Here is a 72,089-nt window from a genome sequence, read left to right on the forward strand (position 1 = left end):
TGTTGCAGCATAGTCTTCCACCCCAGCAGTACCACAGGTTCCTCCGTTAGTGAAGGAAACATTGAAGAAGATCTTGGACAATCAGAAGACCATTATGGATACATTGGTGGTACATGGGGGAGCTATTGAGGAGTTAGGTAAACAGGTGAAGAAGATGAGGAAATTTCAGACCTCGAAGAAATCAGTGGATAGATTGAGGTAAGAAGTGACCAAGATTGCAGCAGTTGGTGATCTTCCATTTGACCTACTGATGGAGACAGATCCATCAGTACTTGCAAACCCAACAACACCATCAGCAGAGGCACCAGCTGGCCAGTCTGGCGAGCCAGACCTTGCTGCCCATACTGCTGAGGAGGTGAGTCAGATGTTCACCAACCCCGTTACTTCCCGAGCAGAGGATGATGAGATCCAGTTGGAGGAGCCCGAGGGTGGTGATGCTGCCATGCACACTGAGACCACATAGGGAGTTTTCTTCACTCTCTACCATCCCTTATTTTGATTTTTGTTAAGCATTGAGGACAATGCTTATTCTTATTCAGGGGGGTGGTCTATTTTGGTTGATTTGATATGATATTGGCCTGTAATAACTATAATACTCTCTTTTTATCTTTATTTTCTTTTTCATTATGTATATATTCCTCCCTCTCTATTGATGTATATATTCGTTTTCCCATTCTCGGCTTGTATATTCATTTTTACTTTTAGTAGTTACTTCATAGCTTCTTTATTTTGTTTCTTAGTAGTTTAGCTTCTTATTTACTTTAATAGCTTCTTGTTGATTTGGTAGCTTCGTTTTATGTTTAAGTGATCAATAAGCCTTTGGTTTTCTTAATTCCACGGTTCTTTCCAAATCTCATCGAAAAGTTTCCTTAAAATCTATAACTCACACGACTATTCGTGAGTGGGGTCAAGGACCCGTCAAAACTTCTTATTCTAATGGGATCATGCTGTTTGCCTCGACATGATAGATACATCTATGGTTCATGCCGTTCGACCATCAACAATGCACACATTATGATGGATCGAGTCGTACGCTTCGGCATGATTATGTATCACACTCTCATGGGAGGTGGCCGTTCGCCTCGGTAATACAATAGATGTATCTATGGTTCGGAAATATTATGATGGATCGGGTCGTACGCTTCGACATTTCTATAAATTACTCTTGTGAAATTGTGCGTAATAATTTGGCAAGAAGCCAGTATATCTACGGGTTTTCCTGATTTGAACTATGACGATCTAACTAGTGAGGTCCATTATATATATATATATATATATATATATATATATATATATACTCCGATTGAGGAGGTAACTACTTGCTGAGAGCTTGAGATATTGCTGAGAAGAGAGTTGTACCACGTATTTACATTTGTTATTTTATTTATTTACTCTGACTCACATCTATTTACTTCTACTGTATCTGTCTTATTGGACCACTAGTAAGTATCGACGTCGACCCCTCGTCACTACTTCTCTGGAGTTAGGCTAGATACTTACTGGGTACGCGTTGATTTACGTACTCATGCTACATTTGTTGCACTTATTGTGGAGGTACATATATGTCTGATGGTCTTTTTGGGCGCAACGACGCGGCTATTGCGAGGACTTTACCGTGAGCTGCATTCCATGTTACGATCTGTAGCCCGCAGAGTTTCCATCAGAGTTATTTATATATTTCTTATCTAATTTGTATTCTAGACAGATGTTTTTATTATATTTTCTAGTTGATGCTCATGCACTTATGACACCAGATTTTGAGGGTTCCTACGGGTTGTTCATTATCGTAGTTCATGTAAATTCTATTTCACATTTTTTAATTAATAAAAATTATGATTTTAAAGTACTAGAATGAGTAATTAAATTGATCAATCACTGTTAGCTTGCCTGACGGCAACGTTAGGCGCCATCACAACCTATAGTAGATTTTGGGTCGTGACATATATGGACATACCTGATAGTTTTCCTAAAGGTCTTTACACAAATAGCCAAACATATTCATTCTTTACTTTTCTTTGTTGGTGTACATAGATTATATATTGATTATAATAATTATATACATATTATATATGAACTATTTATATATTATATATCTATCGGTTATTTTAAGTTTAAGTAGTTGGGTGAACGGCTATTTAGGTTAAGTAAATACTATAAGCAATCCGTGTTGGACCAAGACAGGGCGCCAAAGTCGGGCTTGGGTTTTGCTTGAGTTTATCTACTGTAGATCTACATTAATTTTTATATTTACTTCCTTCTACACACCTATTAAGGAAAAAATAGTTAGGAGTAAAATTTGACTAAATTATCTTTTATGTAATGAAATAATAAAAGAAGAAGAATAATATTGCAGAGAAAAGAGAGAGAGAATTCTTATTAATTATGGGATGATTTACAATGGGGTATAGCCCCTCTATTTATAGGAAAAAAATGACTTAGCCACAAAGTAACAAACTCTCTAAAAAATAGATATTCACTCTAAATACAATTCTATTCATAACATTTTATTAATTCTTTAGATTTTTTCTATTTACGTGCCTCTTAATTCTAGAATAATTAATGCAAATGATGAGGTTGAATAAAATAATTATTTTTTTCTTGATTTTCTATAATAAAAAATATTTAGGAATAACTATTTTTAACATTCTTGACAACTAAATGGGAATGGAGGAAGTATATCTTAGACTAATTGTATCTTCGTCAAAACCTAATTTATAAAGGTTGTCCCTTCGTCTTACATTCTTGAAATGCACATTTATAATTAGATTTAATAGGATTTATACATTTGTTAATTGTTCACATAGTTCCTAGAACTTCTAAAAATAGTGTGCAAAAATGGGACTATCTGAACCTTAATAAAGGCTGATAAATGACATTTTCCTTCCAAAAATTAATGTTACAAAGTACTCTCTCCGTTCACTTTTACTTGTCCACTATGGATTTTGCATACTTCTTAAGAAATAATAAATAAAATGCATAATTTATCATGATACTCATATAATTGATGCATATTTTTAATGGATTTGAGAAAATGATTTGAAATGAGTAATTAATACTATGGGTATAACATGAAAAAAGAAATTATCTTCTCTTGATATGCTAAAAGTGACAAGTAAAAGTGAAAATCTATTTTTAGAATACTGGACAAGTAAAAGTGAATGTAGGGAGTACAAACTCACCATAAAGTCTCATTCTATGTCTTTTAATAATTTAATTGCAGCACCTACTCACGTGTAGGGGTGGGCATCAATCGGTTCGGTTCAGTTTTCATGAAATTCGGCTCAGTTTATTCGATTTTCGGTTTTATATTTTTTACACCAATAATCGAACCAAAATTAGTTCGGTTATTTGGGTTTTTATTAATTCGGTTCAGTCGATTTTTCAGTTTGATTCGGTTGGTTTGGATATATAAAAAAGAAATAAGAAAATTAAACAATGGCTAAGCATCACATTTTTCACCAAAATAAAATGGCCAAATACCTAAGCGATCCCTTAAAGCTGGCTCCAGTTTTCATTTTAATACTTTAACTAAGCTCAATACCTATCGAACACTTTAACTTCAATAAAAATGTACCTATTAAACACATATGCTGACATGACATAGTGTCTGTAATTACACGCTCTTTTGAGAGCGAGGAAAGTAAAAGCAAAGGAAATAGACCTTAATTTTAATTTTTTCTCTTCTCTCTTTAATCTTATTTTTTTGTCACCTTCATCTCTAACACGACTCCACCATAGCCACGACCTTTAACACCAAATTCCATCCCTACTAGTCCATCACTGCCAAACCACCTAAACTTAGAAGCTTCTCCATTGTTGAGAATCTTACTCCACTGTAGTAATATTCCAATCTAAGTCTATCTCGATTTTGAGATTTAGGGAATAATTTTGGAGTTCTAATTTCATTTGAGTTGGAATTTGTTGGCTGAAACCGTTTGCTGGATGAGAATTAATTTGAGGAGAAAATTTGACCTCCATTAAAGGAGTTTCGAGCTTGAATTAAAAAAAAAAAGTTCTGAAAACTTTGACTAGAAATCAATTGGGTGTTATAGATTCTTGTTGGAAACATTTTTTAAAATCTGAATCTAATGTTTGAGTGCATTTTAAGCTGGTTCGAATTGGGTTTTGGTTCAAAATTTTCAGAGTCTTCATTGCAAGAAAGACGACTTGGCTTCCTTGAATTCATACCTATTTTTTGAATTTAATCACTGATTTATGTTCGAATTTACGAATATGTTTATTTCAATTGGTTGTTGTTTGCTCAGATTAGTGATTGTGTGTGGTTCTACTTGTTATTTGGAGAAGATGAAGAAGGGGTTCAGCGAGGAACTGCAGTAGCTAGGGAATTAGGCCGGTGATGAGTTGGGGACGATGGTAGGTGGGGGGTTGCAACGAAGGGGTTGTGGAGGGCCTTTTTTTTTCTTTTTCTCTGTTCAATTTTGATTTTTTTGTCTTGCTGACATATCATTTTCTCATTGGTCTTGTTTGCTAGGTAGATAGCAAGTGATATTCACGCCCCAACACACAATGTAGAATTATTAAATTTGTGTTTAATCATTACACTTTTATTGAAGTTGAAGTGTTCAATAGGTATTGAGCTTAGTTGAGATATCAAAATAAAAATTGAAGCCAACTTTAAGGGGCCGACTAGGTATTTGGCCAAATAAAATCAAGAACAAGTAAACAACTAAGAAATTAGTTGCACTCAATCCGTAATTCCTTATGCATTATTCATTTCGAAAACAAATTATTAACTCAATCCTTCAAATTATGTCTCTTTTACCTCCGGAAACTATTCCTCACTAGATGTGTATAGTTCTTTTACAACGAAAATACAATATAAGTTTTTTCTAAAAATTCACCGTTTAAACATTTAGCAACAAATGATGCACAAACATAGAACTTTATATCCTCACTGTAATCAGGATGTAAAATGCATTTCTAACTAATATTTCATTTTCATATAAAGTTATCCATATTAACTATAACCACATATAAAATATTTGTGACTATCATTACCCCATCACCTTAAATTCCTATTTTTCAATAAAAAAAAATTTAATTTTTGACAATTAAATAATTGAATAAATGCTATTGAACCTACAAAAAATATACTCTAGCCTACAAAAGGCGAATGCTTTAGGTTTAAGTCTTATTTATATTTGAGAAATTTACTAGGTTTACCTATGACTTAAAGAATTAGAATAGCCTAGAGCCAAAGGCCCAGAACCCATATAAAAATTTCGATTTTTTCGGTTAGTCAAAAAATCAAGTCACCAAAACCAAACATCAAATGGTTTTTTTCGTTGGACCGGTATTATAGCCACCCTACTCACGTGGACCGGTGAATCAATTGAATTTTATTTATAGTTTTTTCAAAAAGAATCAGAGGGGAACTGGACAAGCGCGTCAATAGCTGACACACACTCACCACCAAAACCCCACTATTGTCAGATTCTCATCGCCCCCTCCACTGTGTATGTGTGTGTAGATTTATAGTCAAGCGGAGACTTCAGTGTAGTGAAGTTACAAACCCCAGAAATTGTGCAGCGCAGAGAGAGGGAGAAGAATGGCGGAGAGTCAGTTGGTGCACCCGCCTTTAGTCACTTACCTGTCAATGATCGCTCTTCTCACTTTAGCACCCCCTTTTGTTATTCTCATGTAAGTTCCTCTTACTCCCAACTCCCATTCATTACGTCTATTTATCGCACCAGATCTTAGAATTATCTATGTACTATGGAACTGCGAATCAAGATTGGACCTTTTGAATTAACTTCATAAAATTGAATTAATTTCATTTGTCAATGTCCCTTTTTAGCTGAATCAGATAACTAAATGTTTAGTGTTTTACTTTTCTGTGATTTGGTTTGGGGACAAAAATAAAGGAAAAGAAAAAGCTTATCAGTAGGGTAAGAGATCTTTTTTAAAGGGTTAAAAGGCAGTTTCTTTTAATAATGTTGTGTTCAAACCACCTTGTGTGCACCTTTATTATTCCCCGATATGTGCTACTTTGCACCAGCACAGGTGCCGGCTAACTCTGTGCACTAAGGCTTAGGCAAATAAGAAGAATAACCTAGCGTTTTTGCCTCTACCGTGATTTTAACCCTTGTTGCTATGGTTTTCATCCCACATCATGACCAGTTACGTCACACCCTCGGGTGCAGTGGCGAAGCTAGTAATTTTCCCAAGGTATTCAAATTTGAAAATAGTGAAAAAACATTTCCGACAAAGGGTGTTCAATATGTGTTATATAACTCTAAAACGTAATATTTTACCTATATACACAGTGCAATTTTTCAACGACTTGTGACCATGTGGCTTCGCCACTGCTCGGGTGGGTAACAGAATCACTATTTTTTGTCTATGGTTCAATGCTTTCTTTGCAGAGACCATTGTTAGTTTGCCTAGATAGAAGGAAGAGAACAATAATGAAACTTGGAAGTGATAAAGATTCCAGGTATACACAAAAGCTATGTATTTAGGCATGTGAAAGGAGTAAAATTGGTGTGAGAAGGAAGGTTGAGAAATGGATCTAGATGACGTGAAGTTTTTGAATGTTTCACCATGGTGATTTATCTTATTATGTTGTACTCTCTTAACGAGGACATGAAGTATTAATCTAATTTTGGAAACTCGATGAGTTACATGCAGGTGGTATACAAATGTTCATGCTGATGGGTCTGTATTGCAAACATTTAATTACCTAAGGGAGAATGGTCTGCAAGGACTCATTGATATTTGGCCAAGACCCAGTGCAGTTGCGGGAAAAATAATAATTTGCTATGCTCTATTCGAGGCCGCACTTCAGCTTTTGTTGCCGGGTAAAACGGTCCAAGGGCCGTTATCTCCAACTGGACACAGGCCTGTCTATAAGGTAATTGACGATAATTCTTCTGAACATTTTCTCTGTGATCTGCTTATTTTGTGAATTTATGTGTGTCTATTGTGCATCTTGAATTGCAAATGCTTGTGTGGCTATTTACTTCTCTAAAATTTGTTTTCCTGACATGGTGAAGCACATTTCTGCAATTATTTTGCAGTTAATACACTACAAATTTCAAAGTTTTTTCTGTGCTTATTGCAGGCAAATGGCATGGCAGCATATATAGTGACACTAATTACGTATGTCAGTCTTTGGTGGTAAGAAGTTCCATTCAAATGCTGTTGGCATTTTTAAAACTTTAGAATTCTCTAACTTTGACTCTATAGAATGCTGTTTTCGTAAATGATACTTGTTCTCTTCGAAAGTAGCAGCATTGCATGGGAAAGTGTTATGATTTCCCACAGAATAAATTTGGGTATTGGCCCGATTTCTTAGTTTGTTTAGTTAAAATATCAATTCTTGAGTATATTACTATAGTTGTGAATATGCAACTTCACTATAATTGGGTGTCTGATAAATGTGAAGCTTCTCCTGTCCCCCCTTTTTGTGAAGGCTGATCATTATAATTTTGTAAGAAAACTGTTTATATTCTTGTGTGGTATTCAGAGTTAGTACTTATTTGATTATTCATGATTGACTGTCATCTTGACTATTATCTGTGACACTAGTGCTTCTCAAATCATTATATCTAGAAAAATAATCAGCCTCTGGTCCTTATTTATACTTTTCCCTCCTGTTTGTCAGGTTTGGAATATTCAATCCTACAATTGTGTATGATCATCTGGGGGAGATTCTCTCTACACTAAATTTTGGAAGCTTAATCTTCTGTCTCTTCTTATACATAAAAGTAAGCATACAAAAGAATCCTCAGTAACAATGTGATATTCTTTATACATATACCTCTCTGATACATGATGTTGACATATACAAGGGTCATGTCGCGCCATCTTCCACTGATCACGGTTCATCAGGGAACATAATAATCGACTTCTATTGGGTAAGCATCTTTCGCAATATAAGATGCATGAAGACTCTTCATGTTTTCTTTTTTGACAAGTCAAACAACCTGGTGTCAAAAGCGTGCATGAAGACTACTTTAGTCTGCCTTTTGTTTTCTCTATGAAAAATGAAATTGCTGATACTAGAGAACCAGTTATATTAGAAAAATCTGTTTCTAATCTTGTACTTGCATTGTGCAATATTCCTTTTAAGTTTTAAGTGATCTCATATGTTTTAACCTAGGGATTTACTTCTTTTACTCTTTTAGGGGATGGAGCTATATCCTCGCATTGGCAAACACTTTGATATCAAGGTCTTCACAAACTGCAGATTTGGCATGATTTCTTGGGGAGTTCTCCCTATTACCTACTGTATAAAGCAGGTAAATGTTCCGAGGAAGTCCCCGAAAGTGAGAATGAAGGATATTCTATATTTTTCAGTTCCAGACCTTCAAATTTGGTTATTGTTGCTAGCCCTTTGTCACTGTTGATGGCTAGTAATTTGGTTTTGTTATTCAGGCTATCAAGAAAGGATAAATTCACATGCCTTCTGTTAAATGACTTAGAAATGCAATAGGCCTTCCAAGATAAATTCCTTTTTTTCCCCTTCTGTACTAGTACATTCAGGAGAGAAAGGGAGGGAGGCATTATGAAGTACTTTCTTGTTTGTATTTTGGGGGTCCCCACAGTTCAGCGGTCTTCCCTTTTGTACTTGTTCTTTCATCTGCAGCCCCAAACATTATTCTGCTATTGTCAATATAAGGACCTGTTTGATTAACATCCAATTCCAATTTTTGGAGTTTGAAAGTTCACAGCATTCTTAAACATATGCTTTTCAATTTGGCAGTATGAAGAATATGGAAGTCTCTCCGATTCCATGCTTGTAAATACCATATTGACATTGGTGTATGTCACGAAATTCTTTTGGTGGGAAGCAGGGTACTGGAACACCATGGATATTGCACATGACCGAGGTTTGTACATGCTTTATATTATTTGTCTTGTTTGTTTGATTGTCATTTTTAGTGCCTTGCCTTTGCTCTCCTGTGCTACAGTGCTTCTTATTTCCTATGCGAGATATAATATTTTCTGTATCTTAATTTTGTTTTGGCAGCCGGCTTTTACATATGCTGGGGATGCTTAGTATGGCTTCCATGTATATATACTTCTCCTGGCATGTACCTTGTCAAACAACCTGTAAATCTTGGACTTCAGGTACTTTATGCTAATTCATTGTCCACTGGATATTACTTCTGATTCATTTGTACCTAAGGTTTTGACATAGTATCTTCTATACTAAGAATATCATTTATAAGAACAGATTCTGGTGAACAATCTGTTACACTTTTTCATCCACTGGATACTGGTATATATCTTAAAGATGGTGGATAGCTTACGGTGATGGGGGAATATTTTCTGCTAACATACTGAACAATAGTTAACTTTATTGCAAAATTAATGTGTAGGCAATGAACATGCTGAACAAAATAATTAACTTAATTCTTAAGATTTATATGTAAGCAAATTTCGTATGTAATTGAATAAAAACATAGAATGAGTTCTTTGATATGAAACAAAAGCGCATCTTCCTTTTCATGTCAGGGACAAGAATATTTAGTTTTCTTTGCCTTGTCCTTTGCATTCAAAGAGTGGATAAAAAAAAAGATTTAATCTCAGACCCACTCAATCCATGTGAGTGAGCTTTGGTTAACATAATAGACTTGAAACACATAGGAGAGTAGCAACTTGTTCAACCTAAAAAGAGCATGAGGTATGTTTCATACGTACTTGCAATTAACATAATAATCCAAGCAAAATAGATGACTTCAAATTTTGCTAGAGATGAAGTCGGAACTTTGAAGTCGGTGGCTTTAAACAATTTCAAGATGGGGGAAGTGAAAAATGTTGCTTGCTATACTAAAATATTTCTCATTTTATCTTGACAAAACTTACTGGAATGGCTTCTCAAAATTCTGATTCAGAATAGAGCTGCTATAAGATATGATGAGCAACCCACTATTGGTGCAACTCTAATTGGAAAACAGAGACCTGTAACCTTTGGCAAAAGGTCACAGCCTCAGAGGTTCAACTCTTGCCTAGTGTGGGGTTATTACACCATATGTTGATGCTTGCAGTTTGTCATTTCACTTGGAATTATTTATTTAGCTTTTCAGTCTTGTATGTGTAATATTGATTTATTCACTGTCTGCTAAAAAAACGAAGCCCATTCAAGATATGTCTAATGAGGCATAGAAAGATAGGATATTCCTTTTTCTGTCACTGAGGGTTCCACCTTGTGGTGGAGGGATATTTGCAGTGGAACATTGCTTGCATTATACCAACCTACAGAAAGAAAATACGCATAGTATAATGTGAATTGTCAAGAGAGTATGCATTATATTCTAATAGCATTATAGATTTCTGAATAAGCTAAAATATAAGTATAGTTTATTCTTCAAGCAGTATGGTTAACAAAAAATATAAACAAAAAGTACAAGTATACTTGCTTCTTTCACCATCCCTACTTTGTTAGCTCTGTGCTTGTCCCTGAGTCTTTTTTTTTTTTTCCGCAGCTTGCAATTTATATTCTCGTAGCTGGTGTTCTCTGCGTATACATAAACTATGATTGTGACAGACAGAGGCAAGAGTTTCGTAGAACAAATGGCAAATGCCTTGTCTGGGGAAAGGCTCCATCAAAGGTTGGAGGACAGCATCTGCAATTTACTCCTTGCGTCCCAACTTATATGACACTTTTTATTTTTGTGACATCCCAAGTGTTTGACACCATCTATTGATGGTATCATCCTATAAATCTTTCACAATTTTCAAGAACTCAAATTGATATATCTATTCAAATTTTAAACTTTAATGTTATATTTTCTTTATCAAACCACTTTTTCTATCATTTTTACTAATATTTACTGCCACTACCACTAATATAATATATGTGTCAACATGACATTTTAAGCTCCATGTCCAGTCAAAATATTTTAGAATTCTCTTACCCCTTTGCAATATTTCTGATTTGGTTTCTGTTTTACTGTAGATTGTTGCCTCATACACTACTACCACTGGTGAGACTAAAACCAGCCTTCTCCTGACATCTGGATGGTCAGTTCCTTTCTTTTTACTTGTTAACTTTGTAGGACCAAATAATTATTCTCCTTTCTGCCACCAATTTTCTTTTTTTTTTTCACAAGCTGTAGTCAATTGAACCACCAATTGTTTTGTTATAAAGCTGTATCCAATTGCACTTTCAAGGAGTGTTAAATGAGCTACAAATAGCATGTGGTTAAAAGAACAATTTTACCATTTTGTTCTTATGTGTTCTTTAACTATTTCTGAAAACACCGAGAGTACTGGATTTCTCTTAAGGCTCTTGAGATGCAATGCTGAATATTCACGCCAAACATTTTGCAGGTGGGGCTTAGCTCGGCACTTCCATTACGTTCCAGAAATACTAGCTTCATTTTTCTGGAGTGTACCAGCTCTTTTCAACCATGTAAGTGTTCACTTGCACAAATAGACAGAATTCATCTCTGTACCTATCAAGAAGAAAATTTAAAAATATTTTGCATCGTCGCTTCCAATTTCGCACTGCCCACTTAAGGTGTCGGGAATCTAACCAACCATTTCTCCTTCATAACTTTTCCTCCACCTTGCAGTTCATTCCCTACTTCTATGTAATCTATCTGACGATCCTCCTTTTCGATCGAGCCAAAAGGGATGACGACCGATGCAAGTCAAAGTAAGCAACTCAACCTTGGCTTGGGTTCTTTAGTATTCTCGCTCTTTACAAAAGCTTGAATTTATGCGATTCAATACATAAAGAACCTGGTGCGCAAAAAAAGTACATATTTGATTATTTTTAAACTTGAGAATTTAAGCACTCTCTCTTTTGCTGCCACTTGCTTTTCTTGACCTCTTTAGGTATAGAAACTGTGCAGAATGCTTCGAATTAGGATATAAGCAACGAAAGAGACAGCTCCATTAGCCAGAGATAGCAAAGGGCTTTTTAAATTTTCCATGAAACTCCATTTTCATTTTTTAGTAAAGGAAATGACGATACCCTTTTTTTGGGTTCACGGAAATGACGGTAGTCCAATCCTGCTTAAGAAATAATGTCCTACAATCTGGAGATCCAGAGAGTTGTTCTCGGAAGCTATGTTGCAAGGGTCCTCCAAAAATGCTGCACTCATGTTGGATCCTCCAAAAATTATATACTTATTGGAGGATCCGAGCAACATAGAACGGAAGGGGTTATCAGGGACACATTTATCTGAGGAGGTTTTGTTGTCAAGCCCCTCATAAAGAATGTTAGTTTTAAGATCGGGTTGGTGTGTCGATAAGATGTATAAGCAGCACACCCTCAAGGTGTGAAGTTAGATCGTACTAAAAGTGATGAAATTTTTAAGTGCAAGCATTTTGCCCCTAATGTTAAGAAACAACTGGAGGTTTCTTATGATCTCTACCCGTTGAAATGTTTAGACAGCTATTATTAGTGTGCTCATTACAACAACATACCCATTGTATTCCCACATTATTAGTATGCTCATTATTCTTGTCAATTTGCGTATGAAATCTAGTGAGGGGTGAAGGTTTGACAGAGCCTTGCTTCTTTGCAGGTATGGCAAATACTGGAAATTGTATTGTGAAAAGGTGCCTTACCGGGTCATACCCGGAATTTACTAGTGGGGTTTTTGGTTTGCCAAGAATGTTATCTTCAACTGATGAACCTTGAAAGGGTGGTTGTCCCAGAGCATAGATTTTCCCCTCCCTTTTCCCAGATACTCATTCTAGGTCTTTAATTATTGCTGCTAGTATTTCAGTTGTAGTATTTAAACTACTGAGAGTATTTTGTTTTCTATGAAGTACTTATAGTTGTACCAACATCCCTTTTATTATGGTTGTTCTGACAAGAGAAACACCATTAAGAAAATGTGCATTCAGTCAAGCATTTTGCCTAAGATCCCAATTCCCAAGCATTTTTTTTATACTTTTCGTTTAAGAAAAAAAAATAGCATCTCCATATTCAAGTAATTGGAAGGATCGTTTGGTTCGCAGACAAGTATTAGAACACATGAATTGCAATTTGGTGTATGATAATCACATGTTTGGTCCGTAGTAAAATTTGATTGTACGGCGTGTAAATTTACAACTTGTATTTGGTTTTAAATTAGATAAAGATTTGTCCCAGTAGTACCTTAAGCCTATGTTACAACAGTTTTTCTTATCTAGTATTGAGCTTTTTATCATATGTGAGTAAAAGTAAGTACTTTAATATAATTAAAAAAATCAAAAAAGAATTTAAACTTATCAATTGCTAATAATTTAAAATAAAAATACTTTTAAGAAGGTAGTTAAAATAATGTATACTCAAATATGAGATAAATAAAGAAAATAGATCTTGCATTCATCATCCATGTTCTAGACATGGAAAATATGTTTTAAATACTGTCGTATAATTTTAGGGTCAGACTCAATGAAACTTGCATCCATGTTCCATGTGTGTGTTTCCCAATGAAAACTACATAAACTTGCTCTTAGAAGCTTGTGGAGGAAAGAAAATTGGAAGTATTTGTCTTCATAATAATATCTTTTTATGTTCTCCAAGACTCCTTCCTTTTTGTTTAAATTGAAGAATATGAGGAAACTTTCGGATTATAAATAAGTCCCAACCAATCTTAATTCATCAAAGGTATAGTAAGTAGAAACAAGTCAACCTAAAATGACTGTTGAAAATCAAGAAGACTATTGTGGCGGCTTTCAGAGACGGATTCAGAATTTTAAGAGAATGTGTGCACCATTATAAATAGATGAATGTAGGATTTAAATTTAATGTTCAACCTTTAGCTTATTGAAGCAATTACACTATTGAAATTATAGGTTTAATTTTGTTATTACAAAAGGAAAACATGGATTTCAGTAGACTTGGGAATTTTAAGAAATAAACCAAATAAAGAAAGAAAAACAAAGAAAAAAGTTCTTAATCAAAATGCAAGATGGACAAGGAAATTAAATCCTTGACCTCACCCTTTAACCGTTACACTATATGACTCTTTGAGCTTAGGTGTGCGCGCGCGCACACACACACATACATACATACACACATATATATATATATATATATATATATATATATAGTAATATAATATTACTATACATAATTTAGGGAGGAGAGCATATATATATAGGTGCACGTGAACCCGTCCTTAAATACGCCCCTGGTTGTTTCCTTAGTGCATGGCCTTGGTTCAACAGCTTGGGAAAGAAGCTAATATGTAATGTAAGGTTGTCGATACGGTATGCAATGCAAATTAGGGAAAAAAGATCCTCCAATAATTGTTCGCTCTCTCAAAGTAGGGTTTGCCATAACTCTAATCTCATTGTTCTACTATTTTAATTTTTGAGCCTAAATTTAACTATGAAGGTTTTGGTGCTTCTGCAGTGTGGGTAGTTTTTAGTGTTGTCGTCGTCTTCGAATTTTCCATTGGTAAGCTTATATTTTTACTATTATCAATCGACTTAAAAAAAAAACAGTGGAAAAAAAAAAGAATAGTGTGGGCTTTAGTTTTCACTCCTATGCACTTGACGTTGTAAAAGAAAAGATATTATAGGTAACTTTTTTTTTTTTTTTTTTGGTAACTAACTTTTTTATTAATCACCAGTGTAAATCATTACAAAATTATAGCTCGACTAACTCAGTCAACTATCTATATAAACACCCAAGAACGAAATCTATACATCATAACTACGAACTATCTACTAAAACTGGAGACTATGCGTGATGGTTTGGACTCGTGGTGCTGCTCTAACATGGCACATCACTGTTGTCTCTCTTGCAATTGCTTCCCAATTTCTACTCTTCTTCTCGAAAATTTTATAGTTTCTCTCCATCCATATGGCATAGAGGCATTCTGCATACGCCATCCTGAATATTTGAGCTTGCGGTGATCTTCCTTTCGCACTTTCGATAGCCCATTCCAGATGGTGCTTCCACTGTATATGCTTGCATCTTTGATGTTGAATCCACTGCATAGTCTTTTCCCAGTGTCTCTTGGAATATTCACATTCTGCTAGCAGATGATCTCTAGTTTCCTCTTGTGCTTGACAAAGACTGCATTTTCCTTCTACATTCATCCCCCATCTTATGAGTCTGTCAGTGGTAATCAATTTACCTTGTAATCCCAGCCACATAATTATCTTGGCTTTAGGTCGAGCATCATTCCTATACATGAAATATTTCCAAGGCACTCTAGCATTGTTGGGTAGTAGTTGTTTATATACCAGGCTAGTGATGCTTTTCTTTATTGCTGTATCATTTTGAATTAGCTTCATATCCTCTCTGGCTTCCATTATCTTCCTTATGATCCAACATGCTTGTTGAGGAATGTCTGCTTCCTGAATTTGTTTTCCTTTTATATAGTATGTATGCACCCATCTAATCCATAGCTTGTCCTGTTTGTGAGCTAGGTCCCAACATATTTTTGTCACATTAGCTTTGTTCCACAATTTGATGTTGATTAGGTTTAATCCTCCCATAGATATTGGAGAGCATACTCTTTCCCATGCTACCAGTTCTTTCCTTGTGATTGTATTAGTTCCAGACCAGACAAATCTCATACATTAAGCCTCTATAAGTGACAGGAGTTTTGCAAGTATTAGGAATAATTGAGCCCAATATGATTGTACCCCAAAAATAACTGATTGTACTAACTGAACCCTGCTTGCATAAGAGAGTGTTTTGGCAGTCCAGGAAGTGATTCTAGTTGTAATCTTGTCAACAAGTGGCTTCCACTAGATAAGATTCAGTTTCTTTGTAGATAATAGTACACCAAGGTACTTGAAAGGGAGGTCTCCTTGGTTGAATCCCAGCTTAGCTAGTATTATTTTCTTTCTACTGATGTAGAACCCCTCCAAAATACACAAAACTCTTCCCCATATTAGCTTGAAGGCCAGAGGCTGCAGAGAAATGAAGGAAGCATTGCTGCTACTGATTCTAGATCTCCTCTAGTGAACATAAAAAGATAATCTGCAAAACTGAGATGAGTGATTCCCAGCTTAGCACATCTAGAATGATATTTAAAAGCTTTTACTTCTTTGAGTTCATTCAGGCATATACTAAGGTACTCCATAGCCATAGAAAAGAGAAAAGGTGATATTGGATTCCCTTGCCTAAGACCCCTTGCAGCATTAAAAGGCTCTGTTTGTTCCCCATTTATCACAATGGTATAGTTCAATGTATGCACACTTTTCATTATCCAAGTAATACATTGGGATGAAAAACCTAGTTCAAACATGACCTGTTCCAGAAAAGGCCATTCAACAGAATCATATGCCTTCTGGAGATCAATTTTGATCATGTATCTAGGTGATACTTGTTTCTTGGTGTAGGACTTCACTAGTTCATGAGCCACTATGATATTATCAGCAATCTTCCTTCCTGGTATGAAGCCTGCATGTACTTGACAGATGATATCAGTAATCATTGGTTGCATTCTAGATGCCAGTATCTTTGCTATAATCTTGTATAAAACAGGACAACATGCTATTGGCCTATATTCCTTTAGTGTGGCAGGTTGAGCAATCTTTGGCACTAATGTAATGGCAGTACAGTTGACTGCCTTATACATTTTTCCAGTATTGAAGAATTCCTTGACTGCTACCACTACATCTCCCTTCACTACTTGCTAGGATTCTTTTGAAGAAATAAGAGTTAAAACCATCTACACCTGGGAACTTCTCATCTCCTATTGAGTTCAATGCTTTGAATACCTCTTGTTCAGTGACCTCTGTACATAGGTCCAATTTTTATTGATGTGACAAGGTAGGGCCTTTCCTCATGGTGTGCTTGTTGATTGTTGGTAGTATTTTTGCTGCAGATCCCATAAGACCTTTGTAGAAATCTACAATCTCTTCTTTGATGCTTTGAGAGTCTGTGAGTTTAGTGCCAAATATTAAAGTTAACTCATTAATCTGCTTTCTTTGTGCCCTTTATTTGACAATAATTGTGAAATATTTTGTATTAGAATCCCCTAACCTTATCCAATGTGCCTTGGATTTCTGCTGCATTGCTTGCTCCTCAATCATAGACTATTTCTCCAAGTTGTGTAGCTGCTGCCTCTCCATTTCCACTAGTTCATCAGAACATTTGTTACTGATTTGTTTCTGAGTATTGATCAATTCAGCTCTAGTCTTTTCAATCTTTTGTGATATGTATTTGAACTCCTCATTGTTCAGCTTCTTTAAAAGAGGCCTCAAAACTTTTAGCTTTAGCCATATATCCTTCATCTTATTGTCATCCATATTATTCCTCCATATTTGTTCTACCAGTGGTAAGAATATGTCATCTTAGATCATACATTACAAATCTGAATGGTATCTTAATGTTCTGTTTTTGATGAGCCATTGTTAATACCATTGGAGAGTGGTCTGATATGAGTGGAACCTCATATTCTACAATTAAGTGCCCCTATTGCATCATCCACTCATGATTCCCAAATGCTCTATCTATTCTACTATAGATTCTATCAGTGCCACTTTGCTTATTAGTCCATGTATTGTAATCACCTTTCCATTGAAGTTCATTGAGCATTAAGCCTTGTATTCAATCGGCATAGTCTTTAGTCTCTGCATAGGTCACTGGATTCCCAAACACTATGTCTTGTGGAGCCATTACTGCATTGAAGTCACCAGTAACTAACCATGGTATGTTTATCCCATGTTCCACCTCTTTCAAGTTCTCCCATAAGACTATCATTTGCTCTATTATAACATAACCATATACAACAGTTAGTAAGCAATTCATAGTACATGTATTACTTTTAACATGGGAGTGTATTAGTTGTGCTTCAGTTTTGATCATTTGCACTGTATAGTAGTTTGGGTCCCAACCTACCCAAATCCTCCCATTTCTTGCATCCTGATAGTTCATTATGCTCTCCCATCTTGGTATTGTATGTTGTCAGATCTTTTGTACATTGTGCTCTTTGACTCTTGTCTCTACTAGTCCAGCCAGTTTGATGTTATTATTCTTCATATAGTTCCTCAATTTCTTTTGTTTATATCTCTTATTTACACCTCTAACATTCCAGAATAATCACTTCATAAAGTAAGATTTGGATCCCTACCCCCATCCAGGAGTATGAATTTGTTATCACTATGCCCCTGTCTACTTGGTTCTGATCCATGCCTTGAAGGTGTTGCTCTAAGCTCAGGAAAGTTGTGGAGGTTAAAAGCTGGACTTGCATTAGTTCTTCTCTGTGTGTGTTGGGTAATAGCATGCCCTCCTACCTCTGCTGATTGGTGTACCTGAGTTCCCTTTGTTCTTGAACTTCCTGGTTGTTCTGAGGTTTGTGTTCTTAGTTCATTTTCAGTTATTATCCTCTTCTGTTTAGGATCCTCTTGTTGTCTATTCTGCTGGAGAGGTTGTGCTGATGCTGCATTTTGATCTACAGCTGGTACTATCGGGCCCTTGGTTCTCCACTCATAAATGAAAGGTTTAGTATCTCTTCTCCTCTGTTGTTATGGCACTGGAGGTTTTCCTCTATCTGGCAGCTATGACCAACAATCTGGCATTTGTCACAAAACATAGGCTTCCAATCATATGTTACTTATTGCTGAAACTTCCTTCCATTTAGGTCTATCACAGTGATTTCCTCAGGCAGTGTTCTACTCACATTTACTTCAATTAGCATACGAGCATAGGATATCCTTGTTTGTTTAGTAGTGCATTCATCAGCATACAAAGGTGTGCCTAGGACACTGTAAATTCTGCTCAATGACTTACTACTCCAACAACTCATTGGTAGATTAGGAAATTTTACCCATAGAGGAATGTCAGTTGGAAACTCCTTACTAAAATAAAATTCAAGTGTCCAAGATTTCAAGATTATTGGTTGTTTATTGTATATGGTCCAGCATAGAAGATTGCATGCATATCAGTGATGGAATGAAACTTAAGCATATAATAGCCCTCTTCATGATAATAAACATCAGGATTAGCAACTTTAGACCAATTTTGGTCAATGTAACGACCCATTGCATTATATCCTGGAGTCTCACCAATGATATAAGCTATTAATGCACATCTCCGCCTCTCTTCCTCTGGTGCTACTTCCTCTTCTTCCAATTGCACTACTGGTTGACCATCCACCATTTGGAGATGGATGTATGAAAGGGTCATGCCATTAGCAGCTGACCAACCTTTAAATAAATTATTCCATGTTCCCATCTGCTTTGGATCCTCTGCTCGTTTTTGATTGTCTTGTTCTGCTTCTGTCACTGTTCCAGTTGTTCCTATAGCATTTTCTCCCAGTGATTGTTGCATAGTCTTTGCTGCACTCATCTCCGTTTCCTTTGCCATTTGTGTATTCTCTGCTTCCTTGGTCAATGCCATCCCTATAATTGGCTTAGGATTAGCACTTGATAGTCCCTCAATTGACCTAGGGTTTGTAGTTTGGGAGTTTTCCCCTTCAGAGCTAGGAATTATTTCACCACTTAATTGCAGTCGTTGTGCCACTATTTTTGGATTTGTTGCAGATCCCAGTGTATTGGTTCTCTTATCCTCCACTATCTGAATTGGAGTAGTTTCTGTTATCTTAGGTCGAGCTTCTTCTGTTTGCACTCGAGCTCCCACTGAGCTTCCAAAAGCAACTAGCGGAACTTTCTTAGGTCTTCCTCGTCCTCGTCCTCGTCCTCATCCTCGTCCCCATCCTCGCCCTCTTGCCATGGCCGATTCCGGCGTATAGTTAGCTAACGTGCACTGGTCGCACGAGAGAGAAGAGAGAGTTTTTATTAATATTTATCAATTTATTATAGGTAACTGTTGTAGTAATAAATACAACATTGGTAACTTGGAAAATAAAACAGATAAATCTTTGTTTATAACATATTAAAAGCATGTTTGGCCAAACTTCTGGGAGGCCAAAATTACTTTTTTCTCCAAAAACGTATTTTTTAAAAATTGAAGTTGTTTGGCCAAGATGGAGAAGTACTTTTGGCCAGCAACAGAAGTAATTTTTTTGCTTTGGGGAATAAGCAAAAAATTCTACCTTCTTCCAAGAAGCAGAAACAGAAGCAGAAAGTTAATTTATTCAAGACAAAACTATCCTCACTATACATTTATATTTTCCAAATTATTCCATATTAATTTAAGTTTTTTATTTTATTTTTAATTCTAATTTTTATCATTCTTTTAAATTAAATATATCATATACATGAATCATATTGTAACTTTCCAAATTCTTTATTGAATTTTCTTGTTTTTGATTTTTCTTTGTGTAATGTCTTGTAACTTTCCAAATTATATTCTTCTTTTTTCACACTAAAGCAAATTATCTACATCCTTCTGTGGATTATCAATTCTCTTCTTACAAATAATCATTTATAATTTATTCTCTTATAGGTTGTTAATTCCCGAATCTTTAAAATAGTTATCAAATCTAATTTGTGAAAATTACCTACATATAGGTAATAAATTTATAATTGCATCACATAATGTATATCTATATATTATTAAAAGAATAAGAAAAAGCCTTCACATTAAGCCAAGTGGCAGCCTCACAATAGGCCACTTGGCAATTCAGGACAAAGTTAGGTAGGTTAGGTAATAATTAGTTTCTTTTTGAATTTAAATTTTAAAAATAAATAAATTATGCATTATGTTTTGTTAATAATTAGTTACTCTTTTTGAATTTGAACTTAAACATGCCTAACTAATTTTTTTTATGAAAATAATAATTTTTTATATATTTAAAATTATTTCTATTTTACTCTCAATGCCATCTTTCAAGTTTGACACTCAGAATCATCTTGTTATAGCTACCATAGCTATACAAAATTTCATCCGACGACATTCTTTTACCGATAAAAAATTCAATTATTATGCTAATGAACACATTACTGTAGAGATTGAGGAAGGAGATGGGCCTTCTGGTATTCCTTTAGAAATGCAAAGCAAGTCTTCTACTAATATGGAGGCGTTGTGTGATAGAACTAGAGATGAAATTGTTGAGAAATGTTATCATGTGTGAGTGACTTTGCTTATTATTTCCTGGTGGATTATCAATACATCGTAATTTATGGAATAGACTTCTAATTCATACTGAATGATGTATTTTAATTATTCAAATCATGTAAACAGTAAGTAATTATACTAGATAATATTATATGCTTTGGTATAACTATATATGTTATATTGATTTAAATCTTTAATATGTATGTTTACTTTATGTTTTAGATTTTAATTAAATAAAACAAAAAATAATAAAAGTCTATTGCCGTAAATATTTAAGTTCATATCTTTTTTGGTAATTAGGAATTTTATTCATTACCAAGATATCTGTACAAAATCATAGCCTATCCAACACAGCTAGCTATCCAAGGAAAATTTACACTGTGACATCTAAACAAATAGTGACCAAACAAGAATATTAACTGTTGTACTATATTCCTGATTCTAGTGGGGGCTCTAACATTACACAAGTATGCAATTTCTTTTGCTATGTTTTCCCAAATTTTGCTCTTATGCTCAAACACTCTTTGGTTTCTTTCAATCCAGATGCTATAGACACACTCAGCATATACCAATTTGAATAGTTTTGCTGCTTGAGATTTTCCCTTGGAGTTTCTCATAGCCCATTGTAAGTGATGGTCCCAGCTTCTAGCATTGTATGCCTTCCCATTTAACTACTTTAGTAACCTGTTCCACAATAATTGAGTAAATTCACTCAGCAAAAATATGGTCTCTTGTTGACATAACACACAATTTGTACAGTTATATTTAAGTTCATTTCTCGTTAAAATAATTATAAGACTTTGGTACTATCTTTTTTGGTAATTTAATACTCAAAAATACTTTTTAAAAAGATCGGTCAAACACAATTTGTTTATCAAATGTTGCAAAAAGTACTTCTTAAATGAATTAGCCAAATACAAGCTGTTTTTTTTTCTTCCAAAAGTACTTTTGGATAAATCATTTCTGATAAAAAGTATTTTTCAAAATAAGTAGTTTTTGACCGTTTGACCAAACATGATCTAAATAATGTTGATAGTGAAAATAAATTATGGTGTCAGTTTATATAAGTTAAATCATTTGTGATCGACAATACTATAACTAACTAATATAGAGATTGTAATCCAACGTTACACATTTCACTTGAAGATTTTTAGCTCTTCTATTCTGCTAGACTATAATTTGTTTTAATTCTACACATTTCTTTTTTAATTATAGTAGCTTATATCTTATTGTAAATAATTGACCTTTGTTGTTTTTGCAGGAGCAACACTTGGAAGAGCAGTAAGTAGAGGAAATTGCAACATTCTTAGGTGGTTCACTAGCTGTTGGAGCTCATTGCTTAGCCTGTTACTCTGGGTCAAAGACATTAGAGCCTATTTTACTTGGGACATTTGTCTTCTCAATAGGTAATTAACTAAAGACGAAAATAAATTCATTATCATAAAAACTCTTGATTAATTAACTTGCCGTTTCCAGTATGTTCTAATTTTAATTTTGTGACAATCATGATGCAGCTGCCATATTTGAGATTTCTTCCAAAATTGAAGGCAAAGATTGGAAATTTCTAAAAATTAGAGTCTGCTAATTAAAGATTTACGTGGAGTGCACATGTTAATGTAATAAAAAATAGTTTTATAATTTCGCTGTTATAATAGATACCTAATTACATTAACTAAAAATAGTTTCATGACTTTATTGTCATATAAAATTCAATGATCATATGGTATAGGTGCAAGAAATCCAATGGCATAACTTCTTTATTTGAGTTTTATATACTATTTTCTCCTTTCACTTTTACTTGGCAGGTATATTAAGAGTAAATTTTTATTTTTACTTGTCACTTTACGCGATAATTTTTTTCCATGTTATGCCTATAATATTTATTACTCATTTCAAATCATTTTCTCAAATTCAATAAAATATGCATCAATTAATATGCGTATCATGGTAAATTATGCACTTCATTTATTACTAGTCTTAGGGTACGCGCGTTGCGCGTGAACCCAGTGTCTGCTAAAATTTAAATAATCATATAAATATAATTTAAAATATGTTTGAGTTATAAAATCAAAATTAAAAAAGAGTTTAAGTTGCTTAAATTGATGAAAATTGATCCGATTCAGCTAATTAAATAAATAAATAAAGTAACTCTGCCCAATTTTGTGGATGCCTTGTTATAATTTCGTCATATATGAGTTTAATATTTGCATTAGAAGTCTGACAAAGTAGCACAATTTATCAACTTGTATTAACGTCGTCGCAGATAGTATGTCAAGCCTGTACAGTTCTAAGAAGATAAAATTTGTGTTGGTATAACAAGTGAAAAAGCTGATTCTTGACATAAATATCAATATCACTGGTAATTGTTGCCATCAACTGTAGAATTATTAGAAGCCTCTTAAGTTATTCGAGTATCTTGGCGCGAAATAATTTTTTTTTACTTGCTTAGAGTGCAAAAACTGCTTTCAAATTATTTTCTCATATAAGAGGAGTTAGTTTCAATTGTCATACACATTAGAGATGCATGGTAGTTACAGAAATTAATAGCATCACATTTGTTTCAGGAAGAAAAATCTAACGATGTTGTATGTCCTCCAAAAACTTTATTACAAATATTATAGGCTAAGAAAATTCTTTGATTATTAAGTAATATAAATGACATTTTAGGATCTTCGAAATAAACTACACTTTTATATCTAATTAATTTTGTATTGCCTTTAAGATATCAGTCCCTGAAGTTAAGATTTTGCCCGTGCAGTTGTGAAATAAATGTGAACACATGATAATCCAATCTACTCTTTTAGCAGGCAAGTTTGGAACTGAAACCTCTATCAGCACAAATTACGAAGCCTTTAGCATTGTAATCAAGTCTTAAAATAGCAATGCCATATTTCTAGATAAAAAGTAATTGACAGATACATTTACAAAATGAAAGTTAATGTACAGTAAATAATTATGCAAATTATCATTTTTCTTGATAAATATGGTTCTAGACTTCTAGTAACGCCAAAACATCAATTAATCATAACCCAATTGATTGTTGATTCCAAGGAAAAGATACAAATACGTATTTTGTTTTCATCCATACCTAGAATTGGCAAAAAACTAATATTAAAAGTACTCAATTCAAGTATTTTCATTACTTTTTCTTTTATGAGGAAATTTGTTCTGTTTTCAAATTGACAGCATTCTTATAATAGAGACTTGAAGATGAATTTAATTGACAATCAACAATTTAGAATAAGTACCTGAATGAAAAAAACATGAAAAATAGTCCGAAAAAAGTTTCAATCCTTTTTTGGGCATGTTGAAACTGCTTCGGATGAGAACTGTTTCAAGCTCCTCGTATTGCTAGCGACACTCTGGGGTTGGAGCCAACATGTCGCATCCAATCCAATAGTTTTGGTTCAAACTCTGACTTTATCTTTAAAAATTTGTTGAATATGTAAAAGTTATTAGTTTAGAACCCAATAACTTAAAATAATTAGAACATCGAACTCATAAGCTATAAATCTTGACTCTGTCTCTGGCGTCACTGTAATACACGCATGCATCCCAAAGTTGTTACTTTATGGCTTGTGATTCTCTGATATCTTAAAAGAAGTTTCAAACCGGTGTTTCCCAATCAACTTGTCGTTCCTACCTTCTTGACCCATTAATGAATGTAAATATGGGAAATATTTGCTTTAGTGTTGGAGTGCCTAAAAATCTCAGTTTCTCCAAAACTGATAGAGAGAAATTATGAAGTCGATAAATAAAGTTAAAAGGCATGTAACAAACAAATATAAAAAACAGAGTGTAAAACTGTTAGAGATCTATAATATGAAGTTGCTTGATTTGAAAATTTATCATGGCAGAATTCATACCTCTTCCAATAAATTAGAAATATAGGAAGTTTTGTTATACAATTGATCTGCATACCCTAGTTCTCACAAACCCTTCTCCCGTGCTTTCTTGTTAGACGGCAAAATTGAGTTGAATATAAACTTCTAATAATTAGGATTTCCAACATAGTTCAAATAAAGAATGATAATCAAAATTTAGTTGATTTCAAATTCTAAATATTAGAAAAATAATAAAAAGATTAATCTTAAAATTATAAAACTAATTAAATGAATATTCCTAAATATTAGGGAAGAATCAAATGATTATTTTGTCCACTATGTATTATATTTTAAAAGGGTAAAAAAAGCGAACAACATTTCGCTAAAAGCCTTCGTGCTTTTAATATAGTATATAGACTTTTTAAGGGACGTGAAAAGTAAAAACTTGCCAAGTAAAAGTGAACGGAGGGAGTAGTACCATTCCGTATACATGAAGGATTAATCTACTTTAGAATATTTATTGTAGAATCTAAGGAGTTATACAATAACTAGAATTCAAGAACCATGCATGAAGGTGAGTGTACTGAATGTGGTCAGGCTCTGAACGACCTTTGTCATTTCTCTAGAAAGTTTTTGTTGTATCAAAAGAATTTAACAATTTATATATGACATAAAATTTTGTTACACAACATATAACTTACTGGCGAAAAGGATTAAATTGAATTCCCGTTGTACTAAGTAACTTTGCCCCGGTGACAAGAAGCACATTGGATGATGATGCAATATATGATTTGGAACCTTAGGACTAATGCTGTACGATGTCCACTCTTTTCTTTTCTCTTTTTGTAACCCTTTGCGGTTAACCTTGTTTTTGTAGCAGAGTGAAAATAGTTCAAGGGGAAAGGATAGCTTACTACAGTCACTTTGGTAGCAGTAACAGAATTTGAAAGCCCCAAAAAACAAAAAGTTGCATTTAAGGTACACACCTTAGCTGAGAAAATGCCCCAGCACCCCTATACAATAAACCATGAAACTTTCCTTTCCATATCATTGTCTTCTTTCTCTAGAAGAGGTATTCTATAGCATCTGATTGCTACATATTACATGTTTACAACCAGTGATGGATTAGAAAAGCATGCAACTCTTTAGGGGATTCAGATAAACCTTTGGGGGCATGGGAGGAATATGTATCGATTAGCGTTGGAACCACCAGAAGGATCATTTTGGTGTAAATGTTAGTCATGGCAAGTATGATTTGGCGCTTGCTCTTAACATTACCAAGTGAAACAGTAGTAAAATGTTGATTACAGCAAACTACAAGCTCTACCAGTTGCAGGTATTGACGCTGCTTGGTGGAATGAATTCACCATTGCTGTGTTGTTATCATTAGCATTGGCAGGTTCTGTTTCACATTTTGCTGTATGTTCCAAGAGGCGAATGAGTGAGATGAATATGTCCATCCTTGTTACATCTCTGTTTGCCTGTAGTTAAATATCAGATCCCAAGTCATGCTAAATGACAAACAACCAAGTAAAATTGTGGGAGTACAAAAAGCAGGTTTCGTCCAATTCTTGATTAGTTACCTCTACAGCAAATCGTGCCCATATTTTGTCATTCCTCATTTCCATAACCCCCTTCAAGATAGTCAAGCCCAATTCTCTTATAATGTCAGCTATTTCCAAAAATAGGCCCCGTTCCTCACAAAGCATCTGCAGAGAACAGATAATTTAGTTGATTATATTTTTCGAATATAACGAGATCATGTCAGATATGCTAGAATCAGTAAGAAGTGGACCAAAGGATCATTTATTTGGAGATGTACAGATACCAACCTCCACAAGCATTTGACGAGGTTGATTCAGATCCTCAACTACAATAGGGCAGACCATAGATTGTGAGCCGACTTCATATGCCCACGTTGCTCCACCTTCCAGATTATCCTTTAAAAGCAATCCTGCTTCCTTACTGATAATCTGCCGATTCACAACATAGAGACAGTGGTGAGAACCAATTCTCACATGAAATTCAACCTTTCTGTTTGATTTATTAACACCTTTTAATCTTTAGCATAAACTAGTAGACCCTTGTAGTTGAAAACTTGAGAATTTATACTGAGAGTAATAATGCTATCATATTCTTTCATGACTTTCTTGCTCTTGGAAACTTTCTTTCTTCATGATCTCCAGCCTAAATTTAACTACCAAATCAGAATACAGTATATCTTACAAAGAAAACCCAATTTTGTCAGTATCATGAGAATGAAGCAAAATGGTTCAAACCTTTGACTCTCCAGTCTGTTTTAGTTTGTCTGCGTGTTTTGTGACACTTTGCAAGAAAAGCATGTGTTTGATCGTGCGTTCCAACAGTGCATCAATGCTACACTGAAATCACATGATCGTCAAGTGAAGGCATTAGAACATGCAAAATTTTTATAATACAAGATCGGACAATAATAAAGTAATACAATAATAGAGTAAAGAGGATGTCTAACTGTTGTAAGGAGGTATCACCTTTGCCCCATTAGGCACAATTTCTCGCAGTTCCTTAACGCGATCTTGGATCATTTGCCGATCTTTTGGCCTGGGTCTTGGATTCTCTCCTGGTTTAAGCCTTTTGCGACTTGTCTTGCTCATTTCGTCTGGCTTTTTAGAATAGCCTGTTGAAACACTGCTTGACGGCTTTGTGTCATGGCCACTTTCCACCCATGAACTGGTTTGTGATCCATAAATTGAACTACTTTGAGAATGCATTCCTGTGTTTTCATTGGAGCACTCATATTTGAATGAATCAGAACTTGTTGCTCCTGATTTTGAAAGTGTCTTGGGAGGCCCATAAAGCTCTCCCTGAATTTGACTGGAGAACCCAACTCGGCCATAGGAATATGAAGCATTAGGGGCAGAGGAGCTGCTCAAATTAGTCAACGTCGTCCGACAAGAAAGGTTGTTTTCCATGCTCTGCTTAGTAGAACGATTGGATACCATAGTCTCTAAGATACGGTCAAAGCCAGTCATGGAGAACATACCACTATCTGAGTTTCCTAGGTTGACTGTAAAAGAAGCATCCTGACTTATTTTAGAAGTAGAGCAATTACTAATACAATCCATTGTGTTTGAGTCTGGTCCTTTGCTTTGCTCATCACTCCAGCTTCCATTTAGTAGTCTGTTTTTAAACTCAGCACCCAAAACATCAAATAAGTCATCCCCTGATTGACTTTGGACACGCACATCTTCATATTTGGCATTGTCAAATAAGGGATTCTGCACTCCATGTTCATGTTTTTCACCATATACATCTTGAATGTACTCACTTGAACTTGGTTGCTCATCCCGCGTTGACATAATGCCGAGTGCTTGAAACAAATCATTTTCTACCATTCTTTTGCTCCCGTCCAACAAAAACTGTGTGCCTTGGCCATCCAAAGAATGATTGTTAATTACATGGTTCACAACATCATATGAAGAAGATGCCTTCAATTCAGAAGAACCAATCTGAAGCCCATTTCCAGTAGAGTCTGTGCAAGAGATGGTTTTGTGCGGTGGTCTGATGGCATCTAAGAAAAAATTGGGACTCGGCATTGATTTCTGATACTTGTTCACTTCTTTGTACAATTCAGTTACTCCAGTGGATGCAAGAACAGTATTTTCATGAAAGTTGGATGCAAGAATACCACCGATTCTTAACAGAGTTGATTTGCTTTTCGCAAGACTATTTTCACCAGAGATCTGCTGTTCAGTCAATCTTATGCTGCCACTATCTAGAGTTAATGAACCAACAGAAGATTCCTGACAAAATGGTGGCCTTGGAATGTGCAACAAAGCCTGTTGCCTCATCCATACGTCAGGATTTTTTGGATCTACCTCAGCTTTGATCACATTATTTGTTAGCTGGCTGTTTGTAGACATGTATGATGTCACTTCTGGGGAAATTTTCTTGTGAAAGTAGTCATCATGGTATTCGGCAAAACGTCTAGCGATATTAGAGGCTTGAAATGTTGAATCATTAGACTGCACACTTTCCTGAATTTGTCCAGCCAAAGAAGAAGAAGTTTGACCAATGAAACTCTGTGTCTGAATTGAGTTAGCACTATAGTTGCAGCTATCTATTATTGAAGAAGAGTTCATTACTTTGGCTCTCCGACAAGATTCCATTGAGACAGAACTCCCAAGATAAACTGGTCTGGCTGTAATTGGGGCAGGTTCTTTTGTTGCATTTTCATCAGATAATAAAACCCCAGGAACACACCCTAATTGACTTATTAGCGTTCTCACATCCTCCACAAATCCCATATTCTCTGGTATCTGAGGCAACAAAAATCACCAGTTTTCACTTCTTGTAATATTTGAACACGTCAAGCACGGTTGAAAAATACAGACAGAAATTATCACCCCTGGGCACATCTGGCCTAGCACTAATACTAAAACATTAGAAAACATTTGACATTGACAGAATCACTTTATGCTAACTGCATTATATTCACGCTAATATGCAACATAAAATGTCTACCAACTTACCATATCTGGCCTCCTCTCCCCTAACTTTAAGGAATACAAGACCTTTCTGTTTGAAGTTTGAACTTAGAATTGATTATGTTCAGTTTCAATAGCCTAATGATTTATTTATTTAAAACAAGTAACCAGAGCATAAGCGGCTTGAAAGCTGACCGAGAAACACAAAACTTTTCATTTCACAGTGCTTGGGGAATGCAGGTTTGATCAACGATTGGAGAGAAAAGGTGGAAGAAAGGGCTGTAACAGTGGGTGAAAACTTGAGATTTATTTTGGTTTGAAGATTTTAAAATGGCAAGAAAGAAAAATACTTACATGCAAGTATGAACCAAATTGAACAACGCCGTGAGGAAGAAGAGGAATAACTGAAATTGTCTGCACAACAATGATATATAAAGGATTTAATCAAATTACACAAAATAAAGAAATATCAATGAAATCAAGGTTATTATACCTGGATGCCAGATGAAAATTGCTGAGAAAGCTCCTTCAGAACCTAACAAAACCACCAGATATGGAAGCAATAGTAAGCATCATTGGAACAATCCAGTAAAATACTACAAGAAACCAATATCATTACATCTTAGCATCACCAAATTGAAAAAATTTAGCTTCATCTCAGTCTAAGTTTGTTCTAACCTTAGCAGGGTTTTCTCAGCTCCTAAATTCAATTGAATAACAAAACTAACTTTGACCACACAAGCAGATTTTTACAAGGGATGCTGAATCTTTAATGGATGCAGGTTGTGCTTCATTAAACGGTGCGGATCTTCGCTAGGCACTTCCCTCATTCCTAGCAGTCATTGGTGAGCCTCCTTCATGTTCGGAGGCTATCTTTTGAAGTTTCAGACTATGATAATTCCTTTTTGGGTATAGCCGAGTCCTTGTCACCGGCATTTCATTCCTTTTCTTTCCATGATTGTCATAGAGGCTCCATAGACATATCTGGGTTTAGATTATGTTTTTGTCACTTTCTATTAAGGTCTCATGGCATGTACAATCACTACTTTATTTATGCAATGTTTTCAAACTAATGGAAGGCAAATGTTTTAAAGAATGGATCTACATATTAAATCATGCATGGGTTATGGTCAACCAAGTCAAGATGTTGAGTGTCGTGTCCCTCTCCCCAAGGTTGGGGCGTGACAAACTGTTCATATTTTCACGCAATAAAGAAAGTAGAAATGCATATATTTAGTGTATACATGCTATAGATTACGGCGGAATGGCATCTTAAAAGGAAAACAATTGACCATCAGTATGTGAAGAATTATCAAAATACATACCTCTGGTGGATGAGCATCTTTACTTTGACCTTTTGAAAGAATCCAATGATGGTTACCAGTGACCGCAGCCCGGCCAATTAGTCTGAGATGCAAAATTAAAGATATAACATATGAAGTAACTCTTCCCAGCTCTCATTTTACGACAGAAAACATCAATAAGCTGCATATAGTAAGGTCATACCCTTCTCCTACTAGATTGAACTGATTGTCCATCATCATTTTGTTTACGAGCAAACGCAAGCTCTCACCTGCTTGATTCAGAAGCTGAGAATTTTGAACCTCACCCGAATCCCAGCAAGCACTCCAGTCTTGGAAAACTAGTTTTGGATTCTCAACTTCACGAGTTCCATGTAAACCAGAGAATATTGAAGTTTCACAATAAGATTCTTCCCAAATTAAAAGCCTGGCAAACCAAAAAAGATATATCAATTCAGTTGCAGCATTTGGAAAATTTTAATCAAGAATAGAAAAAATATCAGCCAAGTCATTCACAGAAAGTGACAACTCTCTGCATTCCTATTTTGCTAGATTGCTGGAAAAGTGCAAGAAACTAAAGAACAAGAGACAAGAAGCTTGATAATAAGGACATACAGAATCAAACAAAAATGACAAAAACAGTAAAAAGTATGTTTGTGTACAGCAGATCATAAGAGTTGAAAGGATTTTTTAAAGATTTTTCAACTTCAAGATTCTTGAAGACAAAACACACTGGACAAGCAAAAACATTCCAAAAACAGAAAACGGAAGCCACCAGATTACAAATCGAAAACAGTACAACAATATCCCATAAATCAATTACACGTCAAATCATACTGTAATCAACAACAGAATACACAACTTCAGCTCAATTACCACAGATTCATCATACATATCGAGAAAGCTTTATCTTTGGTCAAACAAGGGAGACTGTGAAGAAAGGAACTAAACACAATAAAATTAGTGACACTCAGTTTACATTTTTGCAGCAATAAAAGGACTATCAGACTTTTAACTTTTTCAGTTGTTACTTTCATTTGCCCTCTATTTTATCAGCAAAGAAAAAAACAATCATCAGCATAAAAAGCCAAAAATGAGAGAAGAACAAGAGTAAGCAAAAATCAAAACAATGCACAAAAAGCAAAATAAAAGAATATACAAATTAGAAATGTGTATACACATTTTTCTCCATTTTGTTAAAAACAAGAAAGCACTTAACTTTGTACTAAAACCAGAAACCAAACTGCCAAAGATTACATCTTTATACTTCCATTTTAATCTTTCTTGAAAAATATAGTTACACCCACATGGAAGATATTAAATAAAACATTAATTAATAACTCACTTGGTGTTTTGGCAACCGATCTTCCAGAAAACAGCATAAGACCACTGGCTTACTCCACACAGAGTTTTTAACACCTCTTTCAGCAAATACCCCATACCAACTTCTGTTTTGTTCTGTGTCACTGTGTGTGTGCGTGTGTGTGTATATAACCCCAGAAGGCACCAAAATAATATATTACATACTATATGGATTTCTCAAGAGAGAAAAGACATTTTTTTTTGCAGTAAAGAGTCTAACTTCCCCTGCAAGAACCACGTCCTGCCTGTTTAGTTCTCAATCCACCACTTCTCTTTCTTTGTGGATCCAAATTCACTACTATCATATTCCTGCAACCCATTCTAAGAGTGGAGAGAAAAGTGAAAGAGAGGAAAGAAATAACAAGATAGAGAAAAGCTAACTCTAAATGAGTACAATGGAAAGACCCTTTACAGGGAACTACACAATACCACAAGCTTTAAGCTCACAGTTAACAACAACCACAATTTTCTCCATTTTCAGAAAACCCCCAAAAAAGAATTGAAGCAAAAATGAATAATGAGTGTATATAGAAGTAAAGATCAGAACTTTTCAGACAGTTCTTCAATCTTGAGTGGGAAAAAGAATCTCTGGTGTATGTACTAATGTTATGTCACCACTCTGTATGTGTGTGTGTGTGTTTCTGGGGAAAAAAGAAAGGCTTTCTGTGAAGGTTATGGTTGAAGTTGTGCTGTTGTGTTTCAGTGTTTATTATTCTCAGTGCTGACTCTGCTATTTGCTCACTTCTGCTTGGAAGAAAATGGTGGGGAGTGTGCAGCAAAATATTGGCTATGATTAAAACATACAATGGGGAGAGAGTATTAGTTGACAGAAACGGGTTTGGAAGGAGTAGAGAACTACGGTTTTACCACCATGGGGGGTAATTTCTTGTCAGCTTTTGGTAGTCTTTTTCAAATTCAGGGGCTCAGGGCTTTTGTGTTTTGTGCCTTGGGACTGTACATGGAATCTTGGAATTGCTTCTTCTTAGGAAAAAGCAGATTAACATCCTCTTTTGTTCCCGAAAACAATTTTAATTCAAAATATATGCATCTGTATACAGTATATCTTTTTCACGCTATAATAAATAACTTTTTAGCTTTAAAAAAATACAAACACATGTAAATAAGGATAAATTTTGGTAAAATAAATTTAATTTATTTTTGATTATGTAAACGATACTTATTTTGGATCAAAATAAAAAGATAAAAAAATTACTTATTATGGAGCGGAAGAAATAACAACCAACAATTAATTTATCTAAAAAGACTATAACAAAGATAATATAAAAAGTATTTAGCTATTTATTTAATATGTCTGTATATTACATACTTTGTGGCCCATATTATTTGTCTTTTGAAGCAAAAGTAAAAACAATTTTAAAGCAAAAACATATATCAATTTCTATAGCTGAACTATTTAAAGAAGATTTTTCTTAAAACAGTCTATACGTAATAAAGCACGGTAAATAGATTTTCGCAACTCTTTATTATGCCAAGAATAATGCAAAATATTTTGTTTAACGCAATAAAATATTTTTTTATGAAGTTTACAAAACTTGATAATCATTCAAGTAATATCGGGTTTTTGTGAAGTCATTTATCGCATTTTAGTAATTGATCAAAAATATCCTTACTATAAAAATAATATCTGATGGATCAATTGGCTTAAATGGCTGCCATGTGTCCCTTTCGTTCACATGTGGATATATTTGTTCAATAGCAACAGGACTTGGTTTTCTGATCGATTAGTATAAGGGGGATAATTTTAAATAATTTTCAATGATGGAGGAATATTTTTAACTCTTTTTTGTTTTAAAACTAACATAATATATTTTGAAACTTAAAAGATTTTTAAAATTATTTAAAATATATTCTTTACAAACTTTTATTTTCATATCATACATCTTTTACTAATCCGCTTATGTTATTGAACGCATCTAAAATATTTATATTTGAACATAAAACTAAAATTTCTATATGAGAAAATGCAAAAAGATACATTTGTTCAGATAATCAACACGAGAGTAACAAACGATTAAACCATGTGATATACGATTCGAATTATAATTGATATTTAGTCTCCAAGGAGGAATTTTTTCTTGATAATTTTAAGTATTCTTTTGGATAGATTTATAATATGACTTAAATTTATACACTAATAGTATAACACTATGTACACAATTAGATTATTATATATTAAATAAAAATCAATTTTATAACTAATATTAATAAAATTAATAAAAAATTATATTTAATCTATCATCGTAAATTAAACTTTACTAATAACATTAACAAGTAGTAAAATATTTTAAAATTTAAATTCAATTTCAATTACTAAGAAATATATATTGAGGAGGAGGTAGTTTATTTGTAAAGCAACCTCTTTTTGCTTTTGGTGGTGTCATGAAAATTGGGGGACCTCAAAGTTTGTACTTTCTCACTTTTTCTTTTTCTCTCTTTTTTATTTCCTCTTCTTTTTAATGGGAAGTGTGAGGCTTATTCCAGAGATTGTAGTCATAAAAGGGAGTTGCCCCTAGTGAGAGTCGCTATCAGGATTTTGTTTTACCGTAATTACCCTTGTCTTCGACTTATTTTACATCCATGTAATTCGTTATTCTTGTATTCTTTATTTTTTCTTTTTTCAGATTAAACAGTATAAGCAATATGCACTTTGCTATGCTGTAATAGTTAAGTCAACGGAGTTTAAATTTGCTAAGCTTTAATAACTCTTAAAAATATTTATTTGGTAGATTTGCATGTCACCAATTTAAAATAACAATGGGAATTGACTTTGCATAAGCATGCGTAAACAATAATACCATTATTCTAAATTTTAGGTAAGAAGTTGTATTTCTCTACGTCTAATCTAGCAAAATAATTGTCTATGTGTGGGACGTTATACTTTTATACGTCTGGCATTTTCTCTAGTTTACCATGAAATAGTTTTTACTTGAATAATTACTTTGCAAATCATGGTTACCTAACAATGAATCGGGAAAAATAAATAAATCTGGCCTAGCTACTCCATACTAAGGACCGTTTGGCCATGAGTTTTGTCAAAATAAATTTGGGATTTATTTGGCAAACACATGTTTGGTCATAGATTTTGCCCACATTTTGGCAAGACCCCAAATCCTAAAATCACCTCAATTGTTGATTTTGGCCCAAAACATGACCATTATATTTTTAAATTTTTTTAAATATTACCCTAAACTTTTATAGTTTGTAAAATAACCCACATTTAAATAATCACCTCAATTTCTGCTCTTGTTCCTGCTTCTTTCTTTGTATTTGCTCTCGAAAGAAACTGAGATTGATATCTACTCTGAGGAAGCCGTGACTACCCACTTCGCAAGATATTCGTTCATATGACCGAAAAAAATCAAGTCGCCTAATGGTTTAACGACTTAAAGAAAAATTGAGCTAATTATTATTTTTATTTTGTTATGTTGTACTCTAATGCATGAAACGATGATGCTAATTATTTTAGTTGTACGTTATAGTGTAGACATGATTGTAATATGAGTAATGACTTCCTATGTGTAATATGAGTAATGAAGGTTATGTATATACAAGATAGCAAGTTTGTTTGTTTGGTACTATTGGGTATTTGTGATAGTTTTTGAAACTTGTGGGTATAAGTCACGTTTCATGTTTTTTCAAATAAAAAGTGAAATATGTTTTGAAATATCATGTCCAAACATATTTTCATCTTCAAATCAAACTTCACCCAAATCAGATTTTTCAAAACAAATTTGGGAATCTATGCCCAAACGCTAGCTAATAATTATGTTTTAGCTACTATCCAAGTATTTTCTATAATATAGTGGGATAAAATACAGTGGCAGTATCCCAGCTTACACGCACACTAATTATTTCATTGGATACCTGTTATTTTTTATTAGTATAAATATTTTCTAACTTTATCAACTGCAAGGCCACACCACAAAATAGATGCATAGGTGCAGGGTCGGATTTTGGGGAGCAGAAGGGGCGGGTTCACCCCTCTTCACCGGAAAGTTACATCGTACATATTAGGTAAAATTCGATTTGTCTTTATATTTATATTTTGAATTCTCTTGACACAAACCAAAAACATAGCTCATTGATCAAGGTGGTTTAAAACCTTAATTTGCAAGATTGTTTGTTCAATTCCCATTTTTCATAGTCTCTTTTAATTTTTTAAAGTTTTTTTTTAACTCTCTTAGCGGAAATCCCGCCATTGCGTAGGTGATTAAAGTGGAAATAGATATTGTACTGTACTATAATCTGATAACTCATTTTTTCTTTCATTGTGGATTACCTTTTGTTTTTATTTTGCTTTTATATGGCTTTTTGGTACTGTCCCTTCTTGTCTATATTTTCATTAATGTGGTGCTTATACTTTCCTGAGCCGAGGGTCTATTGGAAACAGTCTCTCTATACTTACAAGGTAGGGTAAGGTCTGCGTACACACTACACTCCCCAGACTTCACGGTGTGGATTAAGATTGGGTACGTTGTTGTTATGGTGTTAATTGTACAAGTTGGTTCAATTGCCACTGGACACAGTCTTTCAATTTTTTATTTTTTATTTTGGAACTCTTTTAGCGAAAATACAGCCCTCTACCGTTGCTTTGGTGATTAAAATGAAAAAGATATTGTACTGTACTATAAGGCCTTAACTGTTCAAGAAAAATGTATAACTATGAAATAAGGTCTCCTCGTTACTCCTTCCATCTTCTTGCTTAGGTTATATCAGCAATCTTATATCAGTTTAATAATCAAATGATTAACTTGTAATTGTGATATTTTAACCAGTTCATCTTTCAAACCAAATGATATCACCCACGTTCAAAGGTACTGCTTTTTACTAGCCCGTCCCAAAAGTTTACACTTAACAAAACAATTGGCGACAGCCCTTTAATTAATTGCTTGCTACAAATTACAAAGGATATATAGCTTATTTATGCACAAACAATGTCAAACTTTTTTACACTATTAAGTATATTTTAACATGTTGTAACATATAAGTAATCTTATTTTTCAGTTATTAATATCAAGTTTTATGAATTGTTACTTATAGTTAACTTTTAAATGAATTGTTACTTATGAATTAACTTTTAATCTTATTTTTTTTAGGAACAATACCTTTTTGGGAGAGTCAAGTAATTAATGCTTTAGCCCCTAAATGTCACCTTATATCCTGACCTCTTCGAAGAGTAATGCCCCTATAAGACCTAAATCACTTGGGGGGGATGGGCAAAAATTGAATCACGTATTTGCACTTTATTCCATTGGTCTTTTGTGGTCCAATCCCTATATTTTCTTTGTGTCCCACTAGGGTTAACATGATATTTCCCTTTCTCAAGACATTTGTTTTTCCTTTTCAAGACTCCATTTTGCCTTTTGGGCAACATTCTTGTATTTACATGTTCTATGAAGTGCCCTGTAAACCTAAGAATGTTTGGGGTTGGACATGGCCAAGGGCATAATTTATTTTTATTAGCTATACGATGTTCGATATTCGTATTAAGGTCCCCACTAATGATTAATTTGAATTCGCATCTCGAATGCCCATTAAAAAAAATAATGCTTTCTATCAGAATTTTTTTATACCTAAAACACGAATTGAAAATCGCTGATTAAGTGTATAGAAATCCTATTCATTCTCCATAATTTTTTATGGTGGCAAGGGTATAACTACTACTAGTGGTAAACTTTGCCCTAATTTTCTTGTGCTCGTGTATGTTATCTCTTTTTTGGTTTAGTGTTTCTCTCTTTTGGTCTCTTTGCTTCTTTTGATAGAAAAGACAATGAGAATTTGTTGAATATCCAACTCTTTACTTTACTAATAATAAATTTCCCAAGATAACATTGATTAAGGTTGATCTAAGAATTATATTCTTCTACTCTCCTTTTCTCGAGTTATTTTATGTTGAGTATGAGTATGGTTGGCTGACATTCCAGTTATTGTCTTTACCTTTTTGCAATTTATTTAATTTGAAAGTAAAAATATTCTTTCATATATTACTATTCAATTAAAATGACCCCTTTTTGGGTCATGTGAATGGTTGATACTTCTATTCTCTATACTTAATAACTTAAAATATTCACACCTGTAAATCTGATTAAAAAGCTCTCCCCATGCACATGGTTGGAGGACTGAAGCAAATCTTGGTTTTTTGTTAAATACATCATACGAAATTGTCTTATCACTTTTTGCTTTTCGAGCAGTAGCTTGCCTAATTATTCGAATCAAACTGGATAGGTATAAATTCTTCATTTTGAGACAATATCAAAAAGATGGTGGAATTAGTGAAACGTTTATCATATCATAAATTCATAATGTGAAAATTCACTATAAAACAAAAATTGTGGCACATTTGACCGTCGAATAGAAAGAACTAACAAACAAATTTGATTAGTGGGAGGGAGTGTCAAGATATGATAAATGGGGATAAGAAGGTCATCTATTGAAAATTGGTCCTACTTTTTTACTTTAAAATGTGAACAAAGTGTATTAGAAAACATTAAAGTTCAAAGCCACCCTTTGTTAGATTGTTAAAACTAGGATTCAATCTATATAAAAGATTATAATATATCTTATAACATTGACATAAAACCAAGGAGCGGAAACAGAATGCCTCCATAAAGGGAAAGAAGAGACTCGGAGAGAACATAATAAACTAAAAAAAAACAAAAATCAAAATGGAGTTGGAGAACTATAAAAAAAAGGTATCACAATGAATGTAGCATGAAACACAAAAGGCCCACGTAAAGTTTTTTTTTTTTTTTTTTTTTGTGCTTTAATAATTCTAAGAAATGAAAGTCAATAGTAAGTTAGCTCTTTTTTATTGTACGTCTAACGGGCAAAGGGAAACAAACAACTTGAAGTTAAAAAATAAATAATTAAGCTACTATTATTATGTCCGGAAACAGAAAAGTGTTATAAGAAAATTAAATTATGATGGATGTCTACTCTTTCTCATTATCTCCATAACTTTCAATACTCTAATAATTATGGAGTTATGATTGTAACTTCGTAACCTCCTCCATGATCTTCCTCTCAAATGTTTAATGACATGTTCAATGACATATTTTGTAAAGTGATTATTCACTTTTCATGCATATATAAATGTCTTGTAATAGATAGGAAAATACACACAATTGAAGAAGAAATAAGAATTCCTTCCTTCTCTCTATTTCTATTTCTTGTTTATATTTTACTAAATTGCTTTTATTTCATAACAACATTTTTTGTTCATGTTTTACTAAATTGCTTCAATTTCATAACATTGGAGGTCAATACAAATAAGTCAATAGTAAGTTAGCTCTTTTTTATTGTACGTCTAACGGGCAAAGGGAAACAAACAACTTGATTTTAAAAAATAAATAATTAAGCTATTATTATTATGTCCAGAAACAGAAAAGAAACATCTTTGGTGCGATACATATATCATGTAGTTTCTTTTGTAGTTAATTTAATCATTCATTACATAATTGTTTGATATCCTTGTGTTTGGCATCAAACAAATACTTCAAAGCTTGTCAAAACTCACCTGCCATCCGTTTGACCAAAAATATAAATCTTGGTTCAACTAATTAGATTTAAATAAAGAGGAGTTAATCTTAATTAAAAATAATATCTTAAAGATAAAGCTATCAGTGTTGTGACAAATGACCAATGTATTTGTCCGAATGGCAACGAATATAAGCAACAATAATAATATTCCATGACCCAAAAAGATGGAATATAGCATTAAATAGTAATAAATGGAATTTAGGTAAATGAAACATGTGAGTCAGCCAAAAAGGGATGAGATCAGTGAATATTCTTTCTCACAACGATGAAATCGATAAGCCTTTGAACACTTAGGTTGTTCTTGGATCCAGTGGAAACGTTAGACAAGAAACTTAGTAAAAGGTTATCTTTGTATGCTTGCCCTAAGATCAGATTCTCTCTATAAAGTTAATGTGCTTTTTACAAATGAATATCTCATGTCCCTTATCACTATGTCTCTTTCTATTTATAGAGAACATGTTCCTAGAAACCATAATAGTACAAGTGAAAAGAATATCCGCTAGGATATTCTCTTTAATGTCATATCTTGAAACTAGCCGTTATAACTCTGTCAAGGATAAGTGACATCGACCTTGATCTTTGATGACTCCTCGACCTTAATCCCTGCCGACTCTTCGACTGCAACCTTCATTAATTATGGGACAACTTCGACCCTGGGCAGGTCTCTATTAGAGTAGCATCGATGACACGTGGCGGCCTGTGTATGCCTCATTAATGCTGACATGACTTAATCATATTAGAGATAATATTTGAACCATACAATTAGTCCCTCCGCTTATTGAGGTCGCCCTCGCAGGTGAACTTAATGAGCGGATAATTGTCATTTTCGATCGAATTTATCGAGTAAGTTACAAGAGTCGTAGTCGTCATTCCGAGCGGGACACGTGGCCCTTTGTGGGCTACAAAATTCAAATACCTCTTGTTTCCCAAGTGATTCGTATGAGTTATCCTGTCCAAGGAATATAGTGATGTCATGGCATCGAGCGTCGTTATGACGCATATTTCCGATGTGTTGCCTTGATTCACGCGTGACCCTTGATTAGATATGTCATTTCGATTCTGGTGCCAATGATGACGCGACATTTTTGGGTTTAGTGTCATTATCTCTATAAATTGGGGTTTTTGGACTTGAGTTTGAAGTTTGCTTCTCCTACATTTCCAGAGCTTTATCCTTCTTGCCATTCTCTTCTCTACATTTCCCTCTTCACTCGACTGCCTTATTCTATCTCCATTCTTCCCCGCTCGTTATTCTTCCCTACTGCTTTGCACCATGTATGACTTGCCATCCAATATTGGTGAAGGGACCTGTATTCCTCCTCTAGTAGTTGTGTTTCCCACTCATGGGGAGGGTACTTCCTCCATTGTTGATGACGAAGCATTCCCGTTAGTGGATGAGATAATCCCCCACAACTCTGACTATAGATCTGACCTTATCAAATTGCCTAACGTCGCACCTAGGTTTTTTCAACCGAAGATGACACCTAAGGAATTGGCCGAACTTAAGGTCAAATTCAGCATTCCAAACCATGTCGAATTGGTCCCGGTTGGTGGCGATGTGGTACATGTTCATCGCCTGGATATTGTGTTTTATACGTTTATCTTTTCCTCATCGGCTATTTGTTTCCCCTTCTTCTGTTGGTGGAGGAATTCTGTCGTCACTACGACATTTGCCTTGCTCAGCTTGCTTCGTATGTCTATAAATTTTTAAGGATGATCACCAAATTTGCCGAGTTGGACGGGGTTGAGCTGATGTTGAAGCATTTGGTTCATCTCTTTGCCCCTAGCTTTTATAAGGGGATGATGTTGAATCTTCTCCATCATAGGGGTAAGTTCTCGGTGGTGAAGACGGACGATAAGACCAGTCATCAATTCTGGATAAAAATTTTCTACATTAGGACCGAGGGCGTGGTGGTTAATGCTAATGTCTTTCCGGAGGCCTGGAATTACACACGTAAGTGCTCGTTTCTTTTCTATCCTCTTTCTTTGTTCGTGTTCTTTTGCTTGGAATTTGTTGAAGGATTTTTTATTTCTTTGTAACCAACACTCAGCCTCCTTTTATAGTCACGCGCATCCCTGGATGGGTTGAGCAAATCCCCCCTCCGACGTCGTTGGGATCCGCGACTAGCCGAGCTTGATCAAAAAGTTAACACAAGCTCTTCCTTCGACATGTAGCTTTCCTTATTGGTATGTGATCGTCTTATTTTTTTTGTACGGTGACTCGTTTTGCTGACTTTGACATTTATTTCTTTCTCAGGCAGGGGGTCTTCTAAAAGGAGCGGGTCACCGGTGCCATCCTTTCAGAGGAAGGCTGACGCTCCTTCAGTTTTTGCCCCTGTTGTGATTACTATTGCTTCTGCGCCGACCCCTTCTTCGGTCGCCTCAGTCCAAGAACATGCCTCAGTTTTGTTCTACGCTTCTACTCCTCAGTGCTTTTCACTGATTGATGAGGATGATGATATCTCTCCTGATGACGGTAGTCTAATGCCTCATAAGAAGAGAGTTGTGGATGCGGGAGGAGAGAAGCCAGTAGCAACTTGGAAGAACTTGACTTTGTTCTTTGGGAGACGACCACGGTGCATGTTGGAGAGAGCCCCGAGGTGAGTTCTAAGGTCCCGTACTCGAATGATATGAACTCAAGTGCATCACTGCGTCTTGCGGGGGAGATAGTCGAGGGTGGGATACAAAATGAGGGCCTTGCACTTCCGAGGCAAGATGAGGTCTCATCTTCTAGGGTCGCCATGGATGTTCCCTCTTCGGCTAATGACAGAGAGAATGCCATTACTGAGGAGGACATTGGATCTGACTCTGATAGGGACGTGGACGAGTTAAGGATGATTGATGAGGGACTCACTCAACTCGAAGTGAGGTTGGAAGAAGGCTCCAGGACTATTGTGATCCCAATGGATCATAATATTCTTGTAGATATTGAGGAAATAGTCCCTGACCTCGGTCCTCTTTGTTCTGAGGTTAAGGGTATGACCCTCGAGATGATAAACGACAGTACTATGTCGAATAACATTGCTGGTCTTGCTCTCCGGGTAAGTTCGACTGTTCATCTATTTTTTCGTTATGCTTCGATTTCTTTTGTAAACTCTAATTCTTTTTCTTTGTTATGCAAATAGTTATTCTAGAGATTGAGAGTGCTCACCAGGATAAGAGGTGTAAAGACATTTACATGAAGTTGGAGGACAAGTATACAATGTGCCTTGAGAAGTACCGCGAGCTTCAATATCGACTTCGCGAAGGCGGTGGTGTGCGGGTCCTGAGGGAGGACTTGAAGAAGAGGGACGAGGAGATGATGCAAATCGTGAATAAATGCAGCGTCCTTGAAGGGACGTTGAGGAGTAAGGAGGATGAGCTTGAGTTTAGCAGGGCCGTAGAGTCCCAATGTAGTGATCTCCAAGCCCAAGTGGTCCTGCTGCGTGATCAACTCGAAGAGTGCCAGTTTAAGGCGGATGCTCTTAGTGGTGAGGTCGCCGAAAAATAGGAGGATCTTGATAAGGCGGAGTCTGCTCGGTCGGATGTTTAGAGGAGGATGGAGTTACTTGAAGTGGCGAACCGAACTCGGGTGAAGACGGAGAGGGTGTTGAAGATATAGCCGATAAGGATGCTGGGGGTCGTGATGGTGGTGTCGAGTAGTAGTTTTTTTGTTTTTTTGTTTTTAATCATTTTTGTGTGTTTTTGTTTTGCTAGCGTCTTCAAGAGACTTTGTAAGGAACCTTTGTTTATAAATATCAAAGTTGGATTTTGCTTTTATTTTCACCTGTCTTATTTGTTGTAGTTTATTTATGTGCTTTGCATGCTTTGATCCTTCATACTTTTACTATCGTTTTTGTAAATATCAAAGTCCTTGGGTCGAGTAACTATATGCTGAATTACCCCTTTGCCCACATAGGTCGAGTACGTATTCAGACGGATATGAGCTATTTGAACTTGATCGGACTTGGCTTCTTGTTTGGGTAAATTTAACCTTTTGCTGAAATGTAGTCGAGGGCCGATAAGTGTTATTCAAACTTGGTCGGATTTTAACCTCTTTAAATTGTGGTCGAGGGCCGATAGGTGTTATTCGAACTTGGTCGAGTTTTATCCTATCATTAGGGTGTGGTCGAGGGTCGGTATGTGAGAATTATAACCTCTTTAAATTGCAGGTGAGGGTGGGTAGGTGTTATTCAAACTTGGTCGAGTTTTAACCTATCGTTAGGGTGTGGCTGAGGGACGGTAGGTGTCATTCGAACTTTGTTGAATTATAACCTCTTTAAATTACGCTCGAGGGCCGGTAGGTGTTGTTCGAGCTGGGTTGAACTCAACCTTTGTTTAGCTTGCAGCCCATAGCCGATAGGTATTGTTCGAGCTGGGTCAAACTTAACCTTTGTTTAGCATGTGGCCGAGGGATGATAGGTGATGTTCGATCTGGGTCGAACTTAACCTTTGTTTAGCGTGCGATCGAGGGTCGATAGGTGTTGTTCGACCTGGGTCAAACTTAACTTTTGTTTAGCGTGCGGCCGAGGGCCGATAAGTATTGTTGGAGCTGGGTTGAACTTAAACTTTTTTTATCGCGGCCGAGGGACGATAGGCATTTCTGATAAATGTAAGTTCTTATTACGTTGATGTTGTTGCTCTGATTACATAATTAGAGAAAGTTACAAATTTTGGCCATTGGGTGACTCTCCAGTCCTAGTCTATCTAGTCCCTTCATTGCTTGACTTGGAGAGTAATGAGGAGTCCGGCAATGAAAGAGAAAACATTCCCTCCCTCGCACACTTCGACTCGAAGTTTCCCCTTTGTCGCCTCGTTAAAAACCTCCTTGAGAAAACCCTAATGGGACGAAACTCAAGTGAGGGAAAAAGAGTACGACTTGGGGATACTTCTTCCCTTAAAAGTTGAAGTATTTGAGGTGGCTGATGTTCCAATTGTTCGATAATTGCTTTCCTTCCATTGTTTCTAACTGGAACGAACCCTTGTTTGCTTTGGCTGTGATTTTGTATGGGCAGTCCCAGTTTGTTCCTAACTTGCCTTCCCGTGGGTCTTTGCTCGCTTGAGTTTTGGCTTTGAGTACGTAGTCCCCAACTTTGAGCGGCCAAACCTTTGCTTTATTATTGTAGTAACGTTCTGCTTGCTACTTTTGGGCGACCATCCTTATGTACGCCATATCTCTTCGCTCATTGATTTTATCGAGTTCCTGCGTCCACTCTCATTATTACTAGTACCGCTTTTTTGGAAGTACCTTAGGTTGGATTCTCCAACTTTTACTGATATGATTACCTCAGTCCCATAGACCAAAGAGTAGGGCGTATCTCATGTGCTCGTATTCAGAGTAGTTCTATATGCCCATAATACTTTTGGAAGTATCTCCGGCCACAGTCCCTTAACGTCTTCGAACTTTTTCTTCATGATGTTTAATATGGATTTGTTGAAATATTCTGCATGTCCGTTACCCGCCGGGTGGTACGGGGTTTAAAGTATTTTCTTAATATGACATTTCTCGAAGAATTTGGTGGTTTTCTTTCCCGTGAACTGGGGTCCGTTATCGCAATTGATCTCCTTGGGTAGGGCAAATAGGCAGATGATGTTTCTCCATATAAAAGGTGATTACTTCTTGTTCGTATATTTGGGCGAACGCTCCTGTTTCCACCCATTTAGAGAAGTAGTTAGTTAAAATAAAACAAAATTATACATTACCTCGCCCTGCTGGGAGGGCCCCCACGATATTCATTCCTTACTTGATGAACGACCACAGAGAGGTGACTGAGTGGAGGTGCTCGCCTTCTTGGTGAATTATTGGGGCATACTTCTGACATTGTTCGTATTTCTTCACGAATTCTGAGGCGTCCTTTTTTATGGTGGGCAAATAGTATCATGCCCGTATGAGGCACCTGCTGAGTGCTTGATTGCCGGAGTGAGCACCGCAATGGCCGTTATGGAACTCTTCGAGGACGCGCTGGGTTTGATTTGTGCCCAAGCACTTCGCCAGAGGTCCACCTTATGTCTTCTTGTATAGGTCGCTATGGAGGAGATTATATGTGCCTGCTTGCATTTTTATTTTCTTGGCTTATTTTTTGTCGTTTGGGAGTGCGTCGTCCTGGAAATAGATGATAATACGATTGCGCCAATCCCAAGTTAAGCTTACAAACCTTACCTCGATTTGATCTAGCGATGAGTTGAGGAGGCGGACTACACTTTTATCCCAGGTCGTGATGCTTTTGGTAGCTACGACCAGTTTGGCAAGGCCGTATGCTTAAGCATTATGCGCACGCGGGATCTGGTCGAGCTAAATTCATCAAACCTTGGGCAGCAGCTTGAAGATCTCGGTCTGATATTTTTGTAAACTTTGTTCTTTGATTTGGAAAGACCTTGTTACTTGGTTGACTACAAGTTGGGAATCCCAATAGAGTTTTAGCTATTTTGCCTCATACTTGAGTGCTAGCCTCAATCCTGCAAGTACGGCTTCATACTCGGCCTCATTGTTAGTCATATCTAGGCATCTTATGGACTGGCGAATTACTTCGCTGGTGGGGACCTCTAATACGAGTCCCAGTCCAGAGCCGGAGGCGTTGGATGTGCCATCGTTGTATAGGACCCAAAGGTCTTGTGTTTGGAGAGAATCTTGGACAATTTCCTTCTCGACTTCAGACATTATTTTTGCACAAAAGTATGCGATGAAGTCAGCGAGTACTTGCGACTTTATCACCGTTCGCGGCTGATACGTGATATCGTGCTCGCTTAGCTCGATGGCCCACTTGGCCATCCTTCCCGATATCTTAGTTTTATGTACAATGCCACTCAAGGGAAAAGTAGTAACGACCGAGATGGGTCTAAGCTTTCGCGAAGCTATGACTAGTGCCAGGGCCAGTTTATAGAGGTGGGGGTACCTCGTCTCAGCGCCGATGAGTGTTTTGCTAATGCTATAAATAGGATATGTGTACCTTTGGTTTCTCAAATCAGGACTGCATTTACTGCTACTTTGTAGACGACCAGGTAGATGATAAGATGTTCCCCGGGTTTGGGCTTTGAGAGCAGAGGTGGTAATGAAAGATACACCGTCAGTTCTCGCAGAGCTTATATGTACTCGGGTGTCCACTCGAGACCGTTATCTTTTTTGAGTACACCAAAAAATCTATGACATCTGTCAGATGACCGCGAGATGAATCTCGATAAAGTGGCGATTCGACCAGTCAAACTTTGGGCTTGTTTTTTGGTAGTTAAGAGTTTCGGTATCTCGTTGATGGCTTTGAGTTGGTCTGGGTTGACCTCGATCACCCATTATAATACCAAGAAACCCAAGAACTTTCGAGAGGCTAAGCCAAACGCGCATTTCTCTGGGTTTAGTTTCATTCCGTAACGTCTTAGTATGTTGAAAGCTTCTTTCAAATGGTTGATGTGGTCCTCTATCTTTACTGATTTGACCAGCATGTCATCGATATATACTTTCATGGTCTTGCCGAGCTGATCTTTAAATATTTTCGTGACCTATCTTTTATATGTAGCCACTGCGTTCTTCAGTCCAAACGGCATGACCTTATAACAATATGTCCCTCGGTGGGTGATGAACGTGCTAATCTCCTGGTCTTCTTCTTCCATAAGTATCTGGTTATAGCCCGACTATGTGTCCAAAAAACTCAATAACTCGTGCCCGACCGTTGTGTCGATGAGTTGGTCGATGCGTGATAATGAGAACGAATCCTTCAGGCATGCTTTGTTTTAAGTCCGTGAAGTCTATGCACATCCACCATTTCCCATTTTTATTTTTGACCATCACTACGTTGGCGATCCATTTGGGGTACTTCGACTCCCTGGTGGATCCATTTTCCAATAGTTTCTCCACATCCTCGTGGACGACATCGTTGATGGCGGGATTGAACTAACATCTGACCTGCCTTACTGGGGGTTAGAACAGATCGACGTTTAATTTGTGTGTGGCAATCTCCTTGGGGTTGCCCAACATATCTGCATGGTTGAAGGCAAACAAATATGCATTAGTATTAAAAAATTGACTAAATTTACCTACTTCTCGGAATTTGCAGTCGATGTAGGCCTTTTTGCTACAGTCGTTAGGGTTTAATTGAACGAGTTCGAGGTCCTCTGTAGTCGAATTCGCGACTTCAACCATTTCGGGATCCATGATGACGTCCCCGGTCTCTTCTTGTGTCGACCTCTGCCCTGTTGATTACTACGCCTATTTTTCCTTGCCTTTTTTCTATTGGGTTGTTGTGCTGTATAAGGCAATGCGATAGCACTCCCGTGACGTGCGTTGTTCTCCCCGTATGCTGAATATCCCCTAAGATGTTGGGAATTTGATTACTTGGTACCTACTGGAGGGGATGGATCTTATGGGATGTATCCATGGCCGTCCTGTTATGACATTGTACGCGGTGGCCTGGTCCATGATGTGGAATGTCGTCTCCAACGTTACGCTGTCAGCCAGGACATGGAATGTAATTTCTCCCAATATCCGGTCAATTGTATTATTAAAACTGGTTAGTGCGATACGGTGTGGCACTACCTTTTCCTCGAGTCTCATTTAGGCGAGGACTCGAGGAAAGATAAGACACACTCCACTTCCATCGTCTTCCATGAAACATTTTGACATAAGTATCTAAAATGCGCAAAGTAATGACGAGAGTATCATAAAGAAGGAAATTCAAAGCATCGGCATCTGACTCGTCAAAGATGATACTTTCTTCGAGTCTGTCATACCATTTGCAGATGATAAATCGTTTGGGTTTGTGGGTGGTAGTGAATTTAACGCCGTTGATGGAGGCGTCGTTGCTGCCGCGAATGATCATGTTGATAGTATGAGCTGGTGATGGCTACTTAGGTGGGCCTTGATGTTCACTTCCTATGGCGAAGTTATTTCTCCCGTTATCGCTCAACAACTCTTTGAGGTGTCCCAACCGCAATATTTATACAACTTTTTGCATGAGGGCGATGTAATCTTCTATTTTGTGTTCGCGCTCCTAGTGGAACTCGCATAGGGCGTCAGATATTTTGGTGCTCGGATCGGACTTCATCGTTGGCGGCCACTTTACCTCGTTACGAGTTTCTCCAGGGTATAGACTATTTCTGTAGGTGATACACAAAAATTGTGAGCAAATAATAATGAGGGCATATCACTCTTGTTCCGGTGAGTCCCCGTTCTTGGTCTAGATGGGCCTTCCTCATGGCGTAGAGAAGATGGGGCGGGGACCCTGACGTATGGCTGGTGTCGTTCCCTGTTGGGTCGTAAGACCGGGTGATCTCTCCTGATGTTGATGTTACATCCCGTATTTTCGTACGATAAAGTTTCGTCGTAAGTTAATCGACGCAAGTTCGGGAATGAAATTATTTCGTGATTATAAGCATTATGCTATTTTAAACAAGTGATGAGTAAATTGGTGAAGGTGACAGGGTAAGCAAATCGAAGAAAATAAATTTCGTCGAAATTTGACATTTTGGGATAAAATATGGCCCAAGCTCAAATACTCGGTATTTATGGACTAGTACCATACAAGGTACCACATGACCATGATAGTGAGGTGTATAAGGTATGCTAAAAATGAGCAATATTTTAAGTAATTTGGGATAATTCTTGGATAATTTGTTAATTATTAGTTAGTAGGAGATTAAATAAAATTTTGGATAAGTTTAAGAGCTTTTAACGTGGCAGCAAGGCCTTAAGGCATTATGACTCATTGGTCTTGATAAATAGGTGGCATGTGTAGGGAAAATTTTGGATTAAATAAACCCCAAAAGTGGGGCCCACAAGTCTTTAAAATAAGAGAATGTGGATAACTACATAAAAGACTAATAGTAAATTAGTTATTTTGCCCTCTATTTTCTCATAATCTGTCGACATATGAATTGCTACAAGTAATGTGAAATAAGAGAAAGAAATCCATTGTTTGAAACTACAAGAACATAATTGTGATACACCTAACCCTCAGCCGTAACTTCTGTAACTATACTTCAATATACTTATTATATCCTACTGATAGATTATATACAAATATATTATACTCCAAAGAAAAGCTTTACTGGAAAACTGGAAGGGAATAACAATAATAAATAGAGCACTTGTGTTGCTAAGAAACGAGAAAAGTCTCAAAACAAGATTTCATGCAAATCTTTTTACAAAGTGAGATAGATCTACGTGATTTTGCTTCAGCAAAATTATTTTATCTGAAATTATACTGTGTAATACCAGTGGGATTTTGCGATTCTAAGGGGAGTACGGTGTAACATTTTCCAAGAATATCATACGAATTTTTTCCTACTCCAGGTATGTTAAGGTTAAGCTCTTTCTTCATTTTGGCATGATCTCATAATTACACAAGTTTGATAACGAGGTATAAAGAAAAAAAATTATATCCTAGAATTTATGTATGTTTTCCTAGTCTTGTAAATTACAACATTCTCCTTATCGGGGCTTCATATTCAATTGAGTATTTTCTTTTTCCAGTCAAGAGAGCGGAAAGTCTATATATACAGTATTACAACATTTTTATTACCATCGAGTTATAATAGATGGGCAGGCTCCTATTGGGTAACCTCTGATGAGATGGTAAGTTATATACCGAGCCTACTGTGGCCGAGCGCCTATGAGCGAGCCCAGTTGGCCGAGAAACAGAGCCTAGTATGGCCGAGCGCCTATGAGAGAGCCTAGTACGACATAACAGTTATATATATACCGAGCCTTATAAGGCCGGACAACTATTTTACTTACTATATTGAGAGAGTTGAATCAGTATCAGCAAGTAAGCATATCTTCAGATTATCATTGACTTCCAGTTGCTTTCAGTTATTATATTATCAGTTCAGTTTCAGCTTTCAGTATAGTGCCTTACATACTCGGTACATTATTTCGTACTGACGTCCCTTTGCCTGGGGACGATGCGTTTCATGCCTGCAGGTCCCGATAGACAGGCCAAGAGTCTTCCAAGTAGGCTATCAGCTCAGCGGAAGATGTTGGTGCGCTCCATTTGCTCCGGAGTTGCTTATTTGGTCAATATAGTTAGGATATGTATTGATTGGTATGGCGGGGCTCAGTCCCGACCATTATGATACTTATGTAGTCTTAGAGGCTTGTAGATAGATGTCATGTATACGTATCCATGTATGGCCTTGTCGGCCTATGTTTAGTTTATAAATGATCATGTTGGCCTTATAGGCCCGTATGTCATATTTATAAGTTTTTATATCAGGTTGGGTCGTTCTATATTGAGTATTCCCCTATGTTTATTCTGGTTAGCCCATGACGGCCCGTTTGGCCCATTTGCCAATGAGAGTACGATAAGAAAGATATGTATATTGGTACTCGATTGAGTAAGGTACCGGGTGCCCGTTGCGGCCCATATATTTGGGTCGTGACAGTTGTCTCTCGGTTCCTTTCTGGATTCAACTTCTACCAAGATGAGCTGATGAGTTGGTACGTTGAGGTCGTCCTCATCGGCTCGGACTTCTGCACAGTACGCATTATTGATCTCGTCCCAAGTGGTTGGAGGGTATTTCATCAATCAACTCAACAGTTTTCTAGTTGCTCTCGAACTATCTCTGCTCAACCCATTTTGAAAGCCGCGACCGACATCTCCTCGGACACGTTTGATAGGGTCATCCTTACCCTGTTGAATCAGTCAAGGAATTCCCTCAGTCCTTCTCCTAGGATTGCTTGATGGCAAATATATCGTTCACTCTTGTCTCAGCTTTCCTGGCTCCGGCATGCGTCGTTACGAACTTATTAGCCATTTCCTCAAAGATTTCTATGAGCGGGCTAGTAGCTGTGAGTACCATGTTAATGCCCCTCCCATAAGAGTTTCGCCAAATTTCTTCAGCAAAATAGAAGATATTTGTTCCTTGGCGAGGTCGCTTCCTTTCACGGCGGTGACATAATGAGTCATATGGTCTTTGGGATTAATCGTTCCGTTGTATATTCTGAGATATGATGGTATTTTGAAGGTCTTTGGTATGGCATACAAGACTTCTTCTTCAATGTACGGCTGCTCTACGAACTTGTCGGCGTCCCTCTTTGGCAATAACTTAGGGGCGCCCGGTATCATGTCAAGTCGTTCTTGGTGTTCTTTCATTTGATCTCTGAGTGCTTTCATTTCATTCTCCATTTCTTCCATCCTCTTTAGAACAACGACGAGGGCACTGTCACTTGCATGGTTATTAACATTGTGATTTATACTTGGTGTTGGAAGGTCTGGTTGGTCGCCATGTTCGTCTGCTCGTTGTACTGTGTAGGTTCTTGCAGTCTCTGTAGTCGTGCACAGAGTGGGCTTGTTGAGCATGCTCACTAGCGTATCGGTCAGCCATGCTTTGAGGAGCTTTTTCACGGTCGATGGCATCCTTTCTTCTGTGGACATAGATACCCCTTTTCCATTTGGTTTTGTTATGCTACAATGAGGGGTGGGGGATGCGACCTCTCGCGTTTAGCGGAGGCAATGGGCGTCATGTCCTCGCCTAAAGTTTCACAGCTCTCGTTGATAGCGTTCATGAGGTTGCTAGAAAAATCCTCTGTTACTTTTGTCCTCCCTCCTTGGTTACCTGCCATGTATGTTTTTATACGTACAAAGAAAGAGAAAGATCTCAGGGTTTGTGAGGTTAGTGATTCACGTTAGCTGTAGATCTAAAGGAAACTAAAAAATTAACTAAGAAATTCTCATATACGGCGCCAAACTGTTTGACCAAAAATCTAGATCTTGGTTCAACCAATTAGATTTAAATGAAGAGGAGTTAATCTTAGTTAAAAATAATATCCTAAAGATAAAGCTTTCAGTGCTGTGACAAATGACCAGTGTATTTTTCTGAATGGCAACGAATATAAGCAACAATAACAATATTCAATGACCCAAAAAGATGGAATATAGTATTAAATAGTAATAAATGGCAATAAATGGCATTTAGGTAAATGAAACGTGTGAGTCACCCGAAAAAGCATGAGGTCGGTGGATATTCTTTCTGACAATGATGAATGATTGATAAGTCTTTGAACACTTAGGTTGTTTTTAGATCCGGTGGAAACGTTAGACAATAATCTTAGTAAAATGTTGTTTTTGTATGCTTGCCCTAGGACTAGATTCTCTCTATAAAGTCAATGTGGTTTTTTAACAAATGAATATCTCATGCCCCCTATCACTATGTCTCTTTCTATTTATAAGGAACATGTTCCTAGAAACCCTAATAGTACAAGTGCACCGAATATCCACCAGGATATTCTCTTTAGTGTCCTCTTGAAATTACACGTTATAACTTTGTCAAGGATGTGCGACCTCGACCTTGATCTTTGATGACTCCTCGACCTTAATCCTTGCTGACTCTTCAACCACAACCTTCATTACTTATGGGATCACTTTTGACCCTGGGCAGGTTTCTATTAGAATTGCATCGATGACACGTGGCGGCATGTGAATGCCTCATTAATACTGACATGACTTAATTATATTAGAGAATATTTTTGACCAATACACCTTCGACTATTCAACACTTTCTTTATGAATTTTTCCAAGGAGCAAACACACGATTATATATTCATATAATCCAAAACATTAATTGTATCTAAAAAATAAGAAGCAAATAGTAAATTGTAAATACTAAGTAGTACGTAGAATGGGCAGTGAGTAGCGAAATAGTACCAAGGCTTTTAAACTAGAAGAATTAACTTAAATACTACCCAGTGCTTAAACTTAAAATAGCTGGACAAACAGCTGTCATCTCCATTTATTCTTAAAAAAGACAGTCCTCCTTCTCCAATCTCCTCATCATCCGGTTTTTCCCATGCAACAAACATAATTTTTTTTTAGTTCACAAGTGAAGAAATGCTATTTGGATTTTTCCTGCAAGAGAGAGTGTGCTGAGTAGAAAGGAAAGCATGAGAATTTTGACTACTGAGATACCAATATTTCCATATATCTCCTAAATCCCCCTTCAGATTCTCATTTTGTGGCTCAAAGATTAGGAAAATATCAACTATTCATTGTTCACACTTCTGTTACTTTATAATTATCATACCCATTTCCATTTTAGCAGAAGCAACCTCCTTGCAATGTCTTTCAATGTTGCTTGTCAATAAACTACTGGTCATGTTTTGAAAATATACACTTACTTATGGTTTGGATTATTTTAATGTGACCAGATTGTGTACTATACATTGCTGGTGAATAATATTGAAACTCGTACAAAAACAAGTCCAGCATGTAATCCTCTAGATCTTATACACTACATTCAGCATTTTAACACTTTGTACAATCAACTTCAAAATTTCAAAACATATGCAAGTTTGACTTAAGGATGGTAGGCACATAATGCTTTGAGGTCATGTCCATTATGGACATATTTGTGTCAATAAAATTTTTAAGTCCATGATATTGAGACACTGAGATCTCGAATATTGACATTGGCTTGCCTTTTTAATCATAAAAAGAGAAGTTCTTTGCTTTTTTCCACAGGATGTTGGCAGTTGTGGTTACACAAGTTCAATGTCTTAAACCAAAAAAATATTATCTTTGGACCAAAAAAGAGATTCTTGTTGAGATACGAAACAAATAAAAGTTTTTTTTTCCTCGAGAACCCTTAAGACAATATTTGAAAGGCAAAAAGACTAATATATACATGTAATTTAAAGCTATTGTCATATGAAAACTACACGAACCTCACTCTACTGTCGTACCTATGAAAACTACACGAACCTCACTCTACTGTCCCATCCCACTAACAAACGGGATGGGACGGGACGCGGGCCCTTGTGATGACCCGATAGGTCATTTATAGTTGTACCCTTTATTTATGTGTTTCGAGACCTCGATTAGCTCTGTTTAACTTTTTTCGATTTGTGTGCGCAATTCGTGTCTTTTTCCGGACAGGTTTTATGAGAAAAATTGATGAAAATGTGAAATCGTATCTTAAAACTTATATGAGTCAACATTTTGTATAAACGAACCCGAATTAGTATTTTGACAGTCCCAGTGGGTCCGTATCGTGATTTGAAACTCGAGCGTATGCCCAGAATTGAATTCGGAAGTTCATATCTTGATTTAATGCTATTTGTTGAAAACTACTAATTTAAAGGTTTAAAAAATTCCTAAGTTTGGCCGTAAGTTGACTTTGTTGTTACCGGGTTTGGATTTCAATTCTGGAACTTGGTATAAGTTTATTATAGTATTTATGACTTGTCTGCAAAATTTGGTACAAAACGGAGTTGATTTGACGTGATTCGGACGTCTCGTTGAAAAATTGCACGTTCTTAAGTTTCATTGAAAATTTCATTCGTTTTGGCGTACGATTCATAGTTTTAGGTATTATTTTGGTGTTTTAATCATGCGAGCGAGTTCGTATGATATTTTTGTACTTGTGTGCATGTTTGGTTTGGAGCCCCGAGGGTTCGGGTGAGTTTCAGATAGGCTACAGATGTTTTTGAACTTAGAAAATTTCTGGTTTTTGGCTTCTGCTGGTCTCTAATGTGTTCTTCTTCGCGATCACGAAGATACTCCCGCGATCGCGAATATACTCCCGCGATCGCGAAGAGGTTGCCCTTCGCGAACACGGACAGCCTCTCGCGAACGCGTAGTGTTGAGGGACCTAGGAGAGGGATATGGGGTTTGCTCTACGCGAACGCGAGCCCTACCTCGTGAACTCAAAGGCTTGGGGGAGAAGCCTTCGCGAACGCGTAGGCCATTTTGGTTGTTGTGCTTCGAGAACGCGACAGGCCCTTCGCTAACGTGAAGAAGGCATGGCGCCCAGTCTATTAAATATACCAAAGACGGGATTTCACTCATTTTTCACCATCTTTTCATTAGAGCTCGGCCTAGAGGCGATTTGGAAGAGAAATTTTATCACCCTTTCATAGGTTAGTATAGTTTAGCTTGTTTTCTTATATTTTCATCAATACCCATTAATTTCTAAACTTAATCTATGTTCTTTCATGCTAGAAAATTAAGGATTTGGGAAGAATTAGAATTTTTTTTATTTGTAAATTTGGGATTTAGACCTCAAATTAAGGTCGAATTTCGAAACTAATTACATAATCGGGCTTGGGGGTGAATGGGTAAATGGGTTTTGATTCGAATCTCGCGTTTTGACCAAGCAGGTCCGGTGTTGATTTTTGTTAACTTTTTGGGAAAAGTGAAAAGAACTTAACTTTATGTATTGTAATTTATTTCTCTAGCATTATTTGATGTTATTGAGTCGATTTTGGTTAGATTCGACTGGTTTGGAGGCAGATTTTAGAGGAAAGGCCCCGGTTGAGCTTTGATTTGCTTGCGAAGCAAGGTAAGTGTTGGGTCTAACCTTGATTTGAGGGAATTAGGAACCCTTGCGCTATGTGCTATGTGAATTACATGTGTAGCAGCGTATATGCGCCGTCAAAATACCTGTTTTCATGCTTTCCCGCAATTCATTAATTATTTTATTCCATGTTTTAACTATTACATGTTTTAATTGCTTCATATGCCTTAACTTGCTACTTGTTACTTATTTCTTTTATATTAAAACATTCATTCCTTCCATGCTTCCATGATTAATTGCTACTTGCTTTAATTTATCTTACTCGTACACTTTAACTGTCACATATTTGGCTTGTCTTGTTGCTTAGTATTAATTGTAGTATTTTTTGATTTGGTAAGAGGTTCCTTTATGGCTTTGCTTTCATATTCTTTAATCGTAGAGATTCTTGTGATTTGAATTGTTGAGTTGATCACATTTATTGGTTTTTTCTTATGGATCAGGTTGCACGCCGCAACAGGTAGAATAAGAGAGGATTGATATTGATATGGTGAGATCGGGTTGCACGCCAAAACGAATTTTATATGTGATTTTGATATGGTGAAATAAGGGAGGAATATGATATTGATTCTGATTATATGGTGCGATCGGATTGCACGCCGCAACGAGTTTTTACACGTTATTATTGATATTGGTATGGTGAAATAAGGAAGGATTGTGTTTGTATGGTGGGATAAGGTTGTACGCCGCAATGGGTGAAATAAGAGAGGATTGTGTTTGTACCGTGGAATCAGGTTGTGCACCGTAACGAATTGTGTGTTTTGTATTCATTGTTGTACAATGTTGGCTTTCGATGTTTTCATATGAGATTCTGAGTACTAGTGGTTCGGGTTTTACCGATTTCGAGGATTGAGTTTATTTTCATAAGTTAACTGCCCTACTTTCTTATATTCCTTTCTTGTAATTATTATTATATTGCGTACAAGTTATTGTAAGTGACTCGCCTTAGCCTTGTAACTATTCATCGAGGTTAGGCTCGGTACTTACAGAGTACATATGGTCGGTTATACTCATACTGCACTCTGCACTTCTTGTGCAGATTTTGGAGTCGGTGCCAACGATGGTCAGTAGATTGCTCGGATTGACAATCGGACAGAGACTTGAGGTACAACTGCTCGGCGTTCACAGCCCTAAAGTCCCTTTCTACCTTATCGTAGTTGTTTATTTCTTTTCAGATAGTTTTACTTTCATTGAGACAATTATCTGTATTATTCTAGTAGCTCGTGCACTTGTGACACAAGATCTAGCGTTGTAACTAGATATTGCGGTTGTTATGACTTTTCACACTCTATTTCAGTTATTTTAGTTTAGTTGGTATTAGTAAGTTTGATTTATTGAAAATGGTTAAAAAAACTATTCTAACGTTGGCTTGCCTAGCAAGTGAAATGTTAAATGTCATCACGGTTCCGATGGTGGGATTTTCGGATCGTGACAGGCTGACAGCCCTAAGTAGGCCTTTTAAAAATTTTTATTTAAATATTTAAGCATTAAAGTTGAAAATGACTAATTTTTTTTATAGGTAACAACATTTTTTTTAAAGTTAACAATGATTAAGTTTTTAAAATTTGCAACGGTTTATTTTTTGACATTTTTAATCAACTTAAACCTTAATAAATTATAAAAAACAAACTAAGTATAGAATTATAAAATATTAAAACAAAAGACTTGTAACGAAATATTTTATTAATTATAATAGAAATGTAATTTACTTAATATAATTTCATGCTATAAAGTAACTAAGTAAGACAATTCATAAAAACAAACTCAAGGCTTTAGCCTTTTATTTTATTAATAAAAGTTTCAAATTTCACATACAAATACAAGTCTTTTGAATAGTACCTAATCTACGCAGTCACCTTCTAGGAAGGGTTCTATTTGAACTAGGCCTCTTAGTAGCTAATTACAAATTATGATACTAATATCTATAAGCTCCTATATAGCCTCGTTTTACCTGATCTATAATTTCAGTGGGATATTGTTCTGAAATTGGCAATGTTGTTTGATGTTCCGTGAGTTCCATATCGTCATCGCTCCTAGTGCAAATTATCTAATTGTATTCTTCTTCTTCTTCTTCTTCTTCTTCTTCTTCTTCTTCTTCTTCTTCTTCTTCTTCTTCCCTAGTGCTTAATTTTTCATAACTAAGATTTCTTCTTTCGGAATTAATCCAATCTTTGAATAAGACGAAAATCTCTAGGTTGTCCTTCGGTAATGAATGTCTATGATCTCCGATTTGAAATCTTGTCGTGCAAACAACACTCTCCGATGCTACTGATGATGGTTGAATAACCAGTACATCTCGGGTCATTATTGAAAGTGTTAGAAATGCCTTGTCATGCCTCCCAACCATGCCAAAATTTGTTCGTTGCCTTTTTCGTCTTTAATACATTCAAATTCCTAATTAAGATAAGAATCAAGTTCATTATCAATAGAGGAATAAAAACCTATTATATCCTCCATACCTTCCCATACATATTCTACTCTAGCCTTAGACATAATAGGAGTATTTACACCATCTCCAGTTCCCATAGATTTATAACTATCAAACATTAATCTAGCATAAAAATATATGATAGCTTGGTAGTCTTCTAAGAGATGGCTTTTCATTTTTTCGAATTTCTAAATTATCATAAATTTCACGAACAAGTCCCTTTGCACCTCTAAATTTATAAATGGGTTAAGTAGAGTAGAAATTAAATAAACTTGGAGAATATGAAAAAAATACTTTTTAAATTTTGCAATCATTTCATTAATGTCCGGTGCATAGTCTGCATTTTTTTATACTTACCAAATACAATAGAAATTCTACAAATATACCATAATATTTGTGTAACAATAGGATAATATATACCAAAAAATTATTATGTAGCATAATAAAAATTTTCTAAAATTTTAGTAAGCTCTTTGATCTCACCTCAATCAGATTCAACAATTTGATCAGCAGGGTTACTATTATGCATATTAAATACTATTTGTATAGGCAACCGATAATCATAAGCAACTTTAAGCATTTCATAAGTAGAATTCCACCTAGTACAAACATCTTTTAGAATTTTTCCATATGGAAGGTTAGCATATGCACATCGTTCTTTAACTCACGAATTCTACTCGTTTTATTAGCACGAAAAATACAGTCGCAAACATGTGGTACTTTACCACATGCATCAGAAAATAAATTAATACCATCTCTTACAACCAAGTTAAAATACATGGCATGCACATCTAAGATGAAAAAAATCTGAATTAATTAGGCAAATTCTAGCTAGCTTTTAAGCTATTTATGTAGTGGTGTTAGCATAAGCATTATCTAATATAATAGTTAAAACTTTATCAATGAGCCCATAAAATTCAAGTATTTCTAGAACAATAGTTGCAATATATGCTTCCAGTATATTTTGAATCAACAAATTTATAACCAATAATACATTTTTGCATGTTCCAATGATGATCAACCCAATGACATGTAGCCGTTAAATAATCATTAACATTAGGACTACGACCTATATCAGATGTAATAGACACTTTATAATCTAAGTGAAAAAATACACAACGAATATACTGAAAATATTCAGTTTGAAAATTAAAATATTATTTCTAACTGTGGTCTTAGAAAACCTTGAAAAGCAGGATTATAGGTTTCTTGTATATGTACTACTATCCTATAATAACCCGATATTATTTTTATATTTATTAATTATGAAATTGGTAAATTAATTTAATTTATAGTTATTGGGTCAAATATTAAGTTAGTGAGCGAGAATTTATTATAAAATATAATATAGTATATAAATAAGTGATTAATATATCTAATTTATAATAACACATGTTAGTGAACAATATAGTGATATTGGATTATAACATGATGAAAGAAATGGGCCAAACTTTTGGATTAATTGGTGAATAAAGTGGGTCAAGCCCATTCTGTTAGCGATTCCCGTGCAAAGGACTTACAGGGTGGTATAAGGAATAAGTGATCAATCATGACCTAGTTCTCTATGAGAAATCCACTACGTAGGGATTATATGAGCTTCGTCGGCGCATCTAACTGAGAAAACTGGCTGTAACTCAATTGTCGTGCTATAGCACTCCGTAATGCTTGAGGAGTTTTGGGGAACAAGGAGAGCCTACAATCATTTTTCAAGTCGAGCTACACTTAGAATTTCGCCTAGACAAACATTCAGAGCAAGTTCTAGACTTATTGGCACGGAACTTGGACTTGCAATTCAATACCTCACCTCTCAAGCTGCTGGATTGTTAAAGAGAACAGAGTCGAGGGCCCACAACAACCCTAGCTAAGTTTGAAAGTCACAAATGGCTCAAAGAAACCACTCGATGATTGTTTTAGTCAACATAAGAGTCTCATAACTAGAGCTATTCTTTGCCAATCAACTTGTTTCTAACCATAAGGTCGAAGGTAAATGTGTTAGTACCAAGTGAAGCCTGCTTGAGACATTTTTGTTCATTACTACTATATATACAAAAATATAAACTAAACGGACTCAATCCCTTAAGAAGGTTCTCACGCCATCCATCGTTGGGAAGAGCCACCCGGTTCACACAACATCCACCTTTGGAAAGAACCGTGACATTAAGAAAACGAGAGGCTTATTGTTCACACAAAACATAAAAAGAAACTAACAACTTAAAAAAAAGAAACTACTAAAGTAAATAAGAAGCTATGCTACTAAAGAAAAATAACAAAAGAAGTTATGAAGTAAACTACGAAAAGTAGACTGAATATGTACAAAATGAAGTAAAGCGAATATATACATAATGGAAATGAATATATACATCGAATGGTAAGAATATATACATACCAAAAGTGAAAATAAAGATAAATAAAAATAGTATAATGGTTATTACATACTAAATGTTATCAAATCAAAATGGACCACCCCTCAAATGAAAAATAGCATTGTCCTCAATGCTCATAACAAATAAGAACAGGAAAAAGGGGTAGAAAGTATAGAAAACTCCCTATGTGGTCTCTGTCTACTTCGGGTCCTCAACATGGATAGGCTCATCAGCACCCTCCGTATCCTCTAACTGGATCTCCACATCCTCTGACTGGGGGACTACGGGATTGCTGAGCATCTAAATCAGCTCCTCAGCAGTGTGTAAAGTGGCAGTCGACTCCTCAGACTGACCGGCTGCTGCCTCTGATGCCTCGGTCACTGCTGCATGTGCTGCTGGGACTGTCTCTTCCATGAGCAGGTCCAATGGAATATCACCAGCAGAAGCAATCTTCTCAACCTCTTTACTCAACTTCTCCACCGACTCCTTAGATGCCTGAGTCTTCCGCATCTTCTTCACCTGCTTCCCCAAATCCTTGATAATCCTCCCATGTGTACCAAGAGTCTCCCAGATCTTCTTCTGGTCGTCTAGAATCTTCTTCTGGTTGTCTAGAATCTTCTTCAAAGAGTCCTCCACTGGTGGAGGTACCTGAAGCTCTGATAGGGCTGAAGCACTCGATATGGCAGTCAGCTTTGTGGTAGTTGCCTGTATCCAGTTTTTCGGACTAGATAATGTCTGTGAAACCCGCAGTGCAGTCTGACGGTAGGTAGAAGATGTGGGCACTGACAGTGGCATTGAGAGGGATGGTCCGGAGGGTGGAGGAGGGATGGCAGCTGCTCCGGCAAAATTACCGACGGTTGTGGAGGGCTCGGTAACTGACCCGGTGGCCACTACCCCTGGCTCTTCAGATTGGCCAGTGGAGGTAGTGGTTTTACCCTTGAATTTAGGGTTGTCTGCTCCTTGGAGGTGGTACCATGAGAAAGGCGTTTTAGTCTTTACCTCCACATCAAAATGCCTCGATTCTACCCCTTGGTCTTGGAAATACTCTATGAGGAAGTTGGGGTAGGGATACGATCTTTCTTCTTTCTGGACTGCATTGGAGATGTTGTACGATATCAAATTTCCTACATTAATAGGATAGCCTTCCATGATGGAAGCTACCAATACCGTCCTGGGGAGTGGAAGGACATTCTCATGCTGGCACGGGTAAAGACGGCTGCACACGAATGTTTGCCACACTTTTGATTCAAAGTTAAGGGTGGCTCTGACAATTTGAACTCCTGCTGTGAGCCATGTAGGTGTTGTCCCCGGAATAGCAAGTATCTCAGCTAGCCATGGGCAAACTGCATCACCCAAGGTTAGCTTCTCCAGGTATTGCACTGCCTCGATCTCCTCAAACCCTACATAATTGTTCAGTGCGTGGCCATCAAACCGGATTTTCAAGTTTCAGACCTTCATCACCTTTGTACCCTTTTTGATGCGGTCAACATTGGCATAAAATTCCTTGACGAGGTATTCATTGGCATCTTGCAACCGGCTTGTGAACCATTTTCATACTTTTCTCTCCGTAAATTGCCTTAGGATATTCAGATTGTGCTGGCTTAGGTCTTCAGTTATGAATTGTCGCTCAAGAGTGAGCGAACTTTTGGGCCACCATTCCTAAAATCTTGCATACGCCTTCTCACTTACAAATCTATCAGCCCACACTTCCGGCTTCCTTGATCTAGCTAGGCCTCCCACAATTGTGTCACCCCCTCTCCCATCATCCGGGACCTCATCATCATCATCATCTAAATTGATTGGGGTAGCTATTGTGGTAGGTGTTGTAGCAGGTGGGGAGGATGGTTCAGATGCCTGACTACCTCCCGTTGAGCCATCAGAAGAACTAGAGGAGGAGGTAGGTTCATCGACTAAACAGAGTCTATCGGGGAATTATTATGATTGTGCCCCCGGCTGTGGTTGTACAGAATCCCCTTCAGAAGTTTCTCGGGATGGGAGGTATTCACTGGTGTCTGAGGACTCCGGAGGTGGTCTAGTGAGAGTAGTCTTTTTGCCCAAGACTTTCTGGACTGATAGAGGCATGTTAGGTTTTCCTCTACCCGGCTTCGGGAGGATTCTGCCCTCCCTTTGGAAGTATCACCTCGACATAATTTATGGTAATTAAACAATAAAAGCAACTAACCCCTGCCCCATTATGCATTCAAACACTACCCACATGTTTCTAAGCAAAACATTAAGCATCAATTTGACATTTTTGGCATGAATCTAACCCTAGATAAAAGAAAACTAAAACAAAGAGAAAAGAAAAGAAAAAGACGAAATTAATTCATTGAAATCAACATACAAGTAATGAAATGTAGTAGGAAATCAACACTTGATGAATATGGGATGAGATTGAAAACAAGAAAGAGTGCAATGTGCTTTAGTCTAGCTGGGGAGGTCATAGTGTGTAAAGTGTGAATAGTCTCAAAAAGTCCTATTTATACTTTGACCATGTTGGCCCACCTACTTACCTGAGTGCGGCCGCAAAATTTTGGTGTGGTCCGCACTCTTTACCTTTTCTAACTCAGCAATTGATTCAGTGACACAGTCCGCATAAAAATGGTTGCGGCCGCATAATCTGTGCGGTCCGCAAAATTTTGATCACGACCGCGAATCCTTACGGGATTTTGTGAGGCCAAACTTCAGAGAGTTGGAATTTTCCATCTTTCAGCTGTGCAACCACACACAGAATTGTGCGGCCGCGAAGGGCCTTGTGTGGTCCACATAATTCTGGCGTGGTCCGCATAATTTCACCGCTTGGCCAATTTTTGTCTTGTTAATTTTTTGCACTGCACACCCAATTCCTGCATACACTTCATAACCAGTTAGTCCAAAACAATGTCTAATCTAACAAGAAAACTCAAAAGAAATAAAAACACATGGGTTGCCTCCCAAAAAATGCCTGATTTAACGTCGCGGCACGGCGCATATTACCACCATTCATTTGAAATGGAGCAATTCCACAACATGGCCATCATCAACCTTACCAAGGTAGTGCCTCACCCAATGCTCATTGACTCTAAAGATCTCACTATTCTTATTTTTCAAATCAAGAGCACCAAAATGAGTCATATGTACCACTTCAAAAGGACCACTCCACTTTGATTTATGCTTTCCCGGAAACATCCATAACCGAGAGTTGAATAAAAAAACAAGGTCACCTTCTTTGAATTCTTTGTTTCGGATATACTTATCATGTAGGTACTTCATCTTGTCCTTATATAAGGACGAACTTGAGTAAGCATGGAACTGGAACTCATCAAGTTCATTCAATTGCTCCACCTGAAGATTGGCAGCTACATCCCACTCAAGGTTCAATTTCTTCAACGCCCACATTGCCTTATGCTCTAATTTCACCGTAAGGTGACATACTTTCCCAAACACCAACCGATACGGAGACGTAGCCTACACTACTATTGAGTAGCGGGGATGGTCGATACAGTTTTAACCCAACTAGGTCGGGATCGAATCCACATGGAGTTAATGTTTGGAATCCGGTTTATATCTAAGCTAGATGCGGGTTTTGAATCTAATTACACTTCCACAAGTTTTGGTTTTATTTCTACTTCTAACTTTACTCTAAATACTGCAATAATTGAAACTAAGGACAATATTTTTGTTGATGTTTTTCAAATATTTAAAAAGACTAGGGTAGTGACTTCTACCTTGGTGGGTATCTAACAGGTAGCAAGATCTAGGGCAAGCTTGATTAGTTGGTATTGTAATATAGCTATCACACCCGGGTACTCACTCTATACCTCTTGGTAGTTTGAGTGATTTTGCCCAATTTGACTTTCTCAAGTCCAAATGGGTATTCATGCAAATCAAGTGATATTAGCTCAAGTTGGGTATTACTATCTCTAGGTTTAACCATTTAATTGGGGCTATCAATTTCTTGAGTTGACCCCAATTCCTTGTTAGCCTAGTTTTCCTAGACTTAGTCCCTCTTTCTCAAGTAGAGACTAAGTCATAAAGGCATGAATCAATGTTTGCAACCATTAATTCTTGAGTTCTAGAAAGAACTAGGCTAAATACCACTAACCCATTCACATTTAAGCCCTAAAATCAAATACCCATTAAATACCCACACTAGGATTGGGTCACAACCCTAGCTATGGGCTTAGCTACTCATGGACATAACAAAAATTAAAGATAAAATCCATAATATTAATTTATGGAATGAAAATCTAATGTTAAGAAGTTAATATAGTACAAAATTTTCGAAAATAGAAAAGTCAGTCGCCTCAGGTGCTCATACCAAACATAACATAACCTAAAAATGACAAAAAGTTTTATTTATACTACGCTAAAAATATCTGACAAAAATGCCCCTGCGGAGGTTGTGCGACCGCGAAATTCTGAGTGCGGCCACACTCTTGCTTTCGTGGCCGCATAATCCTGATGCGGTCCACATTCTTCTCTTTTGAATCTGGGTTGAGCTGAACTTTCGCAGATCGCATAATTCTAAGTGCGGCCGCACTCCAGATTATGCGTCTGCATAAAAATGATGCGGTCCGCACTTGCTTGAGTTTGGCTTGAAATCAACTCTCTGATTCTTCATCTTGCAGACCGCATAATTTCGATTGCGTCCGCACAAGGGATTTTCATGGCCGCAAAATTCTGGTGCGGTCTGCACTTCTCTCTTTAGCTCAAGTTGTCAGCTCTCTGAATCTCAGTCATCGCGATCCGCATAATTTCAATTGCGGCCGCACATTTCTGGATTGGTCCGTGCTCATCATTTCGCCTAAAATCACTCTTTGAATCTCCCTCTTGTAGACCGCACAATTATGACCGCGGCCGCACAATATTTGTGTGGTCCGCACTTCAGACCTCTTTGCCCAACACTTCTAAACTTGGTGCTGAGGGTATGAATCCTTGAACATACGTGTTACGTGTTTGGTGTTGAGGTGACACACATGCTAGGTAACGGACATGTGAGCGTGCATCGTGTGAATTATGACTCAGTTGATTTTGTGATACTGTATAGTTACCTAATCTTGTTTCTAATTATGAAATTTTTACGTGTTAGAGAAATCGAGCTGTGAATCATGTTAGAAATCATGTTTAGGCTATATGCTTATTGTTTTATTACCCACTGAGGTCATCTCTATTTTTGAGTTATTTTCTTAAATTGTAGTTACACACTCAGTTATATTCATTCATTCACATATCATATCTCAGTCTCTGTTATCCTTTGTTGTCACATCATGTTATCATTGTATAGGCTAATTGGCATGAGATTTGTGAGACCGAGAGGCTGGAGAGATTGAAGACTGAGTTGGGGCCTGAGAGACGTGTTATGAGAGATATTGTGGATCGGGCTGCACGCCACAGCATGCCATATTAGCTTTATATATATTATTATTATATGGATCGGGATGCGCACTGCAACAGGTCTTATAGGATTTATTATTATTGATAGGATCAGGCAACACGACGCATCAAGTTTTATCAATTCATGATGGGATCGGGCTGCACGTCGCAGCATACCATGTTAGCTTATATTAGCCCTTGGATAGGATCCGCCCCTCTGTAGTCTGACATACTAGCAGTGAGCGCAAGTACCGTATAATGCTAAGTGACTGAGTATGCTGAGTGATTAAGCGTGATGAGTGGGAGTACGAGACAGTGTGAGAGAGTACTTTGAGAGTGAGTACATGAGTTCGTCATTGCGATGCATTGCATTTGTCATGCATACTTGACATACATGCATAGAGATGCATTTTCTCATGCTACACGGTTTTGTGACATTTATGATTTCACATGCACATTGTCATGTAGGCATAAAGATGTATGTTTCTCATGCTATCCGAGAATGAAATATCTTATCTATTGTTGATAGCTTTTGGGAAAAATCCCAGCTTTCTGATTTACTCATATTTTGGTGATTTCGGTGAAAGATTTGGGTTTTATTGTTATACTTGAAAAGTATACCTATTTTTCCATAACTGTGAATGAGGTGAGCATCATATATTTGAGTTATTACTTGTACTACTTTTAATATATTGTTGCGAGTTATTCTTGGCTATTGGTGTTGGACTCTGATTGTTGTCCAAGCTTGTCATTGCTTTTAACCTAAGGTAAGGTTTGTTACTTATTGAGTACATGAGGTCGGTTTTATTCATACTACACTTCTGCACCTTGCGTGTAGATTTTGGAGCTGATGTTGTTGCGAGTGGTGGGAGCTAGCATTGAAGATGTACCTACGTTCCAGTTATAACTGCCTCTTGTTCTTGGTAGCTTTAGATTTATAAATCTGTTTATGTTCATTTCGAATAGATGATGTATTTATTTCATACTAGTTTTGTAAACTCTAAGTCTTAGAAGCTCATGATTTGTACTAACAGTCCTTGGAGAATTGTATAAAATTCAGTTATTTTATTTTTGACTCTTATCATTATCATTATATTGTGGTTTATATTTAATTGGCTTACTTAGCGAGTTGGGTTAGGTGCCATCACGACTACCTGAAATTTGGGTCGTGACTAGTTGGTATCGGAGCTCTAGTTTCATAGGTTCTAGGAGTCATGAGCAAGTGTATAGTAGAATCTTGTGGATCGGTATGATGACGTCCATACCTATCTTCGAGAGGGTACAAGGCATTTAGGATAAACTTCCCATTTTTCTTTCCTTATTGTGCAGCATTGATTCATCTTGAAGCGTATATCTTTGAATTCCCTTCACTCACACGTATGCACATGTGAGCAATCAGTATCAGCTGTACATCGACGGCTTGTGGATTCCATGGATGAGGTGCGAGATGTGTTTTCTGTGTTTTGGTGATGGGCCAGTTTGGAGGACTTGAGTCCCTATTTGGACCTCAACTTAGGTTCGGTAGTTTCAGTTATGTGAGCATGTGCTTTTGGACTTCTACGTCCAGTGGTGTCCCTAACAGTGGGACTGGTGGCTCGGTGAATGGTTGGATGGCTATATGATAAGTTGGATGTGACTATAATATGTGTTCAGATGGTTTGAATGTGACAGGAAGAGTTTGCTTGAGATGTGAAAAGGACTATTGGATGCTTGATTTCTGTGGATATGTCATACAGTCTTGAGTTTTGAAGGTTTTTGAGAGATTATTTCTTGTTATTTCAATTGTGGAACGGAGTAGAGTTTTGAAGGTTTTTGAGAGATGTCAGTTTATGGCTAAGCAGGTGGTTTATCACTTGCGGGGTAATCTACTGATGTGTGATTCTTATGATGTTGTGTGAAGGCTTTCTTTTCTACCAGTGGGTATAGGTGTTGCGATTTGAGTTTGGATTGGTTGAGAATGTTGAACTTACCGTCATGAGGAAGAATGCGAGCTTAGCAAATGATTTGAGGTATTATATGGTTTGTGTTGCATGAGCTTATGAAGGATTTAGTTGAATCTCACTATGATATTATGACAGTTATAGAGTATGGGCATTATGAGTTATCGAGTGTTTTAATCTACGGCTTTGAGCCAAGTTGGGGAGTCTACTATCGGCGATTTAATTGCATGGTTACGTGTTGTATTGGTTTCGGTCTGAGCATACTTGTGGATCGGTTATGACTTGTAGCGGCTGGTTTTGAGTATGACTTAAGCAAGGAATTTCTAGATGCATGATGTATTACACTTTATGGGTATATGGGAATCATGGAATGATTGAGTTGTTATTCGTGAAGGATGTAATGCGCATGGAGTAGGTATTTGCTCGATTGCTTTAAGGCGGGGTTACTTCTTTGGGAGTTCTTGTGCTAATGAGGCACATGTTATTCAGCCCGTTTGGTCGGTGCAATTGAGATTTGAGCAGAGTGGATGTCTCCCGAGAAGGTTCTAATGGATTCAAGATTTATATGTAGCAATTGAGAATTTTTCGAATTTGTATATGGCTAGAATATGAGATTTACATTGGATGGTGTTAAGACTCGCAATATTTCTATATCATTATGGATTCTACATTTCAGTATCAGGATTGTTCATTTCAGTATTTCTATATATCTAGAATTTCTATTTATTTATCATTGCCGCAGAATGTATGACCAGAGCTCTGAATCAACTACATCACAAAGAAGGATATGTGGGATATAATATGCCAAAGTGGAGCCTTAATATCAACAATTTGGCATATGCAGACGATACTATTATCTTCACATCTACTCAACCACAATTTTGAAATTGATGATGGAGACTTTAGCAAAGTATGAGAGAGTTAGTGGCCAAAAAATTAATAAGGATAAGAGTGCAGTATACCTGCACCAATCTGTTACTCAGACAGTGGTTAACAGAGTGGTGGAAGAAACAAACATTCCTAGAAAGGAGTTCCTCTTTACATATCTAGGGGTACCAATTTACTATGGAAGAAGAAGAATAGCACATTTCAAAGAGATTACTGATAAGATACAAAATAGGCTAAGCTTATGGACTGGCAAACAACTATCAATTGCTGGAAGAGCTACACTTATTAACCATGTCCTACAGAATATGCCAATTTATTTACTCTCAGCTTGTGATCCATCTGCAGGAGTCTTGGCACAGATTCATAGGCTATTTGCAAAATTCATATGGAGTAACTCTGTTGGGAATTCTAACAAACATTGGACCTCCTGGACCACCCTATGCCACCCAAGGAGTAAGGAGGAGCAGGTTTCAGGTGTTTGCAAGATATGTCCAAGGACTTGTTTGCTAAGTTATGGTGGAATTTTAGAACATCCAAATCCTTATGAAGGACATATATGAGCAATAAGTACCTAAAACAATATAATGCTATCTTGGCACAGTGGAAAGGAAGAACTTATGTATGGAAGAAGATGCTATAGTGTAGAGATGTAATGGACCATGAAATATTGTGGCAACTAAAGCAAGGAAATAGTAATTTCTGGTTAGAAAATTGGTCTGGTCTGGGAGCTCTTTATCAAATTATGCCACGAAACTTTCAATGCAATTTTACAGTGGTACTGGTTCAGGAAGTGCAGGAGGATGGAAGATGGAAAGATGGACAGATTAGGGAGTTTTTACCTGAGGAGATGGCTAATTACATTATTAAAAAAATTTAGACCACCTACATGAGGGGAAAAACTGGACAGACCATTTTGGAAGATAGATTCTAGGGGTACTTTCTCAGTAAGTTCTGATTTTCAAATGACGAGACAAAGAAAAAGAGCCTAGCAAAGTATATGACTACATGTGGGTGAAAGGTATTCCTATTAAGATTAGTTTTTTCATATGGAGACTGTGATAAACAAAATTACCATTGGATGATACTTTAAAGAAATGGGGCATCCAATTTGCATCTAGATGTAGCTGCTGTCAAAGTCCACAAGAGGAAACTATAGCTCATGCGTTCCTAAATTCTAATGTAGCTCAGGTAATCTGAAAATACTTTTGTGGACCTTTTGGTATTAATATCTCTGGAATGCAGCTAACACAAATCATAACAACATGGTAGGAATTACCAGAGAGCCAACACATTAAGATGATTTACCAGATTATAACAGCAGTTATAGTATGGGAGCTTTGGAAGAGAAGAAACACTCTACAACATGGAGGGACGATGTCTGTTAACAAAGTGAAGTACAAGATCACGCATAATGTAATTCTATTCATGATGACAAGAAGGAGAAACTTTAAGTATGCCACATATAACTGGTTTGAGTTATTAAAATTATTGCATTCTTACTCCCCTAAATTGAAGATATATCAAGTATGTTGGAGGCTACCAGATACATGATGAGTAAAATGCAATACTGATGGGGCATCTAGAGTAAATCCATATAGAAGTTCCTGGAATTTTTGTATCAGGAATACAAATGGGGATCTGATATATGATCAATCTCATAAGATAAATGATGGAAATTACTCTAATACTCAGGCTGAAGCAGAGGCTATTCTGCAGGCACTAAAGTACATGAAAAAAAAAATGCATATTCCACAAATGATTGTAGAAACTGATTCTATGTTGATGAAAAATGTAATTGAGGGGGAAGTGGCAGAGTCCTTGGCAAATCGTCAATATAATGGAGGAAATTTGGAGTATCATGGGCGAAAGAAATGTTATGATTAGTCACATATTCATATAAGGGAACAAACTTGCAGATTTCCTTGCAAATTTAGCTCTGGACAGAGGAGATTACTCTACTAATAGCTTTAGAAATGGAGACATGGGGAAGAAAGCTCATAAATAGTGACAAGAGTAATATATCATATCTTAGAGTAAGGAACTGTAGAAGATGATGACGTATGTGGAAGATGAAAGAAAACAAGGAGCAGAGATGGGAAGAAAGAGAAACAAGAATTAGAATGATCAAAATTCTCAAATTCCTAGGAAGGAGAGAATGGAGATCCCCCTTTTTTTTTTTACTAATATAGATGTTCTATGTGTAGGTACTATAGGCAGGGGGATTTCACTAGAAAAGTCTCATGAGTTTCAACAAAATAATAACAAACAATACACTTTGATGACGAGAAAGAAAGAAGCAATTCAGAAACAAAGGCAAAGATATGCAAACAACAATACAACAAAGCATAGGCACACAGAGACATTCAACTAAGAAACTATAATTTTACAAGCATGAGTAGATAAAAGAGGTGAATCACAAGAAAACAAGAGGCAAAATGGAAACAAGATACAACACACACACATACAACAAAGATCAGCTGAATCGGATCCAATGGAGACACATAAAAGAAAATCACATAATTTCAGAGCAGATTCAAAGCAAATACAACCCAGATTGACGCAACCCATAACCACAAATGAGGGAAATCAAAAGGGAGTACAAACAACAAACCTAAGATCTTTAGAGCATCAAGAAGGGCTAACTTGGAGGAACAATGGTGGAATCATCGCCGGCAACAACCACCACAAAAGGGTCGATCAGTTGGAATCACCTGACCGATATTTTCAATGCTCACTTAGCTTAGCTTTTCATTTTATCTGCTTTTCCTTTTAAGACCTTTTGGTCTAGTAAGACTTTTATCCTTTTATTAATAAAATAGCCACTAGGAGGTACACAACCTAATGGCCTTTAATTAAAAAAATATTTCAGTATCAGGAAGGTGAAAAAAATGGCTTTAGATTCACAAAAGGTCTCTTCAGAGTGGATGTCTCAGTTGTGGTACTTTTGGGGTGCTTAAGAGGGAATACATCAGCTTATGGGCCTTAGGGCGGTGTGGCTTTCTGCCAGGATCTCTTGTGTTAAGCTTTGGGTAAGGATCATGGTGTTATGGCAAGGACAAGTGTCAAGTTGAGGGTAATTCGGAAGGAACTCGAAGAATAATGACAGCTTTGTAGTAAGTTGGATCAACACGGTAATGTATATGATCGGTTCTTTGGGTACTTATGATGTGGTGAGTCTATATAGGTGCTTTATGGAATTACTCTTGGGTTTGGCAACCTGCGTGTATTTGCTGAGTTAGAGAGATTCACTTCTAATGGCTTGGTTATGTGCAATTGGTTTTCGAAGAGTTATAAACAGTTTCTACCACAGTTTGAGATGGATATTTTCTACCAGCATGAGGAGCATGTTGCGTATTGTGATTTTCTCCTGGATGAGATCAAATGGAATGTTTTTGACTGATCGAGTATATATTCTGTTGGTGACTCAAAGTTGACTATGAGATTCTCATGCT

At 36.5% G+C, this 72,089-nt stretch overlaps 4 protein-coding genes across 4 annotated transcripts; 2 read left to right on the plus strand and 2 right to left on the minus strand.

Moving 5' to 3' along the window:
- The first annotated feature begins 5,387 nt into the window (after positions 1 to 5,387).
- LOC104116435 (7-dehydrocholesterol reductase) lies at positions 5,388 to 12,835 on the plus strand. The gene is made up of 13 exons (XM_009627287.4): positions 5,388 to 5,661; positions 6,652 to 6,874; positions 7,085 to 7,140; positions 7,628 to 7,730; positions 7,815 to 7,880; positions 8,151 to 8,264; positions 8,729 to 8,855; positions 8,996 to 9,096; positions 10,455 to 10,580; positions 10,928 to 10,992; positions 11,302 to 11,383; positions 11,547 to 11,629; positions 12,507 to 12,835. Exons 1-13 carry the CDS (start codon positions 5,570 to 5,572, stop codon positions 12,571 to 12,573), a joined length of 1,305 nt encoding a protein of 434 aa, XP_009625582.1. The 5' UTR covers positions 5,388 to 5,569; the 3' UTR covers positions 12,574 to 12,835.
- Positions 12,836 to 14,646: 1,811 nt separating this feature from the next.
- On the minus strand, positions 14,647 to 15,423 carry LOC104116442 (uncharacterized). Its single transcript, XM_009627294.2, has one exon. The coding sequence runs from the start codon at positions 15,421 to 15,423 to the stop codon at positions 14,647 to 14,649; it is 777 nt and encodes a 258-aa protein (XP_009625589.2).
- Positions 15,424 to 25,306: 9,883 nt separating this feature from the next.
- On the minus strand, positions 25,307 to 32,732 carry LOC104116433 (transcription factor LHW). The gene is made up of 10 exons (XM_009627284.4): positions 31,836 to 32,732; positions 30,696 to 30,917; positions 30,515 to 30,596; positions 29,683 to 29,724; positions 29,544 to 29,603; positions 27,234 to 29,021; positions 27,003 to 27,104; positions 26,556 to 26,696; positions 26,307 to 26,432; positions 25,307 to 26,204 (listed from the first exon to the last, which is right to left on the minus strand). The coding sequence occupies exons 1-10, from the start codon at positions 31,928 to 31,930 to the stop codon at positions 26,028 to 26,030; spliced, it is 2,835 nt and encodes a 944-aa protein (XP_009625579.1). The 5' UTR covers positions 31,931 to 32,732; the 3' UTR covers positions 25,307 to 26,027.
- Positions 32,733 to 68,642: 35,910 nt separating this feature from the next.
- On the plus strand, positions 68,643 to 70,521 carry LOC117281524 (uncharacterized). Its single transcript, XM_033661373.1, has 4 exons — positions 68,643 to 69,104; positions 69,730 to 69,825; positions 69,907 to 70,106; positions 70,260 to 70,521. Exons 1-4 carry the CDS (start codon positions 68,643 to 68,645, stop codon positions 70,519 to 70,521), a joined length of 1,020 nt encoding a protein of 339 aa, XP_033517264.1.
- Positions 70,522 to 72,089: the final 1,568 nt, after the last annotated feature.

Source organism: Nicotiana tomentosiformis, chromosome 6 (genome assembly GCF_000390325.3).
Source record: "Nicotiana tomentosiformis chromosome 6, ASM39032v3, whole genome shotgun sequence".
Taxonomy (NCBI): domain Eukaryota; kingdom Viridiplantae; phylum Streptophyta; class Magnoliopsida; order Solanales; family Solanaceae; genus Nicotiana; species Nicotiana tomentosiformis.

Excerpts from the sequence above, each read along its gene's own strand:
- LOC117281524 (XM_033661373.1), top strand. The coding sequence starts at position 68,643 with ATGGAGACTTTAGCAAAGTATGAGAGAGTTAGTGGCCAAAAAATTAAT. Across the intron at positions 69,105-69,729 it reads CAAGGAGTAAGGAGGAGCAG|AAATGGGGCATCCAATTTGC; the intron begins GTTTCAGGTGTT and ends GATACTTTAAAG. Across the intron at positions 70,107-70,259 it reads AAGTATGCCACATATAACTG|GAATACAAATGGGGATCTGA; the intron begins GTTTGAGTTATT and ends TTTTTGTATCAG.
- LOC104116433 (XM_009627284.4), bottom strand. The coding sequence starts at position 31,930 with ATGGGGTATTTGCTGAAAGAGGTGTTAAAAACTCTGTGTGGAGTAAGC. Across the intron at positions 29,725-30,514 it reads AAGATGCTCATCCACCAGAG|GTTCTGAAGGAGCTTTCTCA; the intron begins GTATGTATTTTG and ends TGGTTTTGTTAG. Across the intron at positions 26,205-26,306 it reads GGGCACGATTTGCTGTAGAG|GCAAACAGAGATGTAACAAG; the intron begins GTAACTAATCAA and ends ATTTAACTACAG.
- LOC104116442 (XM_009627294.2), bottom strand. The coding sequence starts at position 15,423 with ATGGGAGGATTAAACCTAATCAACATCAAATTGTGGAACAAAGCTAAT.
- LOC104116435 (XM_009627287.4), top strand. The coding sequence starts at position 5,570 with ATGGCGGAGAGTCAGTTGGTGCACCCGCCTTTAGTCACTTACCTGTCA. Across the intron at positions 7,141-7,627 it reads ACGTATGTCAGTCTTTGGTG|GTTTGGAATATTCAATCCTA; the intron begins GTAAGAAGTTCC and ends CCTGTTTGTCAG. Across the intron at positions 10,581-10,927 it reads GGGGAAAGGCTCCATCAAAG|ATTGTTGCCTCATACACTAC; the intron begins GTTGGAGGACAG and ends GTTTTACTGTAG.